Source organism: Chinchilla lanigera, unplaced genomic scaffold, assembly GCF_000276665.1.
Source record: "Chinchilla lanigera isolate Chin_1 unplaced genomic scaffold, ChiLan1.0 scaffold00033, whole genome shotgun sequence".
NCBI classification, from domain to species: domain Eukaryota; kingdom Metazoa; phylum Chordata; class Mammalia; order Rodentia; family Chinchillidae; genus Chinchilla; species Chinchilla lanigera.
This window is the reverse complement of record NW_004955434.1, coordinates 9,594,399-9,649,185: the sequence shown is the minus strand read 5'-3', so window position 1 is coordinate 9,649,185 and position 54,787 is coordinate 9,594,399. Positions and strand designations below refer to the sequence as shown.

Sequence of the window (54,787 nt, the reverse complement as noted above, 5' to 3'; positions counted from 1 at the left end):
CGCGTGGGTCGGCGGGGTGGGGCGGCGCGCGCGCTCTGGAGACGTCCGCCGACCTCCCCCGCAGCCGCTTTCCGAAGCTCCGCCCAACTCTCCCCCGGGCCGCAGCGCCGCGTTGACACGCATGCGGTTTGACTCTGCTCTCGCTCGCCTCCTCCTCCCACTTGTGATTGGAGGGAATTGTCAGGGGCTGGAGGAGGGACGGGGGACAGTCGTGTGAGGCTCAGAGGCCAGTGGGCGGGGTCTCCGGCTAGGCCGGGGACCCGCACCTCGGCTGCGGGGCGAACCCAGGCCTGGCCGATCCAAACTGAGTTCCCCTCTGGATTGGCTGGGCCTGTGGCGGAGGCGGGCCCGGCGCTGCCACGCGGGTGGCTGTGGGTAAAGGGCCTCGCGAGTCACGTGACGCGCGCTGCTCAGGTTCCACCTTTGGGATCCCGGCGGCGGCCGCACTGTGGAGTCTTAGGGTCTTACAGAGGGCGTCGTTTTTACATGCTAGAGTCTGCAAGGCGAGCCGGTGGTGAAGTCACTGCGCCTTGATGGAGGTTACATTCTCCGCACGGTCTTTATTCATTCAGTAAACAAACAGCGTACTGTAAAAGTGCCCGAGACGTCTTCGTCCTTCGGTTCACTTTGCTTTCATTTGTCTCTGCCCACCATAACGTTAGACAAAGCCGAGCTGTCTCTTGGCATCCACAGTAGAGTATGTTCTGCCAAAGATGTGGAGTTAATTTTAGAGTTGGACTGGGTTACAGATACTGTAGTTTGGTATTTAACTTTTGAACCCCAGAGATCTCCTTAGTAAGTACCTCTTTTAAAGGATTGACCCAGTGATAACCTCTGAATAACAGGAATCTGGAGCGGGGAAGACACAGTGTGGAGTGGACAGTGGAGAAAGGGGGCTGTCGAACAGAAGAATTGTTTCTCGTTTTCTCTTTTGTATAGTTTGAATTTTTACATGTGATTACTTTTTCAACTAATTAAAAAGCCGAGGTTTAATATGTTAACATTAAAAAGTAGTAATATTAATAACAAACAAGGAAACAAAGTAACAATGCTTATCAGATATAGCATTTGTCTGTGGTATTCAAAACCAAATCTGTAACTTTCCGTAATTTTCCCAAACATTTGCTGCCTTCCCTAGAAGGTGATCAAAGGACTGTCTCCACTCACCAGTTTCTTGTGGTCAGATTGTGTCTCATTCCTGGCTTGCCACTCCGCCCCAGCACAGCAGCCTGGAATGTGGCAAGCGTAGTAAACTTTGAAAATATTTGTCAGTTGAAACGCTCATCCAGCTGAACTACACCATTAGACAAACAAGCCCAGAGAGGTTTCTTGACCTGACAATATAAAACTGTAAAATAACAAACTTGCATCATACTTTCATCTTAGATTCAATTGTGCACTTGGCAGACGCAATGAAAATGTTAGGGCGCAGCAGTTCGACTGGCAATCTCGCTGAGCTCGTACTTGTCCCAGCTTTGTTCTCTGGTGTCTCATAAACGTGAATATCTTCCTGAACTTACAAGCAATTTAAGGAACTTCTAAGTAATTTTTATTGCGCTCAGTTGTGACCTTATTTGCCATCGTTAGAATCCAATTCCCCTGCCATCTTGCTCTCTAGCATGTAATGTTTATAAAATAATTTCAACTGCATGATTTTACGAAACTCCACAGTAAACTAAACCTTCAAGGTAGATAATACTGGTGGGATGTTGTTATTCTGTTATTTTTGCTTTCTTAATGAGGAAATAGGACTGCAGTGGTGCATGTGCCTATAGTCATATGGCCTGCAAAGAACTGGTCGTCTTTGCAGAGATCCAGTGGGATTATACTGGATTGAACTGAATTATGATAATTGGTCTGGAGATGGGGGCGTTGGGGTGAGGGTGGTGATGACACTGATCATAGGCAGGAGGATCATGGGCAATTTAGAGAGATCTTGTCTGGAAACAAAAAAGGACTACAACTGTAACTCAGTCGTAGAATACTTATCTAGCATTCTTGAGGCCCTGGGTTTGATCTCCAAATAGGAAAACAAAAAGTTGAACAGTATTTAATCATATACAACTATGTTCCTCTAGGTTATGTAAAATGTGATCCCATGTTTATGAAAAAATACATTTATGTGCCTATGGGGAAAAATGGGAAAAAACGCACTAAAAATTGGTGGGGTCTTTTTTGTTTTCTTGAAAGGGAGGGGAGTTGGAGTTTGTTGTTGTTGTTGTTGTTGTTTTGTTATTGTTGTTATTGTTTTGAGACAGCATCTCACTATGTAGTTCAGGCTGGCTGTGAACTTGCTATGTAGCCCAGACTGGCCTGTTGCCCTCCTGCTCCTGCCTCAACCTCTAGAGTGCTGGAATTACAGGCATGTGCCACCATGCCCAGCCAAAAGTTGTTGTTTTAAAACAACCTTAAAAATAAATAATTTTTAGAAAACCATCTTGACTATGGGTGTTTAATGTGTACTTTAAAAAAAATTTTTTTTCAAATGGGTGTGATAGCTCATACCTGTAATCCCAGCACTCTGAGACTGACGCAGGAGTATTGCTGCAAGTTGGAGGTCAGCCTCAGCTACATAGGGAGTTCAAGGCCAGTTGAACTACATAGTGAGGCTCTGTCTCAAACAAAACAAAAAATTATTTTGAGACAGGGTTTCACTGATTTGCCCAAGCTGGACTCAAACTTGCAGTCCTCCCTCCAAGTCTCCCAGAGTGCTGGGATTACAATACTATGTACCTCTTTGGGCTTTATTTTCCAAATTATTAAAAATGAGTTCACATTGTTTTTGTGATGAGAAAATGTTATTTAAAACAGTGAACTTGTTAATGTTTGATAATGTCCCATTTGTCCTATTTTCAGTAGAACCTTGCAGTGTTGACAAATCAGAGGGAATGATGTAGTAACGTGGAGTTTCAGGCACAGTCCCAAAACTAGTGAGGAAAGGATTAGGAGAAAACGGACCCTACATGATCAGACTAAAAGTAGGCCCTGTGTACTTTTACACACCGTCACAGGCTTTTGATGACAGAGCTATGGCAGAATTTTGGTTCAGATCAAACCCACTGCCAGGGTTAGGGGACTGCCTTAAGAGCCAAAGGTGAGACTGTTTTTGTTTATGACTCTTAACATTCAACATCATTTTCTTTCTCTTTTTTCCCAGTTATTTTTTATTGCTACATGTTTGCGTTACATAACATTATTATACTTGTATCATGTATAACTGATGCATTTGCTTCTAGGCTGGTATCAAGTATTTACCCCCTGTGAAAATGAGTAATGAATAACTCAGCTGAAAAGATGTTATACCTCCATTTTGCATGAAAATAATGTGGAGGTGAGCAGAGTAGGTGGAAATACATATGCAACAAAATTGGCCATAGGTTGCTAAATAAATCTTTGAGTTGGAAGATGACTGCCTAGAAATTTCTTGTGTTATTCTACCTTAATGTGTGGCTACAATTTTATTTATCTTTGTAGTATAGGGAAAATGTACCCAGAGCCTCACACTTGTTGGGCAAGTACTCTACCATGATTCCTACCCATTTTGTTTGTTTGTTTGTTTGTTTTGTTTTTCTTCCGGTACCAGATATCGAACTCACGACCTCATGTTTGCCAGGCAGGTGCTGTGCCGCTGAGCTAAATCCCCAGCCCCCCATTTTGATCTTTTTGTTTTGATTGCCCAGGCAATTTGAGATCCTCTGTCTCAGCCTCCCATGTAGCTAGAATTACAGGTGTGTGTCATGACACCCAGCAAAATCCAAACAATGGCTAGATTACATTTTGTAATTCAGTAAGATTTTTGTTTTGTGGATTTTTTGTTTCATTGTGTTCTGGTGCTGGGAATCACAGCCAGGGCCTCATCTCACACATGCTAGGCAAGCTCTTTACCACTGAGATACATGTATCATGTATATAAATAATAACTACTAATGGTTCACTAGGAGTAATGGTGAGTGGTACCGCTCCTACTTCCACCCCTTGATTCCTGGATCCATGAATCCTGGCTATGGGAGACGCAGTGCCATATAGTGGGCACCGACTCAAAGCATAGACAGCCTTTTGAAGTCTCTTACCCCAACCCAGAAAGCTCTTGCCACCTAGCTGGTGCCTTAACTGTATCTTTAAAAGACCATTCCACCTTTCTGTCAATCCAGCCACTTCTAGATGGTAAGGAACATGGTAAGACCAGTGAATTCCATGAGCATGAGCTTACTGCCTTACTTCTTTGGCTGCAAAATGTATTCCTTAGTCAGAGGTAATGCTATGTGGAATTCCATGGCAGTGGATAAGGCATTCTGTAAGTCCACGGATAGTAGTTTTGGCAGAAGCATTACGTGCAGCAAAGACAAATTCATATCCAGAGTATGTGTCTATACCAGTAAGGACAAAGTACAGTTCCTTCTGTGATGGAAGTGATCCAATATAATCCACCTGCCACCAGGTCGCAGGTTGATCACCCTGGGGAATAGTGCCATATGGGGGACTCAGTGTTGGCCACAGCTACTGGCATGTCGGGCATTCAGCAGTGTCTGTAGCCGGATCAGCCTTGGTGAGTGGGAGTCTGTGTTGCTGAACCCATGCGTAACCACCATCCCTGCCACCGTGGCCACTCTGTTCATGGACCCATTGGGCAATGACAGGAGTGGCTGAAGAAGGAGGTTGGCCACTTATCAGGTCATCTTATCTACTGATTATTAAAGTCCCCCTCTGCTGATATCACCTTTTGGTGAATGTTTACATGGGAAACATATTTTTACGTCCTCTGCCCACATGGAGAGGTCTACCCACATACCTCTTCCCAAAGTATCTGTCACCAATTTTCCAGTTATGTCTTTTCCAAGTTCCTGCCACACCATTGGCTACAGCTCATGAATCAGTATATAGTCACATATCTGGCTATTTCTCCTGCCAGGCAAAATGTACTACCAAGTGCACTGCCCAAAGTTCTGCCCACTATGACAATGTCCCTTCACCACAGTCCCTCAAGGATGCCCCAGAAAGGCGCTATAATGCTGCAGCTGTCCACTTGTGGGTGGGGCCTGCATAACTTGCAGAGCCATTCATAAATCAGACCCTAGCCTTCTCTTCCTTTAACAGCTGATCATATTACACCCCACAAGGCCATAAGTGCATGCTGGGAAACAGAAGGCAGTACAGTAGGCGTAGGAGCCATAGGTATCTGAGCAATTTCCTCATGTAATTTACCTGTACCCTCTGACCTGCTCTGGCTCAATCACAAATATATTATTTCCATTTAATGATAGACTATTGCTGTGCATGTCCAACCTTATGACTTGGTGGATCAGATAATACCCAGGTCATAATAGGACCTGGTGTTCCATGGTCAAGTGTTCAGTTTCCACTAGGGCCCAGTAGCAGGCCAAGAGCTGTTTTGCAAAGAGAGAGTCGTTGTCTGCAGATGACAGCAGAGCCTTTCTCCAAAATCCTAAAGGCTTCCACTGCAATCCACCTATGGGGGCCTGCCAGACTCCAAACAGCATCTGTACCTGCCACCGATACTTCAAGTACCATTGGGTCTGCTGGATCATATGGCCCCAGTGGAAGAGCAGCATGCACAGCAGCCTGGACCTGTTGCAGAGCCTTTTCTTGTTCTGGGCCTCACTCGAAACTAGCAGCTTTCCAAGTCACTCAGTAAATGGGCTGGAGTAAGATACCTAAGTGAGGAATGTGTTGCCTCCAAAATCCCAATAGGCCCAGTAGGTGTAGTGCCTCCTTTTTGGTTATAGGGGAAACCAGATACAAAAATTTGTCTTTACCTTAGAAGAAATATCTCTACATGCACCACACCACAAGACTCCCAGAAACTTTACTGAGGTAGAAGGACCTTGAATTTTTGTTGGCTTTATTTCCCATCCCCTGGCTCTCAAATGCTGTGCTAACAAATCCATAGTGGTTGCTACCTCCTGCTCACTAGGCCTAATCAGCATAACATCTCAGTGTAATGGACCAGTGTGATATCTTGTGGGAGAGAAAGGTGATCAAGAGCCCTATAAACTAAGTTGGGATACAGGTCTGGTAACCCTGAAGTAAGAGAGTGAAGGTATATTGCTGGCCTTGCCAGCTGAAAGCAAATTGCTCCTGATTGTCTTTATGGATAGGTAGAGAGAAGAAGGCGTTTGCCAAATCAATAGCTGCATACCAAGTTCCAGGAGATGTGTTAATCAGCTCAAGCAAGGAAACCACATCAGGTACTGCAGCTGCAATTGGAGTCACCACTTGATTCAGTTTATGGTAATCTGCTGTCGTTCTCCAAGACTCATCGGTCTTTTGCACAGGCCAAATAGAATTAAAAGGAGATGTAGTGGGGGCCATCACCCCTGCATTCTTCGAGTCCTTGATGGTGGCACTAATCTCTGGAATCCCTCCAGGAATGCAATACTGCTTCTGGTTTACTGGTTTACCAGGCAAAGTTAACGCTAATGGCTTTCATTTGGCCTTCCTAACCATAATAGCCCTCATGCAACAGGTTAGAGAACCAATGTGAGAATTCTGCCAAGTACTAAGTACATCTATCCTAATTATACATTCTAAAACAGAGGAAATAACTACTGGATAGATTTGAGGACCTATTGGACCCACTGTATGTAAGACTTCTGCTAAAATTCCATTGATCACCTGACCTCCATAGGCCTGTACTTTTACTGGAGGGCCATAATGATGTTTTGGATCCCCTGGAATCAGTGTTAGTTCAGAATCAGTGTCCAGTAGTCCCCAAAATGTGCAATCATTGCCCTTTCCCCAGTGTACAGTCACTCAGGCAAAAGGCCTCAAGTCCCTTTGGGGAAGCATGGGAGAAAGGTTCATTGTATAAATTTTTGGTACATCAGGGTACTTCCTCAAGGGGACCTGGCCTCCCCTGCATTCAAAGGGTTCTGGGTGTTCTGGGTCTGTAAACTTGCTCAAATCCAGGAACTTGTTGAAGGGCCGTGATTCCCTGTTACCAAGATTTGAAGTAGGTTTCTGTTCATTTACCCTTAAACTTTTTTGATTATATAAATCTAGTAAAACTTTTGTAGGCTTCCTATCTATTTCACTTTGGGGAACACTGTGGCTAATCAGCCAGCACCACAGATCTGCATGTGTCAGATTACTCTGGTCAGTGTTCTGTATCTGCTGTCCATTACAGTAAGTATGTGATTAAGTGCTGCAATTTGACCTCTGTCAGTCTGGGGTCCAATCAAGCCCACTGCCCTTACATTTCACAATTTAGCCACAGTCCCCATTGTAAGGTCTGGCATACAGAGAAGAGCAATGACAGGGCTCTTCAGGGATGCTGGTGCTTCCCTCACAAATCTATTTCTCAAGGTGTTAGTGAAGGGTACATTTTCTGGATCATCCCAATGTGGAGGATTAGGTTTAACTTGCCAGATCCACTCCAGCCTTCCCATTTCCCTAAGCCTCTGAATCCCCTCATCAGTAGTAAACCACGGACTATCAGGCATCTCTAACTCATTCACAGTAGGTCATCTTTTGAGCTAGACTTCTACAAACCAGCCAAATAAACTACTAACACCCTTTTTTACTCCATGAGCTGCAACATTAAATTCAGAATCCCTACTTAATGGGCCCATATCAACAAACTCAGGCTGATCCAGGTGTATATTTTTACCACAATTATCCGACACTCATAAAATCTATTCCCACACTTCATTAGGCCTCTGCTTATAAGAGTTAGAAAACTCAAGAAGTTCTTTGGGAGAGTAGTGGACCTCCTCATGGGTCACACTAAGTACTTCACCCTTAGGAGCCTTCTGTGATTTGAGTCTGGTTATGGTCCTAGAGGCAAAAATGGGTGGGGAGGGTGGGTCCTGAGGAGTGTCAGCATTATCCTGTATGGTCAACACAGAATTAGTTTCGCCAGGCACACTAGGAGACGACAACACCAGAGGGAGTGGAGGTGGCAATGCCTCTGCCACAGTGGGTGGGGAAATCTCTTCCTCTGGCAAAATAATCTCATCAGGATCTAAGAGCTCAACATCCTCAGCTTCTTCAGGATCCTTCCACATGTTTCCATCCCTGTTTATGGGATCCCATTTCCTTTCCAATCAGTGCCATCACTTTTGCTTCAGATACCTTTTGAGACTAAGAATTAAACTTACATTGCAGTTCAGCCAATTGAATTATGAGGGGCTGTGTTTGGATTTCCGCAATCTCAGTCTTTTGGTTAAAAGAAGATTTTCTTTCAGGACACACTTAGAAACTTTTAAATTTCTTATCTGTGTCTGGAGCTGGGAATTTGAATCTTTGAGCTCCTTATTTTCCCTTATTAATTTGTCCTCACAGCCAGAAGACTTTAAACTTCCTATGGATGTTTTGAGCTCATTGTTTTCCTTCACTAGTTTGTCCAGGGAGGCTAAGACCAACCAGGCAGCATCATTATGTTCCCTACTCTGCAAAGACATTCAAACTTTTCATGTACAGAGTCGCTAAATTTCTGACATCTCAAAAGTGATGGATTAGGATAATCAAATGAATCTATTTTTTTCTGTTTTTGGTACCAGGACTCAAAGTCAGGACCTTGTGCTTGCCAGGCAGGTATTTCTGCCACTGAGCTATATCCCCAGCTCTAATCAAGTGAATCTACATGGCATATTAGGTTAAACAGTTAATGCCAATGATTATCAGTATCCCCCACAGAAGTAGGAGAAACCATGGCGTCTTTAGATTTCATCAAATTGCAGAGCCAGCTCGAGGAACCCCTAAAGCCATTAAAGAATGTCATCATTATAATTCTGTTTCTCTAGAGCCACTCCGAATACCAAAATTTGTATCAGTCATAGTTTACTAGAGAAACAGATATAACATAAGATATACAAATGTATGAGAAATTACAAGTTTGGCTTACAATGGTCAGCCATAGAGTTGGATGAGGAAGCATGCAGAGGATGTCTGCACGCTGGAGATTGAAGTCCAGCCCCAGGCCTGGAGCTCATCACTGCAGTGCTCCATGCAAGTCCGTATCAGGAGGCTGATGGGTCTGCGATGAAACGCTGAAGAATCTACAATGAAGGCCAAAAAGTCTACAACAGAAGGCTGAAGAGTCCCAGGCAGAAGCTGAACAGTCTGCACCAGAAGCCAGGAGATGATAACCAAGCTGAAAGTGAAGACTGGAGCTCCTCTGAAGAACCAGCCATCAGCTGTTCCTTGTTTCCCTTTTATTGTATGCAGCCTTCCTGCCCTGGGAGTGGGGAGATCCTTTACACCCACATCATCTGCAGGCCCTCCTCTTGCATAGGCTTAGGATGAATACAAAGTAAGGACCCTGGCCCCCTGCTGAGTCACTTAGTTAATCTTCTAAACTTCTCACATTGACACAATGAACAACATCCTAGAGGAGGAAGGGCGTGTCCTTTTCACCCCAGGATGTAGAACTGCTGAGTTACTTAGTTAAGCTTCTAGACTTCTCAAGTTGATGCAGTGTATCAACCATAATAGCAGGATATTCTTTCTAAAATGGAATAATATTCTGTGCCTGTACCACATTTGTTTAGTGCATTCATCCATCCCTAGATATTTGAGTTGCTTCTTCCTTTTGGCTATTGTGAATAATGCTGCTATAAACATAGATACACAGCTATCTCTTTTGAGACTCTGATTTCATTTCCTTTGCCTATACACCTGGGAGTGGAACTGCTGGATCATATGGTACTTATTTATTTTTTTTCAAGACTCATACTATTTTGCATACTGGTTACACTATTTTACAATTCCACCAACAGTGCAGCAGGTTCCAGTTTTCTACATTCTCACCAACACTATTGTTATCAGTTTTTGTAAGTATGAGCCATACTACTGGGTGTGAAATGATATCTCCTTTTAATTTGAATTTTTCTGAAAATTAGTGATGTTGAGCATCTCTTCATAGGCTTTTTGTCCATTTGTATATTACTTTTGGAGAAATCTTATCATAATAATGCAGAGCATAACAATGTTTTGGTCAGTAATAGACTGTATATCCAGTGGTGGTCTCATAAAATTATAATGGAGCTGAAAGATTCCTGTCATCTAGTGACGCGGTATCATTGTCATGTAGCTCGGTGCATTATTTATGTGTTTGTGATAATTTTGGTGTAAATAAATCTACTGTACTTCCAGATGATACATAAAAATATAGCTCATATAACTATGTACAGTACATAATATTTAATATTGATAATAAACAACTATATTACTGGCTTATATGCTCACTATGCATTACTATTTATCATTATTTTAAGGTGTATTCCTTCTACTTATTAAAAAATTTTTTACCATAAGATAGTATGCTGCTATACCAACAGCAGCCCTATGCATCTTGAATTTACCATGTCTGTTAATTTTAAGAAGAGGCCTCATAGAGTGATTGCTTTATATCATCTAGGTTTGTGTAAACAGATTCTGTGATATTCATACAATGATGCAGTTATCAGACCGTATCCCTGTCTTTAAGTGAATCATGATTGTATTATCTTTGATACACTGTTATATCTGGACAGCTTCACAAGAGTTAGAGCAAATCTTTTGAATTTAAATTTTGGAGGATATAAGAGGTGTGATCAAAAGATACACAATACTTAAATTTTTAAAATGCATTATAATAAAAGACACTTTTCCATTAATCGCCCTCAAAATACTGCTCTTCACTTTGAACACATTCACCCCATCATTCTTACCACTTTCAGAAGCATTTCTGGAAGTCCTCTTTCATGAGTGTCTCTTTCTGGCTGCCTTAATTTCCTGAATCAATTCAGAATGTTTATGACAATTCAAAACACTAGAGTGTCTTCATTCATCTTGTTTACTGGATCTGATACCACATGACTTCTGGCTCTTTTGCAAAGTTAAAATGACCATGAAAGATAACTGCTTTAAATCGATTCAGGACACTGAGGAAGCCACAACAATTCAACTGAACATACTCACAAGAAAGAACTTCCAGAACTGCTTCAGAAAGTGGCAGGGACATAGGAGATTAGGGTGTAGCGAAGCTGGCTGGGGAAGTAGGTCTGACTTGTTAATTACAAAATCCCAGGACACAAGTACAGTTCCCAAAGTCCTGCATGTGGACTTTTTGTGAGACTCGAGCAGGTTTTCAATGGGATGGTGTAGACTTGACATCAGCCAGAGGGTTGGGACCCCAGCACCATCTCTCAGGACTCCTACGTAGAAGTTTTCATGGCTTTCCTTGAGGTCTGGACAGTATGAAAGGATTCAGACACCAAGAAGGGCTTGTTATCATGGCTTCCCTCACCATAGCCCACCTGCTTCCTCCAGGGTGTACTTTTACCTTGCTCTTTTCTTTTATTCAGCCCAAGCTTGCTCTGCAGAGCCAGTTTCTCTCACACTTTCCACTTTTAGTTTTTCAAATAAACCTTGTCCCTGTTTTTTGCTCATTTCATTCAATTCTTTGTTCAGGATGAGAAGGATTAGAATCCAGCTCTAGAAGGAGAGGTGAGCAACCCAAAACCCAGTAACATTTGATTGGTGAGCCACTTTTAGAAGGAGCTACCCAATAGCATCAGGAGCAATGGGATGTGTTTCAAGTGAGAAGTATTTTGAAGGGGTTAGTTACAATGTGTCTTCTGTAATAAATTTTTTAAAAATTTAAGCAATCATCATATTTTTTATCATACCTCATAATATGATTTTCCAGCTTTTTTGTTTTGTTTTGTTTTGTTTTCCAGTACCTGGAATCAAACTCACGACCTTGTGCTTGCCAGGCAAGCACTCTGCCACTGAGCTAAATCCCCAGCCCTGATAATATGATTTTCTATCAAGTTTTGGATAAGGTTATTCAGAGTTTCCAGAGTAATACAGGCATGACATATCAGTCAGAATAGTCTTAAATCTCTGATTTCCTGGCAGCTCATTCAGGACTCCTCTCAGGAACTATTTCTATTCCTCATTCTTATTCCCCATTCATTTTCTCCAATAAATTTTCTTTCTTTTTTTTTTTTTTTTAAATTTTTTGTCTGTTTTGAGACAGAGTCTCACTATGCAGTTCAGGCTGGCCTTGAGCTCACTTTGTAGCCCAGAATGGTCTCAAACTTGAAAGGATCCTCCTGCCTCAGCCTCCCGGGTGCTGGAATTACAGGCATGCACTGCCACACCTAGCTTCTCCGATAAATTTTTGTACTCTTTTTTTTAATTTTAAAAAGAAGAGAAAGAAAAACAAACACAAAGGCAAAAACAAAACAACAAAAAGTAATAAAAATAACACAGAATTTCAAAACAAAGTGATAGGAAATTAACCATAGTTGTTATAATATATATTGTTATCTCAAAGTAGTTGCTCAGATCACTTGACATGGGCATGCAAGATCAATCAAACAATTAAGCCTTAACTGTTCCTTTCAACAAACCAATAGAAATCAGTGAATTTTCATAGTCTTAAAAAAAATCTCCAATATCCTAACCCAATAGGACTATAAGTAAATTTCATAGAGTAAATCTATGTGTATTTCAAACATAGAAACTTATCCCTTGTCCACATCCCAGGCTTCCTGAGTCAGAATTTCTTGATAGTGTGGGCCAAGAATTAGCCTTTTAAAGAAATACCCAAGATAACCTCATGAATATTGGGTTGAGGATGTAGCTCAGTGGTAGAGTACTTGCCTAGCATGCACAAGGCCCTGAGTCCCATTCACAATACCACACCCCTCTAAAAAATGTCATGCATATCAATAGGGTCGGTAGGGCTCCTTAGGAGTCAAAGTGATAACTGAGATCGCTGTTCTTACTCTCTTTATATGTAGTCTACAGTCTCTATACTCAACCTCCTGATAATCCTATCAGCAGATAAACAAGCCAGGAAGTGAACTGAACTCCACGGAGATGTGGGTGTGATTCTTCACTTCACCAACTTGAAACTGAAGTTGTCTTGATTTCCTAATGAGAGACATGTGAAGGATGTAACAACTATGTTGTGGAGCCAGATAAGACCAAATGGTTGAAATGACCTTGCAGCAGTCTTCATGGGTAAACTGCTGATCACATGCTAATCACCTCCATGATGTCCTGCTCATCCTCTAAGCTACCCCTAGTTATTCTACACATGTAGAGAGAGGATAATAGTATCTACCTTACCAATTGGTTTTTTTTTTTTTTTTTATATTGGAAACCAGCGTTTAACAGTATAGGGACCTTTAACAGTATATTTTGGATTAGTGATAAAGAAATTTGTGCTTATGTCTCGTGCTGTTACAATAGTAACAAGAACTAGGATTATTCAGCCCTTTGGCTCTACGTTCTGCTCTAAGCATTTAATCTTTATTGGTATAACAATGATATTCTCCCATTTTATAGATAAGAAAACTGAGACTTAGAGAGGTTCAAGGTTTACAGAATTAGGAAGTGATAGAGTCAAAACTTGAATGCCAGCCCCCAAAATTTAACAACTTCACTATAACATCCCTTCTCACAAACTTATTTTCTCACTACATATACATAATAATTTATGCCACAATGATTTATTAACTAATTTTTCAATTCCTAGGAATATTTTCCTTACTTCTTTATTCTGCTAAGGAAATTAACAAAATCAGCATTTTCTCATTCACCAGAATAACATCTTTTGGATCTTAAGCAAAAATGAAAGCAAGCATATATTCAAAGGATCAAGTGAATCCTCAGAAATAAGCAGTTTCTCTAGAACTTTCTGTGGCAAATACTCAGGGACATGGAAGGATAAGAGGGAAGAAGAAATTACATCACCCAGATATGATGTTCAAGGCTACAAATGAATCAGGGAATTAACATTTATTAGGAAGATCATGTTTTAATGACATTAACCCATCATTTCATGTAGGACACGCCAAAGGAAGAGCCTTCCCCTGCCCTAGACATTTCCCAAGGATGCACGGTATGATTTGCTTTGGGCTCTTACTTTCTTCCCTGGCCTGAGGTTGATTATGTTCTTGCCTTATGTTGCCACTGCCTGTTGGTTTCCATCAGAGGGAAATCTTCTCAGGAATCTGGTGAAGAGCAGCATCTCAGCTTCTACCCTTAATTTATATCTCCCCAAACAAAGCCCAAGCAAACCCATTGCTCTCAGAAGTTTTCTCAGGACTCTTATGTAACAGAGAACCACCCCCACCCCCCACCCCACCTCCGGCCAAAAAAAATAGTTGGCAAGTGTGGCAAGACTCCCATGGTTTTATCTTGACCAACAGGGAAAACGTAAGCTTTTAGATCAGCCATGTGTGAGTTAGAACTGGAAGTTGGCCACTGCCTGTGTATACTTTATCATTTAGCCTGTGTCCTTCTGGAATCAAGTAGATAAAAATTAGTTTCCTTGTTAATGTTTGTTAAAAAGTAGGAGGGTTTACCCAGCTCTGTAGCCCAAATCTCTGATGAGGACACTGGCTAAAATGTGGCAAGCATACTGGGTGTCTTCAAAACTTGAGAAATGGGGATCGGGTGTTCACATCCCCTAAAGATGACCTCAAAAATACCCTATTATTGCTCATACAGTTCCCTCTTGTGGCTGAAGTATTCAGCTGAAGAAATGTCTACTTAAGATTATTATTATCCTTTTTGAGTCTATGGATTTTTAAAAATAATGAACAGTTTGAAATTTGTTCATCACAAATGCAGTAATAACAATATCCCCAAGCAACAGTTTGAACTTTACCAGACTATTAAAATGACAGTGTAATACATTTTAAATATGATGTCTAGATTCAGTAAAATCTCAGTAAATGGAGACATGAAGTTGAACATATAAAACCAAAGGCAACCAAGGAATTTAATTGTATGAATGCAATAGTTAACACATTACAACACAATTATCCTTAACAAAACAAGGATAAGCAAGATTCTTCCCAATGTGCATATTTAAAAAAAATACATTGGACAGCCCAGATATGATGGTGTATGCCTATAATTACAGCTATTTGGGGGGCTGAGATAGGAAGATTGCATGTTTGAGGCCACCCCTGGAAACTTAGTGAGACCCTAAAATAAAAAATAGACCCACTGTGGTGGATTGACAACTGGTGGTCAACTTGTAACACCCCGCTGAACTGACCCAGCGTGTGCTGGGTGTGGGAGGCCCACCTGAGGACTGTTGCCGACAGCCTAAGAGGCAGAACTGGTGAAGAAGAAGAGAAGCCGTAGGGAGCTGTTAGTTTTCCTGGAGGAGCTAGCTTGTCATGCTGGCTTTCTTGATGAACTCAGCTGTTCTCATCAGCAAAGGAACTTGGGACCTTGCTATCCCTGAGAATGGCTATGGTTCACTTTGGGGGAGTTCTGGTCCTCACTTTGAGCATTGCTTCCTGGTCCAGAGGGGAAGATGGTGCACTGCTCAGTCTCCTGGGGAAGCTCGTCATGTCGGCTTTCCTGATAGGAACTCAGCTGTCTTCATCATCGGAAGAGCTCGGGACCTCACTGTTGCTGAGGATGGCTGTGGTAATTTTCGGGGGAGCTCTGGTTCTTACTTTAAATGTCGCTTCCTCCAGTGCAGATACCACAGCCTGCTAGCATAGATCCTTCGTCCCATGGGCACAGACATTCTAACTTTTACCACTGGCCTTGGGGCCTTCCCAGCACAGATCCATGAAACAGGCCTGCATGAGACATTGTTACGGGCTCTAGGCCTTCAGCTGGACTTGTGCAGGACATTACCGTGGGATCCAGGCCCTCCGCTGGACTCTTCGGTCTTTAGTGTGTGGACAGATTTCCTGCACTCTCTTTGTGTCTGACTCTTTGGGTGACTATTATAAAATAATCTTATAAACTATGTGTCCTGGATTGTTTCCCCTTATAAGCCCCTGACTAAAACTCCCACAAAATAAAAAATAAAAATGGCCAAGAATGTAGTAACTCAGTTTTACATTGCTCCCAGTCTCCTAGGTTCAGTCCTCACTACACCCCTACACACATTTTTAAAAATTATATATATATAATTTTGGATGTATAATATCACCACTGGAAGTCAAATTAATCAACAATGGTCCCAGAGTCATACACTTTTAAGTGTATATGCTTGGTATAAAAGAGCCTTAGTTCTGTTAGTATAAAACATTGTACTATTGTATAAAATTGTGTCTTCCAAAATTTTATATATATATATATATATAAAATATCTTTTGTCTTTCATTTACTTATGAGCATTTCCTCCATGTTCTAGTAATAACATGTTCCCGTTTCTATCTTGTTTCAGCATTCCTATTATCAATGGCTACATTTGCTGGAATCTTTTACTTATTAAACTTTGGACAAGTATAACAAGAAAAAAAACAGAGCAAAAGATTCTTTCTAGTTTTCTCTATCGTGGCTGACTAGGTAGTGGCAGCAAGGGAGGGAGGAGCCAAGATATGCACCAGAGGAATGCAGTGATCCAGTCTGATCCTTTTAAACTGAGTAGGTTGAAGTGGTAGATAAATAGAAAAATGCAGCCAAAGTCAGATCACCTGAAGCAGATATTAACTAAAGAGCTCCATACAAGCAAAAAAGTCTTTCCACCCTCATCAGTCCTCAATTCTTAGCACCCACAAACACACACACGAGAAAGCATCCAAAAATTTCTAACTTCTCCAAAGTTGATCTAGCCCGCATCGATGGGGAGGAAATAAAAAACCAAATGGTTGAATTGTATGAATTCATAGAAGAAACACACAAACAAACAAACAAACTCAACCAGATCAATAAGGTGTCAGGGGGATCTTGTATGATGTATCTTAACAGATAATGGACTTAATAAAATGATCAGTGTGCTTAAAGAAGACCCAAATGAAAAGTTAGGTGAGCTAATCCAACTGATACAAAATATGAACGACCGGTTTAGCATGGAATTACAGTCCATAAAAAGGTACCAAACAGCGGTCCAAAAGATAAAAAATTCCACTGAAAGTAGGGGCAGTAGAGGTGACAAGTGTGAGAAGAGTGTCAGAACCAGACATAGAGCTGACACAGATAGCTACAGCAAGCAGAGAGATACCTTCATTGAGAGATCATGGGACATGGATCAGACAGCTGTGAGATACAACACAGAAAAGTCACCTAAAAATAATTGGAATCAGAGAAAATTAGACAAGTCATGGGTGGCATAAAAAAGCTATTTGTAGAAATCATAGCAGAGACTTTCCAAGTATGGGAGAAAATTCAACATACAGGTAGGTGAGGCATGTACAACCCACAATAGCCACAATCAGAAAAGAACTTCTCCATTGGCTAAAAATCATAGGATGGAAAGCAATATTCCAGAAGAAAGCAGCAATAGCTATCTTATATTCAGACAATGTAGACTTTAAGGCAAAAGTTCTCAGAACAATTTTTTAAGCATTATTATCTTTATTAGTACACATGTGTCATACATATCGATCACTTTCATCAAAAGAAATTGTAGTTGTACATAACACATCTCAATTCTTTTTTCCCATTGCCCTCCACTCCCTTCAACCTTTCTTCCCCCACCATTTACACAAACTTTGTTTCCATTTTTTTCTTCCATTCTTTTTTTCCTTTTTCCTTCCTTCCTTCCCTTTCCCCTCTCCACTCCCTTGTTCCCCTTCCCATTTGAGCATGTTCCTCCTACTTCTCAATATCTATCCCACATTATTCTCCTCATTTATCCTTTGGTTTTCTCACACAAGAGAAACAATACATATTTAAACTTGGGTGTCTTATTTATTTCATTTATGATTATAGTTTCAAGGTGCATCTATTTTCCTACAAATGATTCCAACTTATCTCTGTTTTGTTTTGTTTTGTTTTTCGAGACAGAGTATTGCTGTGTAGTTCAGGTGGGCCTTCAACTCACTATGTAGTCCAGCCTGGGCTTGAATTTGCTGCAATCGACCTGTCTCAGCCTCCCACGTGCTGGAATTATAGGTGTGTATCACCGCTCAAATTTATCTTTCTTTATGGCAGGGTAATGCTCCATTGTACATAAATACTATATTTTCTTTATCCATTCAACTTTTGAGGGGCTGGGGATTTAGCTCAGCAGCAAAAGCGCCTGCCTGGCAAGCGCAAGGTCATGAGTTCGGTTCCCCGTACCGGAGAAAAACAAAAAACAAAACAAAACAACAACAACAAAAAACATTCAACTTTTGATGGGCATATTGCCTGTTTCCAAGATTTAGGTATTGTAAATTATGCTGCTATAAACATGGGCATGCATATATCACTATGGCGTGATGCTTTTAGACTCTTGTGAAGAGACTTATAAGGGGAACAGCTGTGTCAAATGAAGCTTCTTTTTTTTGTTTGTTTCTTTTTTTTTTTTTTTTTTTTTTTGAGACAGGGTCTCACTGTGCAGTTCAGGCTGGACTTGAGCTCACTTCGTAGCCCAGGCTGGTCTCGAACTCATAATGATCCTCCTGCCCCCGAGTGCTGGGATTACAGGCGTGCACCACCATGCCCAGCCTGAAGCCTCTATTTCTAGTTTCTTGACAATTTCTCCTTTTGATCTCTATAGTGGTTGTAACAGTTTACACTCCCACCAGCAATGGAGAAGCGTTCTTTTTTCCCCACAGCCTCTCTAGAATTTGTTATTGGCATATTTTTTCTTCTTTCTTTCTGAGATAGGGTCTTGCTATGTAGTTCAAAATGGCCTGGACTCACCATGTACCCCAGGCTGGCCTTGAACTTGTGGCGATTCTCCTCCCTCAGCCTCCCTAGTGCTGAGATTACAGGCAAGCACCACCATGCCCAATGGTTCATTTCTTGATGATAACCATTATTTGTGGAGTGAGATGGAATCCTGGTGTTTTTTAAATTTGTATTTCTTTGTAATACTTGAATGACCAGTGGTGTTTAGCCTTTTCCCATATATTTATTTACTGGTTGTACGTCTTCATTTAAAAATGTCTGTTTACTTTCAAGGCCCATTTTTGGATTAAGTCTTTAAATATGGGAGGACTAATTTTTTTTAATTCTTTGTACCTTCTAGGTGTTAGTCCTTTAAGGAGTAGCTGATAATTTTTTTTTCTCATTCTGTGGGTTGTTTCTTCTCTGTTGGTGTTTCTTTTGGTTTTTCTTTGGTTTTTCTCCGGTACCAGGAACCGAATTCACGACCTTGCGCTTGCCAGGCAAGCGCTTTGCCACTGAGCTAAATCCCCAGCTCTGTTGGTGTTTCTTTTGCTGTGTAGAAGCTTTTTACTTTCATTTGATCCCAGTTGTTGATTCCTTGTAACATCTGCTGTGTGATCAGGGTTTTGTTCATAAAACCCTACACTTATGTGTTCTAGAGTTTTACCTAGTCTATCTTCCAGAAGATTAAGTGTTTCTATTTTTATATTTAGATATTTGATCCATGTTGAATTTAGCTTAGTTCATGGTGAGGGATACAAGTCTAGGCTCAATTTTCAACCTTGGGAAAGCCAGTTTTCCCAGTCCATTTATTGAAGAAGCTATGTTTCTTCCAGTGAGACTGTTTTACCCCTTCGCCAAAGCTAAGGAAGTTGAGTGTGCTTGGAGTTGTTTCTGCATCTTTTATTCTGTTCCATTGATCCTTGAGTCTGTTTTTTTGCAAGTACTGCACTGTTCTTTGTTGTATAACTTCAAATTAGGGATTCTAATACTGATTGCCCTGCCTTTTTGCCTAGAATTGCTTTTGCTATTCTAGATTTCTTCTGGTTCCAAATGAATTTTACGATTGTTTTGTCTAATTCTGAGGTATGCTGTTAGTATTTTGATTAGGATTACATTAAAACTGTATGAGAGTTTTAGAAATAGGGTCATTTTCACTACACTCGTTCTGCTTATCCGAGAACAGAGAATATCTTTCCATTTTCTGATGTCCTGTTTAATCTCCTTTTTCAAAGTATTGTAGTTTTCAATGTATAGGTCTTTCACTTCCTTTGTTAGATTCATTCTTAATTTTCTCATTTTTCTTGATGTTATTGTGAAAGGTGTAATTTTTCTCATTTCTCTCTCAGTGAATTTGTTATTTGTGTACAGGAATGCTACTGATTTTTGAGTGTTGAATTTATAACCTGCTAAATTTGTCTAGTAAATCTAGGAGTCTTTTGGTGGAAGTTTTGCAGTCTTCTATGTAAAGTATCATGTCACCTGCAAATAATGATAATTTAACTTCTTCCTTTCTATCCTTATTCCTTTTATTAATTTCTCTCATCTAATTGCTCTGGATGTTCTAGAAATATATTGAGTAGGAGTGGTGTTAGGGAGCATCCTTTTCTTCTTCCTGATTTTGTAGTGAAAGCTTTCAGTTTGTGACCATTTCGTATGATGTTTGCTGTTGATTTGTCATAAATGGTTTTTATCAGATAGAGATAAAGAGCGTCTGTTCCCATTTTCTGAAGGCTTTTTATCATGAATGGATGTTGGACTTCATCAGATGCTTTTGTCTGCATCTATTGAGATGATCATGTGGTTTTTGTGCTTGGTTCCGTTAATGGGGTGTATTACATTTATTGTGTATGTTGAGCCATCTCTGCACCCCTGGAATGAATTCTACTTGATTTTGGTGTATAATCTTCTTGATGATTTGCTGCATTCTGTTTGCCAGTATCTTATTGAGGATTTTTGCATTTTTCATTAAGGAGATTGGGTTGTAGTTCTCTTTTTTGGGTTGGATCCTTCTCTGGTTTTGGTATCAGGGTAATGCTTGCTTTCAGGTATCAGTTTGGGAGTTTTGCTTCTTTTTCAATTTCATTAAAGAGTTTGAGGAGTAGTGGCATTAGATCTTCTCTAATTTCTTGTAGAAATCAGTAATGAATCTTTCAGGATATGGGATTTTCTTTTTTGGTACTTTTTTCATTATTTCTTCAATTGCATTGACTGATACTGGGTTATTTAGAATTTTTATACTAAAAATCAATGCCAAAACATACGATAGTAATTATGCAAACACAAGGAATTGAAACAATGCACTATTGAATAATTAATATGATTTATAGAAGAAATCAAGGAAGAAATTAAACTGTTCAATACAGTACTCAAAAATTTAACCAGAAGTATCAGACAACAGAAAGAAATAAAACATTATAGGAAAGAAAAATTCAAACTATCCTTATTTGTTGACAATATAATTTTATGCATAGAACACTTCTCAGGTTTCACCAAAACGCTCCAGGAACTAATAAACAGACTCACCAAAGTAGCAGGATACAAAATCAACACACAAACTCAAGGACATTCCTGTACATCAACAATGAACACACATTAAAAAATCAAGAAAACAATACTATTCACAGTTGCTTCAAAAAACTAAATACCTATATATTATCCAATGAAATAAAAGATGTTTACACTAAAAACTATAATAATCTGGAAAGGAGACCGAAGAGGTCACTAGAAAATGGAAATAAATCTTCAATGCCTGGATAGCTAGAATTAGTACTGTCAAAATGGCCATCTTACCAAAACTGATATGTAGATTCAGTGCACTCTAAATCAAAATACTGATAACATTCTTCACAGGAAAAACAATCCTAAAACTTACATGTAACCAAAAGAGACCCAGCATAGCAAAAACAATCTGGACTAACAAGAGCAAAGCTCACAATCTCAAGTGATGCTATATTATAATTCTACAGTGATAAAAGCAGCATGGTTCTGGGACAAAAATAGACATGTGACTCAATGGAACAGAACAGAGGATTCAGAAAGTCCCAAGCTCGCTCAGACATTTGATCTGTGACAAGAGGCCAAAAACATATGCTGGATTGAAGATAGCCTCTTTAACAAATGATGCTGGGAAAATTGGCTATCCATGTACAGAAGATTGAATCTATACCCATATCTCTCACAATGTACTAAAATAAAAATAGACCAAAGCCTAGATATAAAATAGGAACACTTAATCTGATGGAAGATAAGCTAGGTAAAACTCTTGCAGACATAGACATATGCTAGGACCTTCTGAACAGAATCCAAATTACAGAAGATATAACACACAGAATCAACAAATGGGACTAACTAAATTAAAAAGCCTTTGTATAATAAAGGAAACAACCAACAGAGTGAAAAGACAATGTACAGAATGGGAAAATATTTTGCCAGCTACTCCTTGTACAGAGGTCTAATCTCTAGAATATAGAAAAGACTCAAAAAAATTAGACCTCCCAAAAGACTGAATCAAAAATGAGCTATTGAAATGAACAGATGCTTCTCAAAAGAAGTTCACATAACTAATAATACATGACGAAGTGCAAGTGGCCAATAATGCAAATGCCCAATAATACATGAAACACCTTTGATCCTTAGAGAAGTGAAAATTTAAAAAGTCTGAGATCCCACCGTGCTCTAGGAAAAATGGCTATCATCAGGAACTCAAAAAAGCAACAAATGCTGGTCAGGCTGTGGGGAAAATGAAAGCCTTCTACATTGCTGGTGTGTGCATAAACTAGTACACCCACTATGGAAATCAGTAAGGAGATTGCTTAAAAAGCTAAAATAGAAACTCATTTGACCCAGTTATTCCTGTTCTACATACTTTCCTGAAAGAATTAAAGATATCATATTACAGTGATACCATATTTATAGTAGCACAGCTCATATATAATAGCTACAGCTCAACAGTGACCTATACGTCCGTGAACAGATGAACGGGTAAAGAAAATATGGTATGTACACACAATGATATTACTCAGCCATAAAGAAGCATAAATTTGAGTCATTCGTAGGAAAATAGTCGCACCTTGAGACCATCATACTTAGTGAAATAAACCAGCCACAGAAATTTAAATATCTCAGGGTTTCACTAATAAGAGAAATCCAAATTATAAAAAAAGAGCAAAGAGCCACAGGCCCGCAGCTTGCCTGCTGTGTGACCTGTGTGACCACTACCGAGGTGTATTGCAGCTGGGCATGGAACCCCATGGTCAAGTAGCCTCTGGTGCCATGTTGCAGAGCAGGGTCCCTAAGTTGCAGGATGAAAACCTGCAGGGCTCCTGGTTAGAACCGCACTTCAGCAATAATGGGAATGGGAGCAGTGTTCCAGCCTCAGTTTCTATTTATAACGGTGATATGGAAAAATTACTGCTAGATGCCCAGCATGAATCTGGAAAGAGTAGCTCCAAGACTTCTCACTGTGACAGCCTACCTCACTCACAGACACCACAAGATACTAACAGAGCTTCTGAAATAGATACATTGGAGAAAAGAACAGCTCTCAGTCTGAGCAGGAGTATATTGAGAGAAGGAAAGAAGTTGAAAGCATCAAGAAGAAAAGTTCAGATTGGATATGGGATTGGTTAAGTTGGAACTGCCTAAGCAGTTCCTCTTTAAACACCTGAAATGCACAACTACTTTCAGTATGAGAAACACAGTGTGATGAAGAATGGAGGCATTTTCTCAGCAGAATTTCTGAAGGTTTTTCTTCCATCTCTGCTGCTGTCTCACCTACTAGCCATTGGATTTGGGATCTACATTGTAATGTGTCTGATATCCTCCACCAGCACTTTCTGATGAAGAATTGGATCCAACTTTGTTGACATGTTGGGGATTTGTATCTGAGCTTGTGACAGCTAATTTGAAGAGCTATCATGATCATTGGGTGGCTGTACCACTTATTTATTCTGTACATGCTGTGTTCTTGAGTAGTAAAGTGAAAAAATAGACAGTAAAATCATGCTGATCTAAAATTATACCTATAGTGGCAGTGAAGCTAGAATCTCAGAAGGCCAGGCATCCCCAGTTGCTGTATGAGAGCAAACTCTGTAAGATTCTTCAAGATGGGGTTGTCATCCCCCACATACGGTGCTAGTCATGGCACCAGGAAGAAGACTATAATGTGCTAGTCATGGATCTTCTGGGATCCAGCCTTGAAGATCTCTTCAATTTCTGTTCGAGAAGATTCACAATGAAAACTGTACTTATGTTAGCTGACCAGATGATCAGTAGAATTGAATATGTGCATACAAAGAATTTTATACACAGAGGCATTAAGCCAGATAACTTCCTAATGGGTATCAGGCGTCACTGTAATAAGTTATTCCTTATTGATTTTGGTTTGGCCAAAAAGTACAAAGACAACAGGACAAGGCTACACATACCATACAGAGATAAAAACCTCACTGGCACTGCCCAGTATGCTAGCATCAGTGTACATCTTGGTATTGAGGAGAGTTGTCAAGATGACATAGAATCATTAGAATATGTTTTGATGTATTTTAATAGAACCAGCCTGCCATGGCAAGGACTCAAGGCTGCAACAAAAAAACCCGAAAATATGAAAAGGTTAGTGAAACAAAGATGTCCACTCCCATTGAGGTTTATGTAAGAGGTTTCCTGCAGAATTCGCTATGTACTTAAACTATTGCCCTGGGCTGCGTTTTGAGGAAGCCCCAGATTACACGTACCTGAGCAGCTATTTTGCATCCTTAGAAGGACCTTGAATCACCAATATGACTACACATTTGATTGGACAATGTTAAAGCAGAAAGCAGCACAGCAGGCAGCCTCTTCCAGTGGTCAGGGTCAGCAGGTCCCACCCCTACAGGCTTTGAATTGAAGAACAGAAAAAGCAGAGCAGATGATCAGAACAGCATTTGTTTCTCCCCAAATCTAGAAATTTTAGTTCATATGTACACTAGCCAGGGGTTGTGAACAACCATTTACTTGGTGTAAAAAACTTAATTTCAGTATAAACTGGCTCTGGGCAACATTGCTAGTGCTTTGTCTGGAGTTGTAGCCTCTGTAACTGTGAATATTAACTGAGATAGTGAAAAGAAAATAAATAAAGTAAAATTATACCTATGGGATCAATTAATAAGCATGGCAGACTAATATATACCGTAAGAATTTAGTAGTAAATTTTCTTTGGATATTAGATATGAATAGTATAAATAATTTTAATGTACTAGTTATGATGTATGTAGTATTTAAAACTGTTAACTTAATTCAGTTAAAACACTTTATATTTCAAAGAATGAATAACTTTAATATTAAAATCACTACATTGCCAGGCATGGTGGCATACGTGTAATCCCAGCACTTGGGAAGCTGAGGCAGGAGGACTGCCATGAGTTTGAGGCCAGCCTGGGCTACATAGTGAGATCCTGTCTCAAATAAAACAAAACAAAACAAAACAACAAAAAAAATACATTAAGGGGTTTGACACCCCCCCCAAAAAAATATTGTGGCTTTATAATTACACCATTGTAGAATATGTTTAATTTAGATGGATGCAGATTGTCTATGAAGACCACTTAACTATATAAACTGTTCTTAAGTAATAAATAGAGAACAAGGTACAATTACAAATTCCACTGAGTTGGTATACTAAGCTGTTATTACTTTTGCAGTGTGAGGGCTCCAGGTAGTCACCTTGGGTGTCAGTTTTCTGATGAAGCCATCTATTCAGTATCTTTTACCCTTCATTACTCTGGATTGCTGGATTTAATCTTACTGCTATGCTCCACTTTTGTGTGCTCTAAAACTTAGCTTTATTGTAAGCAAATCTGTGTCTACTTTAGAAAACTGGAAATAGAAAAATAAATAAATTATTGTCAAATCCTTTGAAGATTATTTTACTTACATAAGGTTAAAAATTAAATATCATGGATGTTTTTTAAAAATTAAAACCAGGCCTGTTTATTAAACCAGGCCTGTTCCCCACTGTGTCATTCTTTCTTTTCTACAGCATGGTTTTTAGAAAGGATGCATCTTTGATACGCTGTGTACACTATATTATATTGTTTCACCTTTCCACCCTTAATTCAGGTGTGTTAAAACAAATGTAACATTTTAACTTTTTTTTTTTTAAAGAGTAAAATTATAATTAGATAATAGGAAAAAGCCAGAGAGACAGGGATCTAGAGATAGGGAAAAGGAAAATAAAGGGAGGGAAGGGAAAGGGGAAGTAAAGAGGATTCAGATATGACATGTGTTGGTACATGTACTCACTCTGTATGGCAACTGTGTACTAATAAAAAACAGATGACTTCTAAAAGATGCCCCCACCACAATCGAGTTAATAATGTAAAGATATTCAATAATCATCAAAAACCCTTTCTTTTCTATTTCACAAAGTCACTATCACCTTTCAGAACAGGAAACCATCTTTCAGAGGCAATTTCCTTCCAGCAGTGGAGCGCTTCTTCCACTCGGCTTCTCCACCTTCAAAGATCCATCTTTACTTATTATCTTAGTTTTAGTTCTCCTAGAAGCAGATCGTGGAGATAAGAATACACGTACAAGTAGTTTATTTGGGTTGTAATCATGGGAAATGCTGGCAAGGAAAGTAAGACAAGGAAAGGAAGGCAATCAATGAAGGGTGTGTTTCATTCAAAACATGTTAGTACTATGGACAAATCCCGTTGGGGAATTCTGGGTATTGGTGTAGAACTTAAGCTCCTGACATATTTTACTAGAGAAGCAAGGGTGCTGGAGTATTTATACAACTTTTAGCGTCATTAGTTAAGGGCTGCTCTTTTTTTTTTTTTCTTTTGGCACTGAGAATTGAACTCAGGACCTTGTGCTTGCCAGCCAGATGCTTGTGCCACTGAGCTATATCCCTAGCCCAAGGGCTGCTCCTGGGAAGCATTGCATTTTCAACACCCTACACCGACAACTGAAGCTCTAGTTAACAAAGAAAGTCAGTAGTGCAGCTGCTGGCAGTTGGGAAGGCCCAAGGAGAGATAGGACAGCATCTGTTCTGCTAGTATCTGAGATCACAATCCAAGTACACTAAGACCCATTAGATAAAGCCATCACCCACAAAATAAGGAAGAAGTTCAAAAGCTTGGAGGCACACCTTTGGATTTCAAAACCTAGTTTCTTAGTCACTCTGAGCCTCAGAATTCCATGAAGGATATTTGTAGGGATTAAATAACATAATTCATGCAAAGGTCCTCTACTTAGTATTTTGACTGGTATGCAGTACATTTTTTCCAAAATGTTAGTTATTAATATTACTAATGCTTGATCACCTTGCAGAAACATGAAGATGAAGAGGATATAGAATGTTTGATTGGCCAGATTACCCAGCAGGGACTCAGAAGTTTTAATCTGGCTACTGGTACAGTTCCTACACGGGCTCCAGTGAGCAGAACTGATGAAATCTGTGGGTCTTGGTTCAAGTAGTCTCAAGGACATGGCCAGATGAAGCCCTGGATTAGCATCAGTCAGGGAGAAGGTGGCCTCAAGCTCCATGGGATCATACAGAGCCCAGAGGAGTAGATAGACTTTCCAATAAAGGATTAGTTTCCTGGGGCCAACGTGCCCTCGCCATACTATTTTCCTTCCCAAGAACCCAGTCTTTAATTTTGTTTTATGTTTATGTGAAAAAGTTAGGGAGGAAAGAACCAGTACTTATCCTTCTCCATAACGAGTTCCAACACAAAACATAACTGCCCTTGCAATAAGCAAGTATTTTTGGAATTCCTCAGTTCAAATGAAATTACATGGTTCACATGCTCAAAGCATTTTTTTTTCTAGCCCTTTTTCCTTCACAGTCAGTGATGATCAGACTTCTGGAAAAACTCAAGCTTTCATTAAAGCTCAACCACGCAGGATACAAAAACTGGGTGGGTCTTCCTGGATTTTGCTTGGTTGTTAAACATCTCTACTTAACGGACAGCAAAGACAGATTTGGAAAGAAAAAGGATGTATGGGCATGAAGAGCTCCACACTGCCGTGCAAAAACCACAACAAAAGGAAACTAGGTGAAGAGCATTTAGCATATTTTCCAAAGAGCAGAAAACACTAGTTTTCAATGATTAACATAGTGCCCGAAATAAACAGTATAAATATATTTCAGTATGATGTAGTGCTTTTCTAAATCAATCACTGATCGTGAAGATTATAACTAAAGTCAAATTTAAAAAGCTTTAGCTATGGATATTTATAGACTCCTAATAAAAATAGCTGCCTTTCTTAATGAAAATAAACACTTACTCAAAATTGGCACTGGAAGGCAAATCTCCACATGGGAAAGAATAGCTGGGGCTGACACCGCCCTAGATTTGTCTGCCCTTGCCTTATAGTGAAAGGCACAATTTTCCTCTTGAGTACTGTTCTAAACTCAGACAGTAGACTGATCATTTTTTTAAAAAAATTATTTTTTACTAGTACGTGGTGGTAGTACATGATGAACACATTCCTCACAGGGAGTTGGTTCATGTATATACCACACCTCAATTCTGTTTTCATCCTCTTACCCTATCTTTTCTTCCCCCTCCCTCCATTTTTTGGTTCTCTTCCCATTTGCATAAGATCTCCCCGTTTCTTATTATCTAGGAGAAAAGAACAAATTTAAGTCATTACTTTCCAATTTGTTATATTATGAAACTGGATTTCCACTCACTGACATGATTTAAAATACCAGAAATTTGTTTCATTGTAATTGCTCAAAAATAAGTGCATTGCCAAAGACTTATTCTTTTCTTAAAATATTTGTAAATATAATGCTACACTTTGGTAATAGATTTAGCCTCTTCTTGAGTGACTGGCCAACAATAAAGAAATGAATTATGGGAACTTATTTTTTCTCTTCGGTCAGTGATTTCTTTTATCCCAAGATTAGTAGTCACAGAATAGCTATGGATTATGGTTACCAGACTGGTATATAATTTTTATAAAACTTTGCGAACTTGGCCCTAGGTCAAAGCCAGCAATTCACATTTAAATAAAATGAATATTTAGATGTTGTGCTCAAATTTAGGTAAGATTATATTACAATGATTCTAGAGGAAGTCAGTCCTAAAATCACATCTATTTGCAATGCAATAAGGAATTTCCTCTGGAGGATAATAGGTACAACTGTTACTGCAGAGCAATTGAAGCTCTCGTATATTAGGTACAAGCACAAGAGTCAGGAATATCCCTTGGAGAGGAGGAATAGCCCGTAGCCAGATCGAAATAATGACATGTATTCTCTTGACAAGAGTTTCAGGTGCAAAAGGGTAATTTTTAAAAATTTGTTTCTAGGTGAGAAGTCACTTCTCTGGGGCTCTTAAACTTCTCTTCTGAAAACAGCACACGAACTAACTTGGATATTTTGTGCCAGACATGAAAGGCAATAATGCAGGAATGGCAGTATTTTTCTCATGCTCAAGAGGTCTGTGCAGGTCCATGACTGGAGAGGAGTCTTCTGGATCTTCTGTTTCATTTTTTGCAACTCTTGGGTCAAGTGTGTATTTAACTCCATGATAAATGGCGAGTGGAGGGCTGGGCTGTAGCTCCGCGACAGAACGACTGCTCAGCATATGCAAGGCCCTGCCCACCCCCCAAAGCGATAGAGGTGTAAAGGTGGTGAGACACCAACACAGATTGCAGTTCACACCGTGGGTTCCAGCTTGACTTTGCTTTCCTCACTTCCTGTCCTGGCTGCCTGTCCTGGGGACTGTAGCTCCAGCACTGATGCAGAAAATAGCCTCACAGAGAGAGTACAGCCAACTCCCATTGTTGTGTAGGTAAATGTCTATAATAAAATTTCATTATGTCTATTTCTTTTGTTGGTTCTGCTGCTCTCGACAAGTCCTGACTAATACATTGGATTGTTTTACACTATTACAAAAAATGCTTTGTGAATATCCATGTCTGTATTTTCTGGGATACTTATACAAGAATTCCTATACAATGTAAACCTGAAAGTACATGTTGCTGAATTATAAAACATGCAAACAAACGTTCAATTTTTTAAGATAATACTAAATTGTATTTCAGATTGTTGCATCAGTAGATAATCATACTGCATTATGACTTTCCCTTGATTCATCTCTTTGCAAATATTTACTATAGTAATTTCTTAATTTTAGTCCATTTGCAGAGTAAATATAATTTCATATCATAATCTTAATTTACATTTATTTGATTGCCAAAGAAGTGGATAATCTTTTCATATTTTTATTATTCATTTATGCTCTTTACTGCAAAATGATCATTCAGGCCTTTTACCCTTTTCTTTTTGTACTAGGCATTGAACCCAGGGGCTAGATTCCCCAGTCCTTTTACATTTTTTACAAATTTTGAGACAGTCTTGCTAATTCACTAAGCTGTCCAGTCTTGCTAATTCACAAAACTTTTGCAATCCCCCTACCTCAGCCTCCCAAAGTGCTGGGATTACTATCGTGTATTACCATGCCTAGTAGTCCTTTACTCATTTTTAAGAAATTATTTATTTTATTGCTGTGTAATTTCTTTTCATGATTTTTGTGTGTGTGTGCGTGATACTGGGGATTGAAGCCAAGGAGTGTTGAACTATATTCTCAGCCCTTTTAAAATTTTATTTTGAGACAAAGTCTTGCTAAATTGCCCAGGTTGCCCTTAAACTTTCAATTCTCTTGTCTCAGCCTCCCCAATAGCTGGGTTACAAAGGGATACACCACCATGTCTGATTCCCTTTAGCCATTTCCACTATGAAAATCACCTAATCAAATAAACCATAGGTTTTTTTTCCACTTGAAATCTGGGTTATAAGCGTTTACCAATATATCATTAGTTACATGTGCTGCAAATATCTACTACTGGTTTGTGGTTTGTCTTCAAATTCTTTTGCGGGTTCTTTTGAAGAACATAAACTTATAATTTCAATATAGTCAAACTTGTCTGTCTCTTCAGTTTTACGTATGTTGTGGTTTTTTTTTTTTTTTTTTTTTTTTTGCTTTTTGATTTGTGTGTGTGTGTGTGTGTTCTTTTCTACCCCAAAGCATAAAGTTACTACCCTATAATTTTTTCCAGGTGCTCAATATATACGAATTCTCACATCAAAGCTTGAGTATATATACATGTGGATCTTTTTCCAGAACCTCTACTATCCATTAATCCATTTGTCTAGTTCAGCATCAGTACCACATTTTCTTCATCTTTGTAACTTTACAATTATGGTCTTCAAATAAGATGGGGCCAGACCTTTTACTGCACTTTTTTTCAAGAGCTTTTGTTCTATTTTTCACGTTGGTTATGCATAAAATTTTAGAATCATGTCAGTTTCTTGGGGAAAATGCAGTGGGATTTGGAATTAAATTACATTGAATCTATAGATCAAATTGGAAAGAACTTGCAACTTAATAATAGAGAGTTCCTATTGAACATTCTTCTATATTTTTCTGTATAATAGATGTTTGGTGTTTATAAATTAGGGTTTTAGGGTGTGTTCTATAAAGATCTTGCATAACTTCATTAGGTGGTATAACTTGTACTTTTCTGTTGTTATGATAAACTGCTTTTTAAAAAATTATGTTTTCTATTTTTAGCTGATGCTTAGAAATACTATATATTTGGCTGTATAGTCTTGTCATGAACCATATCATTAAGGTGTTCATTATCATTTAATAATTTGCCTATAGATTCTTAGGGACTTTATATGTAACATTTTTACATATACAGTATATATCAATCCCAAGCTATACAATATATATTTCTTCCAGAGCCTTGTACAATTATAATTAAGAATACTCCTATCATTTCCTTTTCTAATCTTTCTTCTTTTCCTTGTCTTCATGAACCTATTAGAAAATCCAGACTAATGTTGAATAGACATATATAGGGCTTATTTTTCTAGCTCCTGGTTTTATACAGTCTGCTTCTGACTACTTCTGCACCTCTTGAGATTATCATATTTTCCCCTTTAATCTGTGGTGAGTTATGTTTTGGTATTTTCTAATGTTCAACTGCCCTTGCATTTCTGGACATACTCAACTTATGACTTATTGACTTCCTTTGTTTTGATTTTCTTTTTTCTATTTTTTGCCCTAACTTCTGAAGTGGAACACATAGTTTATTAATTCTCAACCTTTTTTCTTCCCTAAATTAAGGACTGAATTAATAAATTCCTGTAACACCAGCACTTGGGAGGCTGAGGCAGGAGGATCACTGTGAGTTCAAGGCCAGTCTAGACTAAATAGAGAGTTTAAGGCCAGCCTTAACTACTGAGCAAGATCCTATCTCAAAAATAACCAAAAATATTAAATTAATAAATTTCCCTCAAAGAACTATTGCATTTTATTTTATTTTATTTTATTTTTTTCTGGTACCAGGAATCAAACTCACAACCTTGCGCTTGCCAGGCAGACACTGTGCCGCTGAACTAAATCCCCAGCCCCTTGAAGAACTATTTTAGTTGGTATTCCAGAATCCTTTTGACACTAGGAAGTGTCAGTTTCATGGAAGACAGGTTTTCCATGGATGGGTACTAGGGGAGATGGTTTGGGGATGATTCAATCACATTACAGTTATAGTACATTGTCTTTCTATTATTATTATTACATTATAATATGTAACAAAACAATTCTATAACTCACAGTAAGTCAAAATCAGTGGGAGTTTTGAGCTTGCTTCCTACAACTACACAGTCCCATCTAGGGGTGATGGCCGATAATGACGCCTAAAGTGTGTTGCTTATGTCTTGTCTATTCCATAATCTCATTTGGGTTGCTGTCGCTGGAAGAATGCTTTTTAGTGCTTTTTTTTTTTGTCTTTTTGAGACAGGGTCTTGCTATGCAGTTCAGGCCGGCCTTGAGCTCACTTTGCAGCCCAGGCCAGTCTTGAACTCCCAACGATCCTCCTGCCTCAGCCTCCCGTGTGCTGGGATTATAGGCATGCACCACCACGCCTGGCTTGCTTTTTAGTGCATTTGTGGAAATTTCAGATATTCTGCCTTAACTTGAATCCAGAATATGTGGAGACAGAAATACTTTCTGTCTCAGAAATACTTTCTGTCTCAGAAATACTTTCAAGGCCACCAGCACTTGTGATCACAAGCAACTGACCTTCTTCTAGCATAGACAAAACTGATTCACCTGACTTACTGAAAAATAGGTTTCAGAACCATTCTTTCCCAGCTCGGGGATAGCTTGTGGTTGGGAAGTAATACTAACTCTTGAAAGCTGAGTTAGGTGATCATGCACCAGCTAGGAGAGAGAAGATCCTTTTGAAGTCTCTTTCAAAATCTCTGTTAATGTTTGAAACATGTCAAAAATCCCAATTTTTACTCATTGTTCCCATAATTCTAGTTTGGCTTTGAATGCATCTGCTTTATCTGCTGATGTGAATACAGTTGTCATCCTTTCTTGAAGTAATAAATTGAGTTTGTTGAGCAAGTTGAATATGTTATGTGAGTAGGCAGATTTACAACCTATTCTGCGTCACTGAAATGTGCTGCCAGTTGTGACTATTTTTCTAAAACAAATGTTAGGAGCAGCTCTCATAACTCAGAAAGTCTGGTCAGTTTTCTACCCTTACAAAGCTGTCTCACTTCAGTGCATAAGAGAAGGTGTGGGTATTCTAAGTCAACCCCCTCATAGAGTTACATGGACACACGCGAGCTAAGAGCATATACTTTTATGTCACTGATAATTTTAATACATCTTGCAAAACTTTATTAAGTCCAGTTGACATTTTTTTGCAGGACATTGTGCATAGACTCATGTTTAGGAGTCCCCACTTTGATCCAAGTAGTGAAATCAGAAAGCTGGCAGCCTCTCTGTTTGTGCATAAACAAAAAGACCAATTCAATTTTCCTGATATATAATCACTCAAAGACTTGAGTAGTTCTGCAGCTGTGTGGTGGTTAGCAATAAAAGTGCACATGATACAGCCCTATGTACATCTTCCTGAAAAATACATTGCGCAAAAACAAGCATTATTATTTGTCAATATGAGTAGATACGCCAACATGGGTTTTGTACAAGGGCGACTCATTAATCCTCTCTAATAATTGTGTTTTGATATCTTTTGCTATTTCAGCAATTTGCCTAACGGTGCCAACTGAAAGAGGAACACCGACTACCTTTTGAACTGCAGCCTCTCCTAAAATTTCATGACAAATGTCTTTAGCAACAGGTGAGATCAACTCTTTATGAGTAATAAAGGGATTTTAGCTTTAGCAACACAGTTAGCCACTAAGAATAATGATCTCAGTGCAGACACATTTGATGAAATGGTGGTCTTCAATAATTGCTTCTTTCTTTGTGTTCATACGGTTTTCTTTTTTTATCTTAAAATTTTTCCTTTTTACATCCCCTTCCCCTTCCTCCTCTGCTCCTTGCATTTTTCCTCCTCTCCCTTTCTCCCTCTCCTTCTCCCTCATTCCCCCATTCTCTGCCCAATTTTCTTTTTTCCTATATTGCTCTTTATTTATATTTTAGATTTCTTTCTTTCTTTCTTCCTTTCTTTCTTTCTTTCTTTCTTTCTTTCTTTCTTTCTTTCTTTCTTTCTTTCTTTCTTTCTTTCTTTCTTTCTTTCTTTCTTTCTTTTTTTCCAGTACCGGGAATCAAACTCACAACCTTGCACTTGCCAGGCAAGCTCTGTGCTGCTGAGCTAAATCCCAGCCCCTGCATTTCTTATATAAGAGAAACCATATTCAGGGGCTGGGGATTTAGCTCAGCGGCAAAGTGCCTGCCTGGCAAGCATAAGGTCGTGAGTTCGGTTCCTGGTACCGGAGAAAAAAAAAAAAAAAAAAAAAAAAGAGAAACCATATTCTATTTAAGCTTGTATTCTGATTTATTTCACTTAATGTTATGGTTTTAAGGTACACTCATTTTCCTACAAATGACTCAATTTTTCTTCTTTATGGTAGAATAGTTCTCCATTGTGTATGTACACACATTTTCTTTATTCAGTCAGCTGTTGATGGACATAAAGGCCACTTTTAATATTTAGCTATTGTGAGTTTTGCTGCTATAAATATAGATATGCATGTGTCACTGTAATATAATGACTAACTCTTTGGGAGTATACCTAGGAAGGGGCTATTTGGGTTAAGCAGAATTTCTTCTTTTAGTTTTTTGAGGTAGCTCCATACTGATTTCCATTATATTCCTATTTATTTGTATTCTCACCAAGAGTAAAAATTTTTTTTCCCACAGCCCTATTATCTGATTTCTTGATGATAGCCTTTCTTTCTGCAGTAAGATGGAATTTTAGTGTTGTTTCAATTTGCATTTCTCTAATGACCAATGTTGTTCAACATTTTTCATGTATTTATTGGCTATTTGTCCTTCTGAGAAATGTCTATTCCTTTCAGTTGTTCATTTTTTATTAGGTCTTTTATTTTGAGAGGTCTACTTTTTTTGAGTTGTTTATATATTCTACATATTAGTCTTAGCTGTGCATGATAATTTATACCTGTAATCCCAGCACTCAGGAGGCTGAGACAAGAGGATTGCTATGAGTTCAATGCCAGCCTAGGTTACATAGTGAGTTCTGGTTTTTTTTCTTCTTTTTTTGAGACAGAGTTTCTCTATGCAATTCAGGCTGGCCTTGAGTTCACTTTGTAGCACAGGCCGGTCTCGAACTTGCAACAGTCCTGCTCCAGCCTCCTGAGTGCTGAGATTATAGGCATATGCCACTATGCCTGGCTACACAGTGAGTTCAAAGCCAGCCTTAACTACATAGTGAAGCCCTGTCTGAAAAAAAATCCCATCATATATTAGTTCTCTGTTTGAGGAATAGCTGGCAAAGTTTTTTCCGTTCTGTAGGTTGTCTCTTGCCTCTTCTGGTTATTTCCTTTGCTGTGCAGAAACTTTTTAATTTGATATGATCCCATTTGTTGATTCTTGGTGTTATATCTTGCACAGTTGGGGTTCTGTTCAGAAAGACTTTGCCTAGGTTATATCTTCCAGAATTGTTCCTATTTTATCTTCCAGCAGACTTAGTATTTCTGTTTTAATACTTAGACCTTTGGAGCATTTTGATTTTACTTTAGTACATGGTGAGAGAAATGAGTTTAGATTCAGTCTTCTACATGTGGATAGCTACTTTCCCAGCGTCACTTGTTAAAGAGGCTATCCTATCTCTAGCACAAGTTTTTGGTTCCTTTGTCAAAGATCAGATAGCTAAATGTGCTTAGAGTTGCTTCTGCATTCTTTGTTCTGTTCCACTGATTCACATCTCTTTTTGTTTGTTTGTTTTCATTTTTACCAATAATATCCTGTTCTTATCACAGTAGCTTTGTAGTATAACTTTGAGGTCTGGGATTATGATGCCTCCTGCTTTGCTTTTGTTGCCCAGGGTTGCTTTTGCTATTCTAGATCTCTTCTGGTTCCATATGGATTTTAGGATTGTTTTCTCCAGTTCTATGATAAATACCGTTGGTGTTTTGACTGGGATTGCGTTGAATCTATATGTCAGTTTTGGAAGTACCACCATTTTGACATGGGTTCTGCCTAATTAGGAATAGGGGATTTCTTTCCATTTTCCGGTGTCTTCTTCAATCACCTTTTTTCAGAGTATTGTAGTTTTCCTTGTAGGTTAATTCCTATCTATTTAATTTTTCTTGATGTTATTATGAAAGGAATTGCTTCTGTAATTTCTTTCTCTATGACTTTATTATTAGTACAAAACAACACTATTAATTTCTGTGTGTTGATTTTATGTCCTGCTGTGCTACTGAAGTTGGTTATTAATTCTAAATATCCGGTGAAATTTTTTTGAGTCTTCTAGGTAGAGGATTATGTCATCTGTAAACAGTACTGACATATTCCTTTCCTGTGTGTATCCTTTTCATTTATTTCTCTTGCCTGTGACTCTGGCTAATACTTTGAGGACTATATTGAACAGTACCAGTGACCACAGACATCCTTGTTTGTTCCTGATTTTATAGGCAAAACTTTTAGCTTCTCCAGATTTATTAAGATGTTGGTCATTAGTTTGTCATAACTGCTTTCATCAGATTGAGACCCTTTTATACCTATTTTCTTCAAGAATTTTATCATGCCTCAATGTTGGATTTTGTCAAAGGCTTTTTCTGGATCTATTGAAATGATCATGTGATTTTTGTCCTTGTTTCTGTTTATGTGATAAATTACATTTATTGTTTTGTATATGTTGAACCATCCTGCACTCTTGGATGATTCCTTGTTGGTCATCTTGTATGGTCTTTTGGGTCATTTATTGCATCCTATTTGTCAGTATTTTGTTACAGATTTTCACATTAATGTTCATTAAAGACATTGTCCCTATAGTTCTTTTTTCTGATGGGGTGTTGTCTTAGTTACTTTCCTCATTGCTGAGACAAAATATCCAAAACCTAAAGTTAAAGAAGGAAAGGTTTATTTATTTTTTTTTTTGGTTTTTTTTTTTTTTTCGGTTTTTTTCCAGTACTGGGAACCGAACTCACGAACTTGCGCTTGCCAGATAGGTGCTTTGCCACTGAGCTAAATCCCCAGCCCCAGGAAAGGTTTATTTCAGCTCAGTTTATAGTGGTTTCAGTCCACAGCAGGCTGGCTCCAAGGCAGGGTGGCACGGCAGAGGACAATTGCAGAGGACAAAGATTCCATGGCAAAGCAGGAAGGAAGCAAGAGCAGCAAACAGCAAGCCTGTCTTTCCTGTTTATCTCATCCAGGCTACAAGCATTGTGGGTGGTGCCACTCACACCCAGAACTACGCTAATTCCAATGAGTGGACTAATTTAGTACCACACATCCTTAATCCCAGTTCACACACCCTAGATCCAGCCAGCTCTTCAAAGCTCCACCCACAAGCACATGAGGTTTTGGGAGAACAATTAGATATAAGCCATAACCAGTGTATCTCAGGTTTTGAAATCAGATTAATACCAGCTTCCAAGAATGACTTTGGCAGTACTTTTTCTTTTCCAATTTCATTACAGAGTTTCAGGAGTATTGGTATTAGACCTTCCTGAAAATTCTTGTAGAATTTGGGAGTGAATCCATCAGGACCTGTGCTTTACTATGTTGGTAGATATAAAATTACTTCTTCAAACTCGTTGGTTGATTATGGATTATTCATAGTCTTTACCTTCTTGATTCAGCTGTAGTAGTTTATATGTATTTAGGTATTTATCTGTTTATTCTGAATTCTCTATTTTATAGGAGTACAAGTGCTCAAAGTAGTTACTAATAATCTTTTGAATTTCAGCAGAATTCATTGTAGTTTTTCCTTGTACACTTTTAACTTCTAATTGCAATGATTTGAGTCTTTCCTTTTTTTTAAAAGATTGGCTAAGGGTTTGTCTATTTTGTTTATTCTTTCAATGAACTAATTCTTTATCTCATTCATTCTTTGTTTTGTTTCTTTAGTCTCCATTTCATTAATATCTGCTTTGGTCTTTATAATTTCCTTCCTCGTACTAGCTTTGGATTTGGATTATTTTTGTTTTTCTAGAACCTTGAGGTGCATCATTAGCTGATTTATTTGGGCTCGCTCTATTTTTCTGATGAGAGTATTCACAGCTATGAACTTACCTTTTAGGACTGAGTCCCATAGGTTGCTGCTTGTTGTAATGGCATTATCACTTTATTCTAAGAACTGTCTAATTTTCTCCATGACCCATTGATTATTCAAGAGTGTACTTTTACTGTGCATGTGTTTGCATAATTTCTGTGGTTTCTTTTGCCATTGATTTCTAGTTTCATTGTACTATGATCTGATAATATGTATGGGATAATTTTGATTCTTTTGCATTTGTGTAAGCATGCTTTCTTGCCTAGCATATGATATATTTTAGAGAAGTTCCATGTATTGTTGAAAAGAATGTGTAGTCTGTTGCTATTGTGTGGAAATAATCTATTATTTCCATTTAATCTATTAAGTCCATTTGTTCAAAGTTTCTTGCAACTCTGATATTTCTTTGTTGGATTTTTTTTTCTCTAGTTGATCCATTTGTGATAGTGGGCTATTTTGGTCCCCCATTATAATTGAATAATTATAATCTGTTCCTTAAATTGTCCCCTTCACCAATATTTACTATCCTTTTTTGCCTTCTCTAATCAGTTTTGGTTTGAAATCCACTTTGTCTGGACCTACTCCTTTTCTTGCAGGATCCTGTTGCATGCAATATTGTCTTCCATCCTTTGAATTTGTGTATTTCTTTTTGGATTAAATGTGTTTTTTGTGTACTCCTTATCACTGGGTTTTGTTCCTTGATCCATTTTGCCAGTCTGTGTCTTTTGATTAGGGGATTAAGACTATTTACATTGAAAGTTATTACGGAAAGGTATTAATTTATTCCTGTAATTGCATTATTATCCTGGTGAGGATTCCCTACCCCCTTCTGTTTATCTGTTCACCCTCCTTGGTGTGTTCATTCTACTAGATTTTTTGGGCATTTTGGCTTCATTGTCTCTTTCTAGGATATCCTTGAGAATTTTTTAGAGTTTAGTGGTCATAAATTACTTAGAGGAGTTCTTTGTCATGAAAATTCCTTATTTCTCCACCTTTTTTTTTCTTTTTTTGTCTTTTTGAGACAGGGTCTCACTATGCAGTTCAGGCTGGCTTTGAGCTCACTTTGTAGCTCAGGCTGGGCTTGAACTCACAATGATCCTCCTGCCTCGGCCTCTGGAATGCTGGGATTACAGGCATGCACCACCACACTAGGCTTCTCCATCATATTTGAAAGACAGTTTTGTAGGACATTTGAATCTGCATAGGGAATTGTTTTCTTTTAGGCTTTGAAACACTGTACTCCAACCTCTCCTGGCCTTAAAGTTAGTGTGGAGAAATCTGTTGTAATTCCAATGGGTTTACCTTTATATGTCACTCATTGGTTTTCTGTAACAGCTTATAAAATTCTGTCCTTGTGTTAAATTTTTCTCATTTTGACTATGATGTGGTATGGAGTAGTTCTGTTTTGATTGTGGCTATTTAGGGTTCTACATGCCTTGTTAATCTCTATGTTTAATTCTTTCTCAATATTTCAAAAGTATTTTGCTGTTATTTCTGTAAATAGAATTTTTGTGCCCCTTGTGCTATCTTTTGATTTTTCACTTACTCCAGTTAATCTTATATTAGTTGTCTTTGCTTCATGTAGTAGCTATTGATTCCATTTTTCATATTCTCTTATTGTTTTTAAAGTATCTATGAGTAATTGGTCTTTGAAAACTTGCCTATCTTCTAATTCTGATGTTCTGTCCTCACACTGGTCAGTGCTGCTGCCTATACTTTCAGTATCATTTTTAATCATCTAGACTTCTATTTGGAAGTTTTCATAGTTCTTTACTAAACTGTTTTAGAACTAGTTTTAAAGAACTAGTTTTCTAGTTCTTTACTAAACTGGTCATTTATGTTTTGTATTATGTTGTTTACTTCAGCTAGCTTTTTATTAGTGTCTCCTGTAAGCTCTCTGATTGCTTTATTTATTACCTCTATTATCTGATTAGTTGTATTTTCTGTGAGCCTGCTGAGCACCTCATTGATCTGTTTTTAATTTCCTTTGTTTTCCTTTCAAATAAATTGGCTGTATGACTTTTGCTTTCCTCCCCCTTTGTCTTACTTTTCTTGTTGCTGAGACAAAATACCCAACACCCACAAGTTAAGGGAGGAAAAGTTTATTTAGCCCACAGTTTCTAGAGGTTTCAGTCCATATTTGGCTGGCTCCAAGGCAGGGTGGCATGGAAGACAGGCGTCCCAGAGGAGAAACAGTTCATGGTGGGCATAAGGCAGCAAAGCAAGCAAAGGACAAGAAAAGTCTTTCTGTACCTTACATTGTATTCACACTATCAGGATTAGGGTAGTGCCAAAACAATCAGTGGACAGTCAGACCTCAGATGTGTGCTGGATATAGACAGTAGGACAATGGTTTTAGTATTTAACAGCAGCAGCACTTTCAGACCTACCGTTTCTGAGCACAACTCAAGCCAGTCCTGGCTTCTCACTGTGGGACCAGGTTGTGTCCTTCCCAGCCTGAGTTGAAGCTTCTCTGGGGATTTCTTTCTCGGCTGCCCCTGTCTTACCAATGGCTATAGCTTACCCAGTCACTATCGGAAAGTTAACAATGGGAACCCTGAAGTAAAGTTGTTTTGAGTTTCAGATTTAAATGACTACTTCCTGAAATGGTGCCTGATTAAGCATTTTATGGCAATGCAGCATGTACCTGTGCTTGAATCCCTTTTTGGTTGTTTCCTAATGTGGAAAAAGTCATCTTAGAGCAACACCCAATACTGTTTTTGTAGTTCATACAGGGTGTTGGTTTTGCTGTCATTTCTTCCTGAATCTCCCAACCCTGGGGACTTACCTACCGTCTGGGGAGCCTCCTTCCCCTCCCTGCGAGTTGTGAGAGCTGATAGAGTCCAAATCTTTTCTGTGTTTTCTCTGCATGTGCACCATTTTTACATTTGAAAAAGTAGGTACATTTTCCAAATGTTGGGTGAGATATATATATATATATATATATATATATATATATATATATATATATAATTGATAAAAATATTGAAATTCATCATTTTAGTACCTAGATTTGATAATCTCCCTTTGTAGTTCAATTAATTTTTGCTTTAGATAAGTGAAATCATTATACCCAGCAATTTTTTTTTTTATACCCAGCAATTATACTATAACTTTCTGAGTAGTGGAACCTTTTATTATTTAGTGGCTGCTCTTTATATCTAGTGGTACTTATTGTCCAAAAGACTATTTTGTTTGATGTTTTAAATGCAATTATTCCCCTTTCCCCATATTTTGTTATAATGTTCACCTTTCTTGTAATTTTATTGTACAGTTTGTTTTCTTTCTTTTGTAAGAAAATGTAGTTGGAGTTCTTCTTTAGTCTGATATGATTGTCTTTTAACTATAAATTCTAGTCCATTTATATTTTTGTAATTACTAATACACTTAGACTTTTTCTACTACCATTCTACTTTTAATTTGCTTTTTGACCTACTTTTATTTGCTTCTTTTTCCTATTTTTTCTTTTCTTTTTTGCTTTCCTTTTGACTGATTGTGGTTATGATTTTGTTTACTTGCTTTTTCCAGTTTTCTTTTTTCTAGTTTACAAGTTATTTGAATTCTTATTGTCTGAAAATTTACTATCAATTTTAGAAAACTTCTTATTCATGATTCCTTATCTGAATAAAAACTTGGCTATCGTATATTTACATGTGCATGTTAGCAAAGACATTTCAGTTGCATATAAATACAGGCATTAGATTGCAGAGTCCACTGTAGTCAAAACTTAGCTCTTCTCTCACTAAGCCCACTTATGTTTCATTATGTAAGTAGGGGTGGGTTATCACTGTTAAAGCCAGCATTATTACAATAAAAAACCTTAGAGAGCAGACATCTAGGGTAAAAGATATGAACATAAAAGGTTCAGATGTGCATGAACATCAGAAATTTACTATTGAACTCACTTCTTTATAGGCTCACTCTTGCTTCATACAATGTAAACTTCCCCATCAAATGAAAGCATACTTACCTTCACTCAGAAACAAGGTTTTTGAGAGTTCTTCTATTATTCTTTAGGTTAGCTTTATTTTCCATTTAAAGTTAGCTATAGGAACCCTTTCAAATTTATCCTAGAATTAAATATATTAAGTTAATTCCATTAGTATATAATAATCATACACAAAATATTGTATAACTGCAGTAAAGATTACCACATGCAACAATATTGCTGCCTCTTACAAAAATAACGTTCAATAAAAATAGATAAGTTGTAGAAGAATATATTCTATTTATGATTCGATTTAAACAAGTCTAAAAATGCATAAGGGCAGAAGTATGCCATGAACAATAAAGCTATGTTCTAATGGTCAAGCAATGAGCTCTGGCTCAGGATAGATCTACCTCAAAGAAGGGGAGCTTTTTCTCCCTAATTTACACAAAAGTTTTGGATGGGCTAAGTACAACTTTGTGTAAATGTAAAGGTAATTGTAATGCTCTAATTCTTATATTTGGCAACAGGTTCATACTTTTTATTGTATAATTTTGCCACCTCATACCCATTATTTGTAGTTTGCTTCCCTAGTCAGTTAGTGTTAATTTGTTTCTTGTGTAGCCCTCTATAAACATTTAATGCTTGTAAACATAGATAAAGATACCCTTATTCTTTTTTAATAATTGCATTGTATAATATTGCATTTGATCTTTTTTCTGCTTAACAAGGTAACTTAGAATTATTCTATCTCCATGAATATAGATGTACCTCATTTTAAAAATGATTGGTCAGCATTTTATTGTATGGATGTACCATAATTTATTTAGCCAATCCTCTATTAGTGAAACATTTCACTTGTCTGTCATCTTTTGCTTTTATGACAATGCTACAACAAGCATTCCTTCATAAGCATTATTGTCCACATGTGTGGTTACATGTGTAAGATAAATTCCCAGGAGTGGAATTGCTGGGCCAAACAACATATATTTTGACATATGATGCCAGGTTGTTCTTAAAAGCCATCACACCAAATTATATCCTCATCAATATAGGGAGTGCTCATTTTCCTCACAAAAATATCATACCTTCAGATTGTTATACACTGATAAGTTAAAAAGAACAGTTTATAACTTTAGCAGTAATTTTATATTATAATATAAAATTAATACTATATTGATATATTATATTAATAATATATTATTTTATGATGATATCATAGAACTTATTTTAAAAATATTCAGGGGGGCCTGGAGATGTAGCTCTGTGGTAGAACACCTGCCTAGCAAGTATGACTCCCTGGGTTCAATTCCGAGTACTGGGAGAAACAATTGTCAGGGGTTCCAAGGTAGAAGAAACACTTGTTTGGGAAGGAGGGGCAAGGAAATTCTCAGGGGAGGGAGTCTTTAAGCAGGCTGTACCTGTTGGTAGATTATGACTGCTGAGTTGGAGGCAAGGGACCAAGTCATATGTGGCATGGGCTAGGGCACCAAGGGTAGAAAATTGCTTTGCAAGTGACCTGGTTTGTCTAAAGCACAGCAGGTATATCCTGAGCGTGAACCTAGTAGGCACCAAGGGATCGCTGAAGCTAGGGCTCCAACCTCTGGCTGCCCATTACAACTACTGCGGATCTTTAAAGCATACCAGTGCCAAACTTTGCAAACCAGTTAAATCAGAATCTCCACTAGGAGCTTTCTCCTTGGGGGATATTTCATTGCCAGGATCGAAAGTCAATGTACTAAAGACTAAATGTACTAAAATGAATGGGGGAGTGACACTCAAAAGTGAGTTTACAGAACATTTCATCTCAGAGTTCATGTGATTTACTTTTAACAGTTTGAAATTGTTGGGAAGAAAACATAATTACTTAGTTGAAAATTAAAACATCAACCAACATTCTGTGGCTCAAAATAATTATCGTTTCTTTCTAGGGACTAAGATCATTCACCAGTGGTTTATAATTCACAGCAGAAACCGCTCACATAACAAGAGATTTGAGACAGAGGCAGCCTGACTTCTCCAGAACTTCCCTACGAGGCAGTGCTCAGGACTCATGAAGTTGCCTTGACACTAGGTGGAGCCATGGATTGAGATTAGGTGCTTCAAAGGTGAAGGCTTGGAAACCAGACACTCTCGTCCCTCATTTACGTTTTATTTTCAAATTCCTTGGGTGTGCACAATTAACTACTTTTCATACAAGTTACATAGTTATACGGTTTGAATGTGCAAAAGAAAGAGGCTGTACAGTTTGTGCAGTGGAGAGTCTCTGTGTGCCTACTCTATCCACGCTGCGATGGGGCCCAAGAGACTCATCAGCACGATTCTTATCTCAGGCAGTGTGGACTGAGTGGGCTGCATTAGGGAGAAGCTGGTAACATAAGGGCTATTAGTCCCGAAGAGCTCCAGAGAGTGATGGAGCGGTGAAGAGCCCAGAGTCACAGAGACCTACAGATAACTGTGGAGACCAGCAAAGACCTGTGAAGACCAGCAGAGGCCAGTGGAGGAGCCTCAGAGAGGCAGTGGAAACTGCTTGAAGAGCTCCTGCAAGCTGCCAAGGGGGCTATGAGCCCTGGTTGCTGAGACACAGAAGGAGCAGCTGGGAGCTGCTAGGAGGTGTAATACTAAAAGCGGTAACACTAGTTACTAAGAGGCACTGACACCCAAAGCTCAGAACTGTAACACTAAAGGCCAAGAGCCACTGACACTCTAAGTCCAAAGCAGCTTATATCAAGATAGGTGCACTTTGCCAACACGTGATTTCCAGCTGAATTAGGCAAAAGAACCCCCAGCCAATAGGTGATATTATTACAAACACTATACATCAAGGTACAGTTTCCTTATCTATAAAATGTGGGGGTGAAGTTGACTTTCCATTTAAGCCCTACTATCCCAAGGTTTCATACTGTCTTATACGAAGAACGGAAAGGTTAATATGATGACTTGAAGGTTTCTTTCTTTGCTTTAATAATGTTGTTGAGTCACCTGGCAGAGGAAATGAGAGCTGATAAGGTTTATCTCAGTCACCAGGTAGGATAGTTTTTATAATTCCTTTTATAATTCATTTCCTTAAACCCCTATGGATAAAACTTGCCGTCAACAGTAAAGCTGAGGCAAGAAATTTCTGTACTGGGAGCTCATGACCTGTCTTTGAGGCAGACCGTATGAAATTATACCGAGTTTCTCACTTGGGGCTGGCTGCAGGGAAGGAAGGGGAAAGGAGAGGTTATAACATAAGAGACTTCACAGGAAATGAACAGGAAAACTTCCCCTCCACTTTTGAGCAACATGAGTAAAGTTTTAGTCTCAAAGAGACCCATTCAGATGGGTGAGTGAATAAGATTTTGTGGGCGAACAGCCAGCCTTTCTTATGGACCTTGAGAAAGGGAGTTGTTAGAGAATATACTTTACCGAATTTAGCATTCAATTACTCAAGCAGATGTACGGAGGGAGCAGGGTGGGCAGAAGGAATCAGTATAATTTTTCAGCTAGGAAAATAGATTGCTAAGTGAGACAAGAAAGTATGTTAGAGGTATGACATTTTTATTGTTGGCATACGTTTGAATACATAATAATTATATTCATCTTGAGATATATATGGGATCATTTTTATTCCCTTTCCACTCTGCTCCCCCATCTCCAGTCTACCTCCGTTTCCTATCATCTCTTTTATTTTGCTCTTTAAATTGTTTATAACTTGAGTATCTCATATGAGAGATACCATATGACACTTCACCTCCTTTGTCTGATTTGTTTCACTCAGCATTATGATTTCCAGATCCACCCACTTTCCTACAAATGACTCAGATTTAGTCTTTTTCATAGCTGAGTAGTACTCCATTGTGTATATATACCACATTGTCTTTGTCCATTCTGTGAATGGGCATATAGGCTGCTTCCATAATTTAGCTATTATGAGTTTTGCTGCTATAAACATAGGTATGCATACATCATTGTAATATGATGTCTTCAACTCTTTCAGGATGATATTGAGAAAAGGTATAGTTAGGTCAAAAGAAATTTATACTTTTAGTTCTTTGAGGAATTTTCATTCTGATTTCTATAGTGGTTACATTAGTTTACATTTCCACCGACACTGTAGAAGGGTTCCCATTTGCTCACAACCTCACCAGCATTTGTTGTTTTTTTGACTCTGGATACAGACTGCCAAGTTTCCATCATGACTTTGCTACTTACTAGCCCTGTGACTTTGGGTAAATCACTCTTCATGCCATGTATATAAAATGGGAACAATAGTGGTCTCTATTTCATAGAAGGATTATATTATGGAGATTAATTAAACAAAATACTAGTACCTGATGTATGGTGAGAAATAAAAATTGTTTTCTTGTTGCTGCTGTTATTTTTACATGCCACACCACACATATTGACCCAAATATTTCTGGTACTTAAGCTAAACTTCAGAACTCAGCTTCAAAGAAAGTTCCATGCTACACAGTAAGAAATTCAGTGATCTAATATGTGGTCACCAGAAAGAGTTAGATCACTTCAGATCTCTTCTGAGAAGCAGGTAAAAAAGCAAAGAATGGTGAACTACATTAGAAGGAAAAAGTATGACACTGAGAAGAAATGTCTTCTAACTAGAACTATAAATGATACATTTTACAGCCAACCTTTTTTCAAGAAGATGAATTTTAATTGCTTAAATAGTGTTCTGGGATTTCTCTAACTTTCCTGAATGGAATTTGTGTGTGTGTGTGTGCATGTGTGTGTGTGTGTGTGTGTGTGTGTGTGTGCCTGCTCACTAGTATCTGAGAAGGTGCTTTTAGTTTTTCTGCAAGATGTAGCAACAGCAAATAAACATAAAATCTTTCCAACCTCTTTGAAAAAATAAGTCATATGATACATCTTAAAAATTGATCTTTCATTGGAGTTGTTGATATTTGCATATTTTCTTAATTAGAAAAACATACAGGATTCCTAGATTACTTATATCGTTGAATTGATCCTCAGAATGTGTTATGGTTTAGATCTAAAATGTCCTCCAAAAGTCTCACACTTGGAGGAGGGCACTGTTAGAAGTGATGGGTCACAGAGGGAATGATTTTGAAGGGTGTTTTCTTACCCTTGGCTCCTCCCTTCTCTTTCTGCTTCTTGATCACTAAGACATGAGCAACTTTCCTCTGCCAGGCCCATCCAACATGCCATTTCTGCCAGGGGGCTGCCCAACCACGGTGTAATGGTAGATACATTGTGTCAACTTGAGAGGTCTAGAAGCTTAACTAAATAACTCAGTAGTTCTACATCCTGGGGTGTAGAAGACATGCTCTTACCTAGGATGTTGTTCATTATGTCAACTTGAGAAGTTTAGAAGTTTAACTAAGCTACTCAGCAGGGAACCAGGGTCCTTACTTTATAAACATCTTCATCCTGTGCAAGGGGAAGGCACGGAGATGGTGTGAGTGCTACAGCCACCCTGGGTGGGGAATAACCTGCTTACAATATCAGGGAGGGAAAGAGGCTTGCTCTTTCCCCCTTTTGCTGTCTTCTTCTGCCTTAAACTGTTGCCCCATGCCATGCCACCCTGCATTGGAGCCAGCTGATTATGGACTGAAACCTCCACAAACCATGAACTAAATAAACCTTTCCTCCTTTAATTTTGGGTATTGGGTATTTTGACTCAGGAATGAGAGAAAAGTAACCAAGACACATGGACTGAACACACTGAAACTTGGGGCTGGGGATTTTGCTCAGCAACACAGCGCCTGCCTGGCAAGTGCAAGGTCATGAGTTCAATTCCTGGTACTGGAAAAAAAACAAAAACAAAAAAAAAGAAAAATTAAAAAAAAAAACAAACCACACTGAAACTCTTAACACAATAAACCTTTTCTCTAAATTGCAGATGTTGGATTTTTTTTTTGTCCCACTGATAGCAAAGTGACTAAAACAGAGTGTAAAAGAACAGCTTGTACTTGATTCACTTAGTGAATACAGGTACAGCTTCTCATTTGTTGATTTTCTTTATAACTTGAAAAACAACCGCAAGACATTTGTGAGTTTGTGTCTTGTTGGTGGCATTTGCAAGTATCCTTCTATTTTGAATTATCTTTTGCTCTCTCTATTTTTCTGAAATTAACCAGCATTTTTTCAGTACTGGAGATTAAACCCAGGGCCATTGCCCTGAGCTCCAGCCCCAGTCCTTTCTTATTTTGAGATAGGGTCTTGCTAAATCACTAAGTTGCCCATACTGGGCTTGAATTTGCAATCCTCCTGCTTCAGCCTCATGGAATACTGGGATTATGGGCATGTTCCACCGTGTCGAGCTATGTGCAAATATTTTTAAGAATCAGAAGCTTTTTAAAAAATTAAATATGCTATTTGTCTTTTTTAAAAAGTGACCTACCTTGACTGTCTTCTATAGGTGATCCAGGGAATAAATATAGCATTTTTTTATTGCCTTAAAAAGAGGAAACTGCAATTGTATAGTTCTGGATTTCAACAAACAGGTTCTTGGGAGGTCATCAATGTTGAGTTTCATGACATTAGTGTCTCACTTAGGAAGATTTTATGGTATTTCTCTTCTTTTCAGTAATGATTTTTATGTCACTCTGATCACAACTATGGCCTTAGAAATATAAATTAGAAAGTCCCACAGATGAAAAAATAAAAAAGATGATGCAAGATCTTAAAATGCTGTCAAAAAGCTTCCTGACTGCTATACTGGCTCTGAAGCTATGGAGACCTGGGATTAAATTTTGGATTAAATAGCAAGGGAAAAAATGGAAATTTTGATATTTTACTCTACTTTCTTTTCTCTGCATGTGTGTTTAACTTGGGTTTTGCTTTGAATAATACTTTATCCTGAAGTCATATGATAACATACATTTTTCAAAATTCTCTGTTCCTCTTACTGCAGAATGATTGTCGTATGTTCAGAAACCAACCCAAAGGAGAAGGAGATAACATAAGAAGGCAAAGCCCAAGCTGTGGTTTTACAAGATGATGGTTTGTTTCTCAGAGGAATCTTATATTCCCAAAGTAAAATTCTGGATATTTTGGCTGAAAAGTATTACCCCTTTGCACTTCCTTATTTTATTAACGTCATCAATAGCTGTAAACTCCCTGAATATCCAGTACCTCCTGCTTTTCACAGCATATCTCACAGTTCCAGGTAGATGAGAGTTGATTCAGTCAGGGGCTGGGGATTTAGCTTAGCAGCACCGCGCCTGCCTGGCAAGTGCAAGGTCATGAGTTCAATTCCTGATACCAGAAACAAACAAACAAACAAAAAAAAAGTTGATTCAGCCATAGTCCCAACTCCTGGGAGCTTATATAGCCTTTATGGATTTTCTTTCTTTCCCTCTTTTTTTTTGAGACAGGGTGTTGCCATGTAGTTCAGGCCAGTCTTGAACTCACTGTATAGCCCAGGGTAGCCATAAACCTGTGACAATCTTCCTGCCTCAGCCCCCCAAATGCTGGGATTACAGGCACACACTGCCATGCCCAACTAGGAGTTTACAGTCTTATCAGAGAGGCATTCAGTTGGACACAGCCAAGGAACTCTTGAAAAGCAGATCAAATGAGCTACTTTAAAAACTGAGTTAAGGCATTTCCTCATCTGGATTGTGTGTTCCTTCATGGACCTCATCACTTGGGGGAAACTCACTTATAGTCCTACACATTCTTTGTATTGTTTACAAATTCAAACTAAGAGAAAAGCTTTATTACTCACAACACTCCTGACACCAAATTGTGAGACCCTTCCGCACCCGACATCAACTAATTCTCCAACTTTCTGGATTCCAACTGGGTGCCCTATAATTCTTTTCTTACATTACCGGGGATTAGTATCAGACTCCACGGAAGAAGAAGTCAATCCCACAGGACTGCTCTCATGTCAGATACCAATCTCAAATCTGGCCTCCAGTATTTCAGGCCAACTTCAGACTCTAACTCAGAGATTCCATGCCCCACTCCTCCTGTTCAATAGTTTGTTATAATGGCGCATAACTGCTTATACATTTACTGATTTACTATAAATCATATGATAAAGGGTACAGAGGAACAACCCACAGATACACAGAACAAGGTGTGTAAGCATTTCAAACACAGGAGGCTCTGTCCCTCTGAGCTGGAGTATACCATCCTCTCGGCTCATGGATGAGTTTGCCATCCCAGAGATATCTAAAACCTGAAGGTTAAGGATTTTTATAAAGGCATCATCATATAGGCACGATCAATTATTAACTCTATCTGTAGCCCCTCTCCCTCCCTCAGAAGCCAGCGGGTGGGGTTGAAGGTTCCAAGTCTCTAATCATGGCTTGGCCTTTCTGGTGAGCAGCTAACAACACGGCCACGAAGAGACACCTCATTAGAACATAATATGCTCCAGTCCCCTATATCATTCTGCAAATTATAAGAGTTTTAGGAACTCTGCAAGGAACCTGCGGCAGAAACCAAATATACATTATTATGTCACACAGTCCCTATAAATGACTAAAACATCACTTTTCATTTCTAATGAAAAAAATCATGGTTTTTGTCATGACCACCCCTTCTTTTCTCAGGATGTTTTCACTGTAGAATTGCTGCTTTTAGGAGACTGACTCTTATGACCAAAATAGGATTCTCAGAGTCTCCTTTCTTACATCTAGAGTGTGGGTACAGAGCCAGGCGGGGGGAAAACTAGGGAAGGAACATGTAAGTATCGAAGTTTTATCCTAGTGCTACCAGAGGCAATTTTAATCTTTGAGATCATAAAAAACAACAGTCAGAGTTATACAGCAATTATTAGAAAGGAATATAATCTAGACTTTTATATTTCTCTTACTTTCTTCCCTTAAGCAAGCCTGTAGTTGGTGGGGGAAAAAAGACAAAAGAGAAGAAGGAAATAAATAATTCATCATTAACTGGTAACTGGAGACTACACTGAGCATGAAGTATTTAATGAACTGCAATATAGCAAGGGATGACTATCCACCAGCCATAAAGAAGCTGAGGTCAGGCAAGTGTACAATCGTCCCCTGCTATATTGCAGTTCACTTATGGAGATTTCACTGTATCATGAGGTTTTTTTAAAAAAGTCTAATTCTGTATCACAGAGTTTTCACTATATCGCAGGATTTTACAGTACATAGATATTTATATAATATTTACGATTTTAATTATTTTTGCCTCAGAAATTTAAAACAATATAAAAAATAAAAAATGTTAATTCAAGCATATTAAAAGAATATTAAATCAAAATAATATACAGTATGTATTTCATCAATGGATAAATAACGTACTGTACACAATGGAAACACAGTACACCACTACTGCTTGCGAAAGTTTGCCAATGTGAGATTGTACATAGCATGCTATTGGCTGGTGGAATGGAAGGAGACCAATCACAGCACTGTGTTCTGTATCCTGGGCGCTGATTGGCTCAGTGACTATAGTATCTGTTTGCTCTCCCGCACTGTGCCCATATGTTTAGCATTTCTCCTTGTATTTAAGAGCATATGATGTGTTTATAAAAATGTGGGAAAGGTTAATAAGAGAGTGGGAAAAGTTTATAGGAGTGTGGGAAGGGTTTATAAAGCCTTAGAATATATATAAATAACATAAATATAATGTTGCTACTTCGTGGATTTTCATCTATCACAGGGGTCTCTGGACCGTAACTCCCGATAGGTGAGAGATCACTGTAAATGACAGTGAAACAGAAGTGCTTGTTCAAGTGCGACCTGTGCACTTGCGCCAGTTCACAACCTACTGATGTACAGAGGTGTAAGGACAAAAGTTTCAGAATGTTTAGAAATCTATAGAAAAATGTAACACACTAATCTTAGGACCATTGAATCTAATGGTTAAAATTTTAGGATTCTATTTGATATGTCTTTGTTTATTTCTCCACTAAATTATACTTATTGTAGCTTATGAAGGTATTGGTCTCTGAAGGACTGAAGACTGGGAAAACCATCAGCCACAGTCCATTTGAGACCACAGGTCTAGACTGTGCCAACGTGAGTGGCTATTTTAAGGCCAGTGTTATTATACAACATAGAGGTGAACCGTCCCTATGTTGAGTGACCTTAGTTCTATCATGACCAATGCTTTACAAGAGGGCTGTGAATTCTCCACCTGTCAACCACAGATGTGTCTCTACATGTAAACATAATTTGAATGGGCAGGGGATATTTTGTAAGATTAAATTATTGGGCCCAGTTATGTAATACAAGTTGTGTTTGTAACCTCAGATTTTTATTAATCATCTACACAACTGTTTGATTCCCAGGAGATAGATGTCATCTCTCTGTGCCTATCATGAAAGAAGGTTTATCTTATTTTGCCATGAGCTGGCTGAAAATGCCTTTGACCACTCTGTCTCCATTTGTATAGTGGAGAGGAAGTGTTTGAATCTAGGCCTCTTCAGTTACAACTTGAGGTCAGTGTTCACTATTGGGTAACCACTTTGTTTGCTTAGAAACAATAAGCATTTCTCCCAATGTGTTTTTCTTCTTCGTTATAATTTGCTTAGATGAATCTGAAATTACATTTTCCTTTGTGGATCATGTAAAGATCTGTGGAGTTAGATAAACCTATGTTTGGACCTGAGGGCTATTACCTACTTATAGCTTAGGTTTCTTTGGACATAGGACTCTCAATTCACATTTTTCATCAGTAAAACAGGGATGATCCCACCTGTCTTGCTAAGCTGTTATAAGGGGTTAAATGTAATAATTCATATGGAATAGCACTTGTATTAATTTCATCTTCACTTCATTTGGACAACAGGTGCTGAGAGAGCATTTGAGAGAAGAAAGAATGGTAAAGAAGGGAGACAAAGAGGAATAAAAGGACATCACCTTGAACGGGACATTGGCAGTCCTTTCAGAGCAGCTGCTTTTGGACATTGTAACAAGCATGTGATGCACTTGTATTTTTATGCCCAGGGGCCTGGTGTCAGGAGAATCTGCTCAGCCTCTTTGTTATGGTCATTCAAGCCATCCACAAAGACCATGTATAATAGGGGTATGCAGAGTTCTCCAGCCTTCAAAGGACTGCCTTTCTAATTAATATCCTAATAACTTTCAGCCTTGTGCCTTTATACAACTCTAATAAGGTCAGTCTCCAACTTTTTCTTCCTGGTGATTTCTAGGAATTCCCAAGGAATACTTACCACCAACCTCCAAGGAACCCCATTGGTAGTCGTCTTGTAATTTCCCCAAACAGGGAACAGAGGGCAACATTTAATACAATTTTACTGGAAGAGATTTAGGAATAATGGACAGAAATAGCAACGGAGAAAAGAAAAATATCAAAGTGAATCCTCCACAATGTGCCTTATCCTAACCTCACATGAGGGTTATCTCCCCTTCAGCCCTTACCGCTCTACCATGTGGTAGGAATCAAACTTCTTACAGACAAGAAGAACCCTTGATCATGACTTCCCTTCTCAGACCTCGGAGAAACAGTCTCCGGGCTGCAATTCTACTCACAGTAAAGAAAACTTTTTTTTTTTTTTAATGTAATCAGTTCATTTTATGTTTAGTGCTTTGTCTGATAAATGCAGCTGGTGTTCAATAAATATTTGTTAAACAAATGAATGGTCTTATCCTTCCCATTCCAGATAAGGAACTTGGGGCATTACATCTGTGCGATTTTATTTTATTTTTACTTTTATTAGTCCATGTTTGCAGTACACAATGATCACATTCATCATGGGGAGTTGATATATGAGCATGACACATCTTCTGCCTTTTTCATATTCTTCTCCTCTTTTCCTTCCCTGTCCCTCCAACTCTTGCTCCTCTTTCTACTTGCAAAAATATGTCTATGTGGTTTTTTAAAACAGAAGTTTACTTAGCTTTTCCCCTCAGTCAATCACAAATGCATACTTTAAATTTACCTCTGTTACACACTTAAAAAAATCTGTTAAGAGGGTTAAAATTTTTCCCTTCCAGATAAATAAGCTTAATAAACTGGCAACTGAGAAATGACAGTTTTCTCCTGCCTTGTGCCCAATTTCTTAATTTTAGCAATTGCAATTTCATGAAATACTTGGCCTCAACCTAAGCTGGTCTATGTCATTGCTTAGAGCACTTACTGTTAAAATCACATTTTTGAAAATCCTAGGATTTTCACTTTTGCCTAAAGCCTGGCTGAGAAGACTCCATATCTTACAATATAGTTTTTGGGGTTTTTGTTTTGTTTTGTCTTCTGAGACATGGTTGTGCTTTGTAGGCCAAGATAATCTCAAACTCATGATCTTCCTGTATCATCCTCCTGAGTTCACTTCCACGCCTAGCTTCACAACAAGGCTTTTAAAACAAATCATTATGCTAGTAGCTAATCATTACATTAAGATCTGGCTCTATGACTGTATACTGTGATAGCTTTAATACTTTCAGTAATGCGACCAGGTAGGATTTGTTGTCTTATATATAACGAAACTAATTCTCAGAATAAGCAACCTGTCTATGGTCATGTAGCTGGTTAGTGGCAGAACTGATTCAGTTCAAGCCTGCATCTAGAAGTCTCAAGGAAGATGGGAAAGGGTTATACTACATTCATCTAGGAAGCTTTTTACTTTCAACTTCCATAACATCCAGATGTGTACCTCTAATGGTTGTGAATCTCTGCAGATGTCAGCTGATGTGACTGATGGGAAAATGTGGAATTACTCTGTAGTGTTCTGGGGTAGTAAAATGTATGACAAACATTATAACATGCTACTTCTCCCATCTGCCTTCCTCTGAGGGTCCAAAAGAAAGTTCTAGGGGCTGGGGATTTAGCTCACCGGCAAAGCGCCTGCCTGGCAAGCGCAAGGTTGTGAGTTCGGTTCCCGGTACCGGAGAAAAACCAAAAAAAAAAACCAAAAAA

At 38.5% G+C, this 54,787-nt stretch overlaps 1 long non-coding RNA gene and 2 pseudogenes across 2 annotated transcripts; all 3 read left to right on the top strand.

Annotated features, from left to right (window-relative positions):
• Nucleotides 1-22,803: 22,803 nt before the first annotated feature.
• Nucleotides 22,804-23,373, top strand: LOC102004312 (annotated as a pseudogene).
• A 334-nt stretch (nt 23,374-23,707) lies between these two features.
• Nucleotides 23,708-24,456, top strand: LOC102011694 (annotated as a pseudogene).
• A 4,817-nt stretch (nt 24,457-29,273) lies between these two features.
• Nucleotides 29,274-53,460, top strand: LOC106148983. 2 transcript variants are annotated; one of them, XR_001234833.1, is made up of 6 exons: nt 29,274-29,321; nt 33,595-33,690; nt 43,894-44,788; nt 48,837-48,925; nt 52,200-52,349; nt 52,700-53,460. It is a non-coding gene; the product is annotated as an uncharacterized LOC106148983 (long non-coding RNA). The 2 variants fall into 2 exon arrangements; XR_001234832.1 differs by lacking the exon at nt 29,274-29,321 and having other exon boundaries at nt 32,781-33,690; nt 43,894-44,070.
• The last annotated feature ends 1,327 nt before the right edge of the window (nt 53,461-54,787 follow it).